Below are 72089 nucleotides of genomic sequence, written 5' to 3' on the forward strand. Positions count from 1 at the left end.
CACATCCAGGCATCCAAAACTGGAACAAGTCTCCAAAAGACATTCTCAAAAGAGCATCGAGCTCACCTCTCGAATCAAACAAATCCTCAATGGTATGGACACAAGTCCCCGTAAAATGATCTCATACCAATCAACTCACTCTGAGCACCACAACCGTTAATAACCATGGCAGAAACTCCCCAAAGGAAGACACGAAAGAAAGGGAACCACCAGTCCTAAAAAAGACAACACCACAACTCCATCTCTGAAATGAAAGACAACAAGGTCAAAGACTTCACCACCTATATGGAAGTAAGTCGACAAAAATCCATCAAATCCTCACTAAGGACTCTAGACAACAATGATGATCCTCATAGACCAACCAACCCCAAAACAGTGCACAACGCAACGGAGGGAAGAGCTCACTCCTTGTGAAGTCCCTAGCATGAACCAACACAAAACCATTGTGGAAACACGCATACACACTACGTGCGACCAAGGGAAACGAATGGGAAAACCAAACCTAGAAGTCATGCATATGACAAGGAATGCAACTAGCAGAAAGAAAATCTACTCACAAAGATAAAAAACAAAAGTACATGCTACACGTCTCCACATAAACACAAAAGCATGTCATTAAAGCGCAGTAACAACATGGCATCTCCAAACATATAAGAAAGGCATGCTTTTGCCACACAACAAGAAGGAAAATGTGGATAGACCTCTACTTACTCATGCATCACAATATCATAAATCATACTACTAACATGATAGTAAATGAAACTACAGAAGATAAAAAAAAAATTATGTAACAATGAACCCTATGGACATTGAGTCCTAGAGTGTCTAGGTAAAAGGAAGGACCAGTCCTAACCATAAATTGACTCTAAAAATGACTGCGACAACAACCTGTCTAAAAAGAAATATGAGCCCTTACCGTAACGGTAAAACTCTAACAATCCATCTCTGAATCTAAAGGTGACACTACAAGTGGCACTAACAATGCAATGCTATCTCTACCCAAAGCATCAATCAATCGACTTGATCCCAAAAGCGTCATCACGCAAGGAAAACTCTAAGAAAATGGCAACTATAGCCATACTAACAACAACCAAATCAATCACTACATTGTCAACAAAGAGGCAAACGGGAAAAAGACAAAATAAGGAAAATGACGAAATAGTGAATAGTGACAAAAAATGAAAAATGGGGAAACGACTCGGTCCTCAAAGAAAGTTGTCAATCCATATAAAAAAGTCTCAGAAATCACTCCAGAGCACTCGAGATGACACTAAGTGACGAGGGATTGAACCCAGAAAGGAAAAGATCAACGGAAACAAAAAAATTCGTGAAAATTTGAGAAAGGGAAAGGAATGAAAATGACCGGGTCATTACATTGGATAAGGACAGCTTTCAATGAGCTGGAAATTTATATTTTTCGCACTGGATGAAGTTCAATCGATCGAACCATGGACTTGGATCGATCGAACATGGCTGAGATCTATCGAACTGAAGTTGGATCGATCCTCAATGGCGGCGCTTTTTGGATAAAAACAAATCTGAAATATTTCGAAGATATTTTTGGGAAAAGGACAAAAGCGGTTGGTAAGGTGGTACGGTTGGATAAGATCAATCATTTGGATAAGGACAAAGTGGTTTGATCGATCGAAGAATGATGTTTGATCGATCAAACTTTTGAGATCTCTGAAAATATCATCATGGCTCTGATCCATCTTGAAGTGCTGAGATCGATCATGTTGGATCAATCGAACTTTGATCTGAGATCGATCGAAGATGTTGATTTCCACCTTTTTCTTTCTTTTGCTTCCACTTGGCTCTTTTATTTGATTCATCCCAGAATTGTTTCATTTCTGTTTTTATTTGGTTGAGTTAGCTTATTTTCGGGATAAGTGCCTAAAAATGGAAATAATACGAAATCAATCTAAACGGTAAAGTAAGATAGATAAAGGTTCTAGAATGCCTAAGCTTAAGGGGTTTAAATACGCACTTTTCAGCGCTCATCAATTTTCCATTTCTTGTTCATTTTTGCCTTTTTGGCCATCGAGGGGTCGTATTTTGCATCGGCAGTATTTTTAAGCCGTGGACGATTGTAGCACATCCTATTAGGTAAGTTACATTTTTGTGCATGATCGTTTTCTAGTTTAGAGTCATATTTCGCAAAATGAGTACTCTATGGATTTACTTTTGAGTTTTTAAGCCTCTACTGATCTAGAGGCATTTTGGACATTTCACAGTTTGTTTTTATTTTTTATTTTTTATTTTTATTTTCTCCTCTGCTGCCGGGTAGAAAATTTGATTTTTTTTTTTTTTTTTTGGGGGGGGGGGGGGGGGACCGGTTTTCCTTTTTTTCCAGAAAAATTCGTTTGATAGCCCATTTCTACTCTCAGATCAGGACAGTTAGTGTAGCAGCTTTTTGCCCTCTTGACCTCTCATGACCTAGGGGCATTTTGGGGATTTCTCAGTGTATTTTTTTCATTTCCTTTTACATACTCAGGTAGAAAACTCGATTTTAGGGGGGGTTTCTTCTTCGTATTTTTCCAGAAAAATTCGTTTCGGTCTCTATTTCAAGCCTCAGTTCTGGAAAATCTGCTTTGGAGCCTTGCTGTCAACTTGTGTATGTCATTGGACGCCGTATGGGGTGCGGTGGGTGCGGGAATGGGCGCTACGCCCGCATGCTGCTGCCATGGCCTTCGTCGGGCCGCCGCGACATCTCAACTTTAAACCCTCATTTCGCCCTCGTCCGGACTCCAAATCGAGTGAACTTTTTTTGAACTTGACTAATTTTTTACTGTCTTTGCAACGGTGTGCTTGGTTACACCCGGATCTTCCTAGATAATTACCAGTTTACCCTTTGAGCCTTAAGAGCTCTTTTTTCTTATCTTGTAGTTTCTTCTTCGTCCGGACTCTGAATCATGCGATTCTTGAGTCCATCTTGATTAGTTTTTTGTTGTCTTTCCAATGATGTGCTCGGTGACACCCCAATCCATAGTTTCAGAAATGCCTATTTTGCCCCTAGGGGCTTAATCGTTATTTTTTTTTATCTTAGCTTCCGCATTTGATTCTTTTGAGTTCCATGGCCTCATGGAAGGTTATCAAAGTGTCTTAGAGGTGTGTTGTACGTTGGGAGACCGTTGTTTTGTTTCCTGCTTCCGCATCTGGATCCGCTATCGCGTCAATTGATAAGCGCTGAATATTGCATATTCAAGAGCCCTTATTTGTATTAGCTAAGTCCATTTAGTTGATTCTAATGTACATTTTAGCTTTATTTTTATGCTTCTATCTTTTGTCAGGTTAGTTCCCCAAAAATGGTTATTAGTGCAGTTTTGAGCATTTCTTGAAGAATCGAAGCGCGCCATTGCTGGAAACTGCCATATTGGCCAAGCTAAGGGATTCATTGAGCTGATGAGATTTACTGCACTGTACCCAGGAGAAAGACCATGTGAACGGGCCAATCCAAGATCAGTAGAAGACGATATGGTGAAAGCCAGAAGCAGCACCGCGAGCGCCCGCCGCAGATTTACGGGCACCCACCAATCACTCTAGTAGCTTCTCGTCGCCGCAGTGCCCCGCTGTGTCTCACGGGCCCCCACCATCAAGCATCGCAGGTGCCCGTCAAATCCTCTGGTGGCCTCCTTCGAGATTCAAGCACCCGTAGGCGCCCGCCAGCGCCCCAAGGGAGCTCGCCAATCTGCAGACAAGTAGGTATGGCTGCATTGTTTCTGCCAATGCTGTCTCCTTGACCCTTTTTATATGGTCCTGATTGCTCCTAGGGTTGTCGGAGGCAAGAAAATGGAGGGCAAAAGAGGATTGAGTGGCTAAATATGGAGTTAGAGGTTTTGGAAAAGGGGATCTCACATTTTTGTAAGGTTTAAAGAGAGAAATATTGAATGCTGAGTGTGTGGGTTGTTCTTGACCCTTAAGGTGCGAAAATGGAAGGCCTAATCTTCTCTTTTCCTTCCTCTATAGCTCCTATGGGTAACTAACTTCCTTTCTAGGGAGGTATTGAAGCTCATCCTTGTAAACATGCTTTAATTTTGATTTATTTTGGGGAATGAAATGTATGTATGGGCCAAGTTTCATAATCTAGAGCATTTTACAATATTTAATGAATATTATTTTATATAAATGATCATGTTGAATCAATTATCTTGTCTTAGATTATTTGTTCTCATGGTTGTATGGCTAGCATTTTTATAGTGACAATGGAAATGAGATTATGAAATGGTTTTAATGGCATGGTTTATGAGAAATTTGATAATCCATAGCTTATGGCTTCCTTTTAATAGGTTAATCTTGTCTCTTGACTCTATGTGCTTTTATCATTTGATTGAGGGCTTGATAATCTCTAGCTTTGTGAGTATGTCTAAGGCAACACACTAGTTTAGGTAGTTCAAGCATGTGAAGCTTTGATAGGTTATTCTTGCCTTATGATTTAATGAATTTCTTGAAGATATTGTATCAACCACGTGTTGCTACATATCATAGTCACATATGTATATTATTTCCCCAAATCAATTATATATTAGCATGTGTAAGGGGTTGGAGTGGATTCACTTCCGTAGTCCTTTCTATCTAAATTTCTTTCCTCTAAATTTCTTACACATTTTTGTTTATGAAATTATAATTTAAGTGACAAATTAAACACAACTTTATACCTCTTTCATCAAACCAAAAGTGAATTTAACGACCTTGGTTGCCGTAAACTAGCAATCCCAGTGGTTCGACTTACCCGACCAATAGCCCTATTTTACAATGATTTGTGCTATTGCAAAGGGTTGATTATTATTGTGATAGTCGATGACCGATCAATTTTTGCCGCCGTTGCCGGGGATTGCAAACATTTTTGCAACTGAGGTTGAAGGATCAACTTTGGTTTGATTGTTAATATTGTGTTTTGTGAATATTTCCTTGTGTGGTTTTAAGTATTGTTGTGTTTTAAGTTCTTCTGAGATTCTAGGGACTCAAGGCTCGCTGAGGGAACGCTAGGAAATTGGTAAGTCTAGAGGACTCCCGGTAAGTCTTTCGAGCTTCTAGTTTTTTTTAAAAAAAATTGTTAATATCTTGCATGTGGTTAAAATTAGAGATAGTTAGGTTATGTAGCCCTTATCGAGGCTATTTATTGTTTCTTTTCATTGTAAAGCATCGGTCCTTGTTGTGGCCATTTATTTTCTATATTGATAATTACGGAGAATGGGAACATCATATGTGGAGGTTATGGTGATGAATTTGTGATACCCCTCGGATCCGAGACATGGGTTGATCAGGCCCACGTCCAAACCCGAGGGAATATCCAACAATTAATATTTTAAACGAACACGGAATACAAATTTAAATAAGAAATAAATATATAACAGCTGAAAGAAACTAAAATAAAATCCTTTAAAAATAAATACTAAAATCCCAGTAATCCAAAACCTCCAATAGTTTAAACAACTCGGGAATCCATCTCCAGTGGACCACTAATAAAATCCAATCTGGAATGAAACTACTAAAAACATCCAAAGTAAACCATGGATAGAAATCCTACATCATCGGAAGAGTAAGTAGTAGTCTCTACTCAGCACGATCAGGTCTAAGTCTGATACTGACGAGTACCTGAAAAATAGAAGTGGGTCAGGCCCATGAATAAGTTCTAACCTACTACAATCGAAGCAGAAACTTGATACGCATATACATGATAAGCGCTGAATACTGTATATTCAAGCGCCCTAAAGTACAGTAACAAAGTCCATTAATTGATTATTTTATGTAGATTAACTCCATTTGCATGTTTTTATGCATTTTCAGGTTAAAGTGCAAAAAGGAAGCAAAAATGATGCCTTGTGGAATTTTGAACAAAAAGGATGCCATTTCTGAATTTCTGGCAGCAGTGATCCTGACTTTTGTCGCCATTTTCGACCTAGCAAACTCAAGAACTGGACTTTCCTCATAACATGAAAGATTTAGAGCTGTCAATCAGTTTCCCAAATCTTCAAATGGTTTGTCATTCGGAGCTCGGAGCAGAGAGTTATGGCCTTGTTACCAGAGGTGCGCAGAACTGCCTGGCAGCAATGCAATTCTGTCTTGATCTTCATTTTCGACTAACCAGACTTGAGAATTGGGTCTTCATCAAAACATAAAGTTTTTAAAGCACTGAATCAGCTCTCCAAATCTTCAAACAGATCATGATTTAGAGTTTGGGGCACAAAGTTATAGCAGTTTTACCAAAATAGGTCAGCGCTGAGCAAGAGGAGCATGTTGCACATTGCACTAAGTAAGAGTGCTCGAGATCACTTTGCGAGTGCTCAAAAATTAGGCAGATTGCACTCAGAAATGGCTCAATTTCAGCCACTTGCACATTGGTTTCCTCAATGCCATCTTCCTTCTTTATGAAGTGGTTGGAGGTGTTCCTTGGAGGAGAGAGAGAGGGTGTTGTTGGAGAATAAAAAGCTACCAAAGGCCACACATTTGCTATCTTTGATTTTAGCAAGATAGAGGAGAGAGAAGAGAGCAAGGAGGAGGGTGTTCTTGAGTGCTACAGTAGGAGCTCGAAAATGGAGATGGAGTCTTCTTCTTCTTCTTCCATTTTTGTATCCATGGATAACTAAACCTCCATCTAGGGAGGTGATGAAACTCCTCCTTGTAAGCATGTCTAGTTTTTGATTTATTTTGGGGAATGAAATGTGTATTTGACTAGTTCCATAATCTAGAGCATGTTACATAATGTAATGGATGTTTTAATGTTCTAAAGGTCATGTTGCATTAAATACTCTTGTCTTAGATGATTTAATCTCATGGTTGTATGGCTTGTAGTTTCATAGTGACAATGGAGCTAAGACTATGGAATGGTTTTAATGGCATGATTTTGAGTAGCTTGTTAATTCATTGCTTAAGAATTTCTTTTGATGGATTAACCTTGTAACTTGTTATCATGTGCACTCATCAATTGATTACTTGTTTGACAATCGCTAGCTTAGTGAGCATGTTGAGGATTGCACCATAGTTTAGGTAATTTAAGCATGTGGAGCTTTGATAGGTTGTTCTTACATTTTAATTAATTGAATTTCTTGAAGATGATGTAGTAGTCATGAATTGCTATTCATCAAGGTCATTTCTACATTAATTCCCCAAATCAATCATATAATTAGCTTGTGTAGAGGTTTGGAGTGGATTCACTTCCCTAGACTTCCTTCTCTAAATCTTCTCTTTTAATCTCCTTCAATTTATTGTTGTATGCATTCTGAATTTGTAGTTAAGTGACAACAAACACAACCTCTATGAACACCCCTTCATCATCCTAAGAATGACTCTAAACACTTAGGTTGCCTTAGACTAGCGCAGTCCCAGTGGTTCGACTTACCCGACCAATAGCCCTATTTTACAATGATTCGTGCTATTGCGAAGGTTGATGTTAGTTGATCAACCGATCAATTTTTGGCGCCGTTGCCGGGGACTTGCAAATGGTTTAGCAACCAAAGTTTAGGGTTAAATTTAGTTTGATTGTACATATTGTGTCTTGTGAATATTCCTTGTGTGTTTTGATCATCTTCGTGTTGTAAGATTCTAGGGACTCGAAGCTCGCCGTGGGATAGCTAGCAAATTGTAAGTCTAGAGGACCCCAGGTAAGTCTCATGACTTCTAGTTTCAAATTGTGAATATCGTGCATGTGTTAAGCTTAGAAGTAGATAAATTGCAAGCCCTTGTTGAGGCTATTTTAATTGTGTATTTTCAATTCCAAGCTTCGGTCCTTGTCGTGGCCATTTATTTTCTGTCTTGATAATTGAGGAGAAAGGGAACATTGTATGTGGAGTGATGATAAAGATTTGTTGTGATGATGTTGTTATGAATTGTTGATGTTTGGCCGTAGGTCACTCTCTCTTCCCACACTTGACTCGCCTATTAATATAAATTCACTTGAAAGAACTCTTAGACGGAACCTTAGGGAACCCATTCTTACAAGGGACCTTGAAACTGAATTCAATATAATGGGGGATAACGTAGGAAATCCAGGGAATGAAAGGGCTGAAATTCCTAATGTAGAACCAAGGACTCTTAGAGATCATTTCATGCCTACCACCTATGCTTCTCCTTCTTGTATAGTGATGCCAAACATCGATGCAGCTCAATATGAGATCAAGTCTAGTACCATTCAAATGCTTCCATCATTTCATGGCTTTGATAATGAAGATCCATATAAGCATCTTGATGAGTTCCTTGAAATCTGTTCGACCATCCGGTTGAGAGGTTTTCCGGACAATGCACTTCATCTCCATCTTTTCCCATTCTCCTTAAAGGATAGGGCAAAATATTGGTTGAACTCCCTCGCTCCCAACTCTATTACTTCTTGGGCTTAATTGCAACAAGAATTTCTTAAGAAGTATTATCCGGTGAGTAAAACCAACCAAATGAGGCGTTCCATTCTAAGTTTTTCTCAAGTTGACGGAGAACAACTCCATGAGACTTGGGAAAGGCTACAAGATCTTCTTCGAATTTGCCCTCATCATTTGATCCCAAAATGGCAATTAGTGCAAGCTTTCTATGCTGGCTTGACCGAAACCTATAGATTCATGGTTGATTCTTCTTGTGGTGGGATGTTCATGTCCAAGAATGCGGATGAGGCTTGGACCTTACTTGAGAATTTGAGTGAAAATTCACTTCAACACAATTCTCGTAGGGCTTCGACCGCAACCACTCCAAACAACACCAACCCTTGTCAACCAAAGTCAATAAGGGAGGAATCATCTCAAGTGGATGCCATCGCTCATAAATTCTACCAATTGATGGCACCACATCTTCCTCCTTCATTGTCTCAAAATTCGGCAAGTTCAGTTTGTGCTTCATGTACTAGTCCATTCCATCTCTCGGAAGATTGCCCCACACCGGAGCAATTTCCCAATCCCAACCAAGATCAAGCTAATGCCATGTTCTCGCGGCCCGGGAACAATCCATATTCCAACACCTACAATCCGGGTTGGCGAGATCATCCGAATTTCTCGTGGCGGCAACAAGCCCCACAAAATTCCCATTTCCAAAACCAAGGGCGGCAAAATCAACCCTCTTCTCAATTTCAAGGTAGACCTTTCCAAGCCTCTTCAAGCTACCGTCCTCCTTACAATCCAAATGTCTCCAATCAACCTCCTGTGTGTCCAACTGACGAGATAGTAGCTGCAAACAAGCAAATGATGGAATCATTAAATAAGCAAATAATGGATGCCAACAAGCAACTCTTGACATCCTTGCAGCCTACTCTCCAAATGGTTCACTCTCATACTCAATCCATAGCTAATCTCGAAAATCAAGTGGGCCAAATAGCTAACTCGGTGAATCAATTGCTTCAAAAGGACAAGGGCAAGCTTCCTTCTCAACCTTTTGAAAATCCTAGAGGAATGCATGTGATTGACGAAACCCCTCCTCCGAGTGGGCCGACTCATGAACAAGTTCAAGCTATCACCACCCTTCGGAGTGGTAGAGTGGTTGACAACAAGGTCGATGGAGACAAAAGTGAGGAAGTTTCTCCTTTGAAAAATCCAAATTCAAGCTCTTCTAATCCAAATTCTTGTCCAAATACCATTCACGGAAATCCCACACATGTCACCCCAAATATGGAAACTACTTATGAGCCAAAAGCTCCGTTTCCTCAACGTCTTCAAGAGTCGACACATTTTGGGAACAAGAATTGTAAAATTCAAGACATGTGGGAAGTTTTCAAGCAAGTGAAGATTAACTTGCCCCTCTTGGATGCTATCAAGCAAATCCCTCCCTATGCGAAATTTCTCAAAGATTTGTGCACTCAAAAGCGCACTTCAAAAAATCATTTGCCAAAAAAAGTGAGGTTGACTGAAAATGTTAGTGCTATCATTCAGCACAGCACTCCTCCGAAGTATAAGGATCCGGGTGCCCCCACAATCTCTTGCGTCATTGGTGACCGCAAAATCGAGAGGGCCCTCCTTGACTTAGGAGCTAGTGTGAATTTAATTCCATATTCAGTCTAACTACAACTTGGTTTGGGAGATCTTAAGTCGACTTCCGTGGTTTTGCAACTTGCCGATAGATCGGTCAAGCATCCACGGGGTATTCTCGAGGACGTTATCATCAAAGTGGACAAATTCTACTTCCCGGTAGATTTTGTGGTTCTTGATACGGAACCGGTCCATGACCCAAAAAAGCACATTCCCGTGATCCTTGGTAAGCCATTTTTAGCCACGGCTAATGCATCAATTAATTGCCGAACCGGGGTAATGGACATTGCTTTTGGAAACATGCAAGTCAAACTCCACATCTTTCATGCAACTTAACATCCCTCCAATGAGGATGATTGTTTTCTTATGGATGTCATTGATGAAGTGGTCGAAGAATCTCTCCCCTTCATTCTAAGCAAAGATCCTCTTGAAACTTGCATGTCCCATTTTGACTTCTCAAACTTTGATGTTGATCAAGCCATTCAAGAAGTCAATTCCTTGCTTGATATTAATGCTATCATGGATGTACCTCCTTGGAAAATTCCAAAAGAACCACTTCCCCAACTTTCCACCACTCCTCCGGTCCCATCATTGTTATATCCGCCACAACTTGAGCTTAAGCCGCTCCCGGCCCATCTCAAGTATGTGTTCCTTGGTCCAAAGCAAACCCTTCCGCTCATTATTGCCTCGGACCTTCAAAAAGACCAAGAGACCAACCTTTTAGCGGTGCTCCAAGAGCATAAAGAAGCTATTGGTTGGACAGTGGCAGATTTGAAAGGAATTGACCCCTCCATTTGTATGCATCGCATTCATATGGAGGATGACGCAAAGCCTACTAGAGAGGTCCAGCGCCGGTTAAATCCAAACATGAAGGAAGTGGTAATGAAAGAGGTGATCAAATTGCTAGATGCGGGAATCATCTATCCTATCTCTGATAGCAAGTGGGTGAGCCCCACACAAGTTGTCCCCAAGAAATCCGGGCTCACCGTTGTTGAAAATTCAGCGGGTGAGCTCGTGCCACAATGAACCACCACCGGGTGGCGTGTGTGCATTGACTATCGTAAACTCAATTCATCAACTAGGAAGGATCATTTCCCACTCCCATTTATTGATCAAATCCTAGAAAGGTTAGCCGGCCAAAGCTTCTATTGTTTTCTTGATGGTTATTCCGGCTATAACCAAGTGGCAATCGCCCCCCAAGATAAAGAGAAAACAACATTCACATGTCCCTTTGGTACTTTTGCCTATCGACGCATGCCTTTTGGTCTATGCAATGCACCGGCAACGTTCCAAAGGTGCATGATGTCCATATTCTTCGATATGGTTGAAAAGTTCTTGGAAGTTTTCATGGACGATTTTTCCGTATTTGGCTCCTCCTTTGACTCGTGTCTCAAAAATTTATCTCTTGTGCTCCAAAGATGCAAAGAGACGAATCTCATTCTAAGTTGGGAGAAAAGCCACTTCATGGTCCAAGAAGGCATTGTTTTAGGACATGTCATTTCTAAGCGGGGAATTGAGGTAGACAAGGCAAAAGTTGAGTTAATCTCTAATCTTCCTCCTCCGCATTCCGTCCGTCAAATCCATTCTTTTCTTGGCCATGCCGGATTCTATCGTCGTTTCATCAAAGATTTTAGCAAAATCTCACGGCCCTTGTGTAATCTCTTAGCCAAGGATGTTTCGTTCAATTTTGATGTCGCTTGCATGGAAGCTTTCATCAAACTTCGCATTCTCCTCTCCTCCGCCCCAATCATGAAACCCCCTAATTGGTCTCTTCCCTTTGAGATCATGTGTGATGCATCCGACTATGCATTAGGGGCGGTTTTGGGCCAACGTGTGGATAAACTTCCGCATGTCATTTATTATGCTAGCAAAAGTCTCTACGATGCCCAATTGAACTACACCACCACTGAAAAAGAATTGCTAGCTGTGGTGTAGGCCTTGGATAAATTTTGCTCTTATCTTCTTGTCTCCAAGGTCATCGTCTTTTCAGATCATGCCGCTCTTAGGCATTTGTTAGCGAAAAAAGAGACAAAACCCCGTTTAATTCGATGGATCCTCTTACTTCAAGAGTTTGACATTGACATCCGGGACAAAAAAGGGACCGACAATGTTGTCGCCGATCATCTCTCTCACTTACTTATTGAGAAATCTTCAGAATTCGCAGCCATCCGTGATTCCTTTCCGGATGAGCAACTTCTTCAAGTTTCACATTCTACTCTTCCATAGTTTGCGGATATTGTCAATTATCTTGCGGTTGGCAAAATTCCAGCCCATTGGTCCAAACAAGAGAGGGACCGGTTTTTCTCCCAAGTCAAGCATTTCTTTTGGGAAGATCCGGAACTATTCAAGTATTGCCCGGACCAAATCATCCGGCGATGTATTCCTGAAACCGAGGCCATAAGCATTTTAAATTTTTGCCATACTCTTGCTTGTGGAGGCCATTTCAGTGCCAAAAAGACCGCTAACAAAGTCCTTCAAAGCGGATTCTTTTGGCCTACCTTGTTCTGGGATGCATACAATTTTTGCAAATCATGTGAACGATGTCAAAAAGTTGGATCCATGTCCCGAAGAGACATGATGCCCCTCACCAACATTTTAATTGTTGAAATTTTTGATGTGTGGGGGATTGACTTCATGGGACCATTTCCATCTTCTTATGGCTATGAGTACATCCTTGTAGCGGTGGATTATGTGTCTAAATGGGTTGAAGCCGAGGCTACCAAAACCGATGATCATAAAGTCGTGATCCATTTTATTCAGTCTCACATCTTTAGTCGTTTTGGTACGCCCCAAGCAATCATTAGTGATGGCGGATCTCATTTCCGAAATCGTTATCTAAAATCCGTCCTTGCTAAGTATTCCGTCATTCATAAGGTTGCTATACCTTACCACCCTCAAACGAGTGGTCAAGTAGAGATTTCTAACCGGGAGATTAAGCACATTTTGGAAAAAACGCTTAGACCGGACCGCAAAGATTGGTCAGTAAGGCTAAACGATGCGCTTTGGGCTTACCAGACAGCTTATAAGACACCCATTGGCATGTCACCATATCGACTTGTCTTTGGCAAAGCATGTCATCTCCCGGTAGAATTAGAGCACCGTGCTTATTGGGCCATAAAATGGTTCAATTTTGATCTCAAACAAGCCGGCTCTAATCGTGCGTTGCAATTAAATGAACTTGAGGAATTGCGTAATGACGCGTATGAAAGCGCAAAAATTTACAAGGCAAAGACTAAAGCTTTTCATGACAAACATATCGTCAAAAAGTCTTTTGCCCCGGGACAAAAGGTCTGGCTTTTCAATTCCCGCTTGAACCTCTTTCCCGGTAAACTCCGGTCAAGATGGGATGGTCCATACATTGTCACTACCGTCTTTCCTCATGGAGCAATCGAACTTCATGATCCTGCAAATGGATCACTCTTCAAGGTAAATGGCCAAAGGCTTAAGCCTTGCATTGACGGCACAATTCTAACCCGAAAAGTTGAGGAAGTCCTCTTGACGGATCAATTTATGAGGATTAGTGCCTGCTCTAGCTTTGTCTAGCTATCGACATTAAATTTAGCAACTCAAGGGAAGAAATTCTTTCAATTCCCAAGCTTCCTTTTCTTTGAAATTGCTCGTGCCTTGCAAATTTCCTGGGAAACGGTGTAGAAGTGCCAAAATTTAACTTTCCCTGGAATTATCTTCACTTGTGTTCCACTTTTTTTTAGACTGGCTTCTTAGACCTTCTCAACTCCAATTTTCATTCCCGGAAGTCTCCATCGCTTTCTAGCAATTTCATTAGATTTTTCAAATGCGACTCATGTGCATCTTTTATCATTTTTAATGAAAAGTCTGAAAATTTTCTCAAAATTGTTCATGCATTTGAAATGATTAAAAGGTTGAAAAAATTGCAAAGTTTCAAAACAAAACTTTCAAAATTTCCCATGCATTGGAATGGAATGAATTTGCAAGTTTAAAATTTTCTCCCTAAATTTCATTCATGCATTGTATGATGTTGCAAAGGTTTGAAAATTTTCTTACATCCACCCATGCTTTGTGTGATGTTCTGAAAGTTGGCAATTTTTCCATGCCTTAGAAATTGCAAAGTTTAAAAAAAAAAAAATAGAGAGTTCTTTTCAAATTTTCCATCTATTTGAATGAGAGTATGTTGCAACGTTTAAATTTTTCCTATACATTGGCTTGAATCCATCAACATTGCATGCATAGGAATTTCATGCTCCTCAAAAATTTTATCATGATCCGCGACGTTCCTTGCTTGCATGCATTTCATGCATTTCTATATTTAATGCATGGTTGCATGCATTTCTCTGATGCATGCATTCTTTCCTATCCGAGCCCACTGCTCCAAGTCTTTATGCTTCCATGTATTAATACTCTCATTCCTTGCACCATCCATGCAAGCTCATGCATGGCCATGCAACAACATTCAAGCTCCATGCCCAGTGCTTTAGTTTTCAAGTTTCACTTTAATTTGGCTGCAATTTTCGAGCTCTCTCAAACCCATTCCGAGTGCTTGACCCCCCCTCTCAACCTCATCCCAAGCTACTGTCCTCATCTCGAGCACTCGAATTCCTATTTCGAGTGCTCGAGCCTCCAACCAAAAATTTCAGCATGCTCGAAACTTCCACAACACAATTCTGAGACTTCTGCTTGTTTTTGGAGCACTCGAAGCCACCATTCGAGTGCTCGAAATCCCAAACCAACCTCAACACCATGCCCCTTACACACCAACCAACCTCACACCCCCTTCCTCTCGGCATTCCCCAACCCACCCCTCACCACCCTGCATCCCCACCTCTCCACTCTCCACCAAACAACCCACACCTCCCCACCCAAGCATGCAAACCATGCATGCTCCATCACCTCACACCATCATCCAACCATCCCAACCACCTCTCCTTCACCACCCAAGGCATCCTTGCATGCATGCAAGCTCCATGCATGCATGCATCCAAACCACTCTCCACTCTCTCCCTACCAACTCTCTCCCTCCCAACTCTCGGTTATCCCCAACCTCCATCCCTCCATGCACCCACATCCAACCACACAACTCACTAACCCAAGCACCCTAACCACACACCATGCATGCATGCGACCATGCAGGTGTCACCACAAATCAACTACCAACCTCGCCACCTCACCTCTCAGCCACCATGGAGGTGCATGCGTGCATGCATGCAAGCCCCATGCATGCATGCACCACCTTTCTTCCTCTGGCATCCAACCCTCATACCCACTTCCACCCTCCCTTGCTCGAACCCCCTCTCAACCCCAACCCACACCAACTCCAAAACCAAAACACCACCTCACCCCATCAAGCTCACCACCCAAACCCACCACTGCCAAATTTTCGAGCACTCAAAGCCCAGCTTCGAGTGCTCGCAACTGCTTGAGTCCTCTCACCCCTCAACTCCCAACTCTCTGCCCATCTTTCGAGCACTCGAAGTCTAACTTCGAGTGCTCGAACCAAGCTTACCTCCTCTCTTTTAAAAACCCCGAAGCCCCACCAATCTCACTCAACCTCAACTCCCCTCCTCGGCTGCCAACTCCTTCTCCTCCACCATCAACCCAACCTGCTACAACACCCCAACACCCTTCCTCAAGCTTCCCCAACTTCTCACACCCTCTCGGTCTCTCTCTCATCAACCCACCCCCTTCCCAAACCATCATTCCCTCGACCTTAAACCTTCCCCTCTCTAGCACCAACTCCACACCCAAACCACCCTCAAACCTCACCACCCCATGCAAACCCAACTTCACCTCCTCCACCTTATTCTCCACTCTCCTCTAACCCAAGCACCATCACCCACCTCCCACCCATCCCCACCACTTATCCCACGCACAAAGGGCCTTTGGTTCTCCATTGTGGGGTAAGTTTCTTCCTTCTCATTCTTTTTCACATTTTTGGTATCAATGGAGGATGGGCTTGTATGCACTGGAGATTTGTGATTGTTTGGGAGTCGTTATTACAATTGCAGGGCCAAAAATTTTTGGGTTTCATCCTCCACCCCACTCATTTTCACCTTCTCCTTTTTGTGGTGCACGCCAGGTGTTCGCTGAAATTCCTCAACCAAGTCCACCTCTCTAAATGTCTCGTGCCGGTCCTTCTCGCCCTCCTAGACCCTCTTCGGGTGCCCGTGCTGTCAATTGTGAGCGACCACGTGATCCTTGGGATCGCAAACAACTCAACTACAAACTCTCATTTCCGCTCACGGATGCCTTTGACATTCTACCCACAACTTCGTGGGCTGTAGCCGAATTGACTAACCGGCGTCTGCAGCACATTTGCGCGCCCCTTGCCAGGGTTGCCTACCCCCGTGTAGTGCGCCTCTTCTATCAGAATCTCCAATGCCCTGAAGAGCCACCCATTTCTCTCACTACATCCATTGATGGCACCACCTATGCTTTCACTATGACTGACATCATTCAGGTTTCTGGTTACCCCATTGAGTGCCCCAATGACATTGTCAATCGTGAGAATCTCCCTTTATATGAGGAGCCGGATACATTAACTGTGGTGCAGATTGCCGCTGCTATTTGCACTATTGACGATCCTACTAGGCCCCAGTCTTTTATCTGCAAAACCAATCTTCCGGAACGCCTATGGTTCATTGACACTGTCTGCAAGCACAATGTCTGCCCTTTGGTGCATAGCACCGAGCGTCGGGGCCTCCTTCTGCAAGCCTTATATGCCATGGACCAAGGCCAATGGTTCTCCATCCCAGAGCTCATTTGGACCACATTTATGAAGTTTTGGCATGATGCTCATAATACACGGGTTCCGCGAGTTGAAAATCGGAAATTGCCTTTGCCGTTTTTCATCACTCGGCTCCTTCAGGACAAGGGTTTCGTTGTTCCTCCCCATGAACCAAAAGGCGACAAGATTAAAATTTTTACCCAGCGCCGGTGGATCAATGTTCTTAGCCATTCTAGTACCCCTCAGCCTCCTGCTCCCCTGTTCATCCACGCTCCTCCTCCTCCTCCTTCTGAGGCTGCTTCCACTGCAGCAGCCGCTGCAAGGGTCGAGCCTCCGGTCGACTCTCACCAGGACCAGGCTTTCATCCGGGCTAGCATTGCCGGTATTCATGAGCGACTGGATCGTTTTGAGAATTCTTTGTCCGCATGCACTCAGACTCTGTGTGAGACTTCTTCACGTGCCGAAGAAGATCGTCCTCTTGCTGCTGAAGACCGTCGTGTCGCAGCTGAGGAACGTCGTTTGGCTTTCGCTGAACGGCGTAAGACTCAATCTCTCCTCCATTCCATCCTCGCCCGTTTACCCTCTGGACCATAGCTTGTTGCGAGTGTGGACCTTATCTTTTTGTTTCATATGTAACTATCTCTCTTGTATCTTTTGTTTTCCTTTTGAACTGTAAGAATTTGCTATGTATAGGTTGCTCTAGTAGACATGATCCCTGTACAGCTCTTTTTGTAATCACGTAAACTCTTTTTGCAATGCAAATTCTTTCTGTTCTGTTAACTTTCGGTACATTCTCTTTCTGTTTTTTATGCTTGTGCTATTAATACTGTTTGTGGTTGTTTCTTTTTGTTCTTCGTGATGCTCTCCAGGTTGCGCAGTCCATTTCAAGTTTGGGGGTTTTTGTATCAAAATGCCGTTTCCTCCCCCTGGGTATTGTTGTTCCTTTTTATACTCTTTGTCATTTTTGTCTCTAACTTACATCCATGTCCCACATTGAGGACACTGTGTAGTTTAAGTTTGGGGGTGCATCAAAGCATTCTTGGCATATTTTTGGTTTCATAATTTTTGCTAAGCAATGATAGTATAACTTGACACTTGTCGGAGATGAAACATATGTTTAATACCTTGTGTATAGAAGCAATTGAAATTTTTGAAAATAAAGAAAAATTTGAGTTGAAATGATCATGTAGATTCAAATTAGTCTGTATAAATGTTTCAATTAGATTCTTGCTGGATTTACACTCTTATAAGCTTCACAATGCACAGATGCACATTGGAAACTTAACTGTGAGGCATGCAACTTGATCAACCTTGACCTTGGCCTAGTTAATCTGATTTGATGAACCTGATAGATGAATATCTTTGGCATGATTTAAAAAAATAAAAAAAAATAAAAAAAATGATGACCAGTTGACGTTCGTAGCCTTTCCAACTCGAGCTATTAAGCCCTTTGGAGTGTCTCTACACTTAACACCCTAAAGCCGTCTGGTTTGGGAGTTGTTGGCCTAACGCTTGCTACAAGGGTTGGTTAGAAAGCTTAAAGGACTTAAACATTGCACGGTCATTCAAAAAAAAAAAAAAAAAATTTGTAATAAACATGGTTAGCTAGAGTTCGTAGCCTTTCCAACTTGAGCTATTAAGTCCTTTGGAGTGTCTCTACACTTAACACCCTAAAGCCGTCTGGTTTGGGAGTTGTTGGCCTAACGCTTGCTACATAGGTTGGTTAGAAAGCTTAAGGGACTTTAGCATTGCACAACCATTCTATGTTTCGCTTATGAGTTGCAATAAATTGTTAACAGGCAACAAAAGTTGTCTTGAAAATAAAATCATGCCTTAGGGACTTCATGTAAAGGGGAATTCATTGATTTGAAAACTTGTGCCTTGGAATTGGAAAAGAAAGTAAAAGCCGCATCTTGAGGATTCAATTCACTTTCACTGGAGTTTGAGTTATTTCCATTTAAGAGATGACAATTGAATTATTTATATGGACTATGATGTTGATGCATGCATGTTGAAATGGTCTTTCCCATTTTTTCTGTATCAATGCTTCATATATGCAAGGTAGTCTTCCCAATAATCCCGTCTCCAGCTCTTTTTCTGTTTCAAGTTGTATTTGAGCTATGTTTATGTTTATCTTTGCCATGGTGAATATTTTTGAAATTGCATTCCCATGTTTTCATTCCATTGAGTTTTGCATTTTGGTTTTGCTAAGGGACTAGCAAAATGTAAGTTTGGGGGTGTGATAAGCGCTGAATACTGTATATTCAAGCGCCCTAAAGTACAGTAACAAAGTCCATTAATTGATTATTTTATGTAGATTAACTCCATTTGCATGTTTTTATGCATTTTCAGGTTAAAGTGCAAAAAGGAAGCAAAAATGATGCCTTGTGGAATTTTGAACAAAAAGGATGCCATTTCTGAATTTTTGGCAGCAGTGATCTTGACTTTTGTCACCATTTTCGACCTAGAAAACTCAAGAACTGGACTTCCCTCATAACATGAAAGATTTAGATCTTTGAATCTGCTTTCTAAATCTTCAAACGGTTTGTCATTCGGAGCTTGGAGCAGAGAGTTATGGCCTTGTTACCAGAGGTGCGCAGAACTGCCTGGCAGCAATGCAATTCTGCCTTGATCTTCATTTTCGACCAACCAGAATTGAGAATTAGGTCTTCATCAAAACATAAAGTTTTTAAAGCACTGAATCAGCTCTCTAAATCTTGAAACAGATCATCATTCGGAGTTCGGGGCACAAAGTTATAGCAGTTTTACCAAAATAGGTCAGTGTTGAGCAAAAGGAGCATGTTGCACATTGCACTAAGTTAGAGTGCTCGAGATCACTTTGTGAGTGCTCGAAAATCAGGCAGATTGCACTCGGAAATGGCTCAATTTCAGCCACTTGCACATTGGTTTCCTCAATGCCATCTTCCTTCTTTATGAAGTGGTTGGAGGTGTTCCTTGGAGGAGAGAGAGAAGGTGTTGTTGGAGAATAAAAAGCTACCAAAGGCCACACATTTGCTATCTTTGATTTTAGCAAGATAGAGGAGAGAGAAGAGAGCAAGGAGGAGGGTGTTCTTGAGTGCTACAGTAGGAGCTCGAAAATGGAGATGGAGTCTTCTTCTTCTTCTTCCATTTTTGTATCCATGGATAACTAAACCTCCATCTAGGGAGGTGATGAAACTCCTCCTTGTAAGCATGTCTAGTTTTTGATATATTTTGGGGAATGAAATGTGTATTTGACTAGTTCCATAATCTAGAGCATGTTACATAATGTAATGGATGTTTTAATGTTCTAAAGATCATGTTGCATTAAATACTCTTGTCTTAGATGATTTAATCTCATGGTTGTATGGCTTGTAGTTTCATAGTGACAATGGAGCTAAGACTATGGAATGGTTTTAATGGCATGATTTTGAGTAGCTTGTTAATTCATTGCTTAAGAATTTCTTTTGATGGATTAACCTTGTAACTGGTTATCATGTGCTCTCATCAATTGATTACTTGTTTGACAATCGCTAGCTTAGTTAGCATGTTGAGGATTGCACCATAGTTTAGGTAATTTAAGCATGTGGAGCTTTGATAGGTTGTTCTTACATTTTAATTAATTGAATTTCTTGAAGATGATGTAGTAGTCATGAATTGCTATTCATCAAGGTCATTTCTACATTAATTCCCCAAATCAATCATATAATTAGCTTGTGTAGAGGTTTGGAGTGGATTCACTTCCCTAGACTTCCTTCTCTAAATCTTCTCTTTTAATCTCCTTCAATTTATTGTTGTATGCATTCTGAATTTGTAGTTAAGTGACAACAAACACAACCTCTATGAACACCCCTTCATCATCCTAAGAATGACTCTAAACACTTAGGTTGCCTTAGACTAGCGCAGTCCCAGTGGTTCGACTTACCCGACCAATAGCCCTATTTTACAATGATTCGTGCTATTGAGAAGGTTGATGTTAGTTGATCAACCGATCAATATATCCTAAACAATTCAACAATAGCTAATAGTCTGTACTTAAGTATATCCATACTACAGGACTCTTACTGGATTATGGAGAAGGTCTCATGATCGGTTGGTCAATCATACATCAACCTTCGCAATAGCACGAATCATTGTAAAATAGGGCTATTGGCCGGGTAAGTCGAACCACTGGGACTGCGCTAGTCTTAAGACAACCTAAGTATCTAGAGTCATTTTAGAATGATAAGGTGTAATAAGGAGTTGTTGATTGGTTTGTCACTAAGCTAGTAATTGAAGTGTGCATAAAACAAAAATGCTAGTAAATGAGAGTTAGAGATAATAAAAGGGGAAACTAGGGAAGTGAATCCACCTACGCCCTAAATACATGCTAAATCAAGACTAAATTGGGGATAAACACTATATAAGTAATGATCAAGAATTATGTAGCAACACATAGTTGCTTCATAACCAATAAAAAGTTCATGAGATTAAAACAAGAATGGTCTATCAAAAGACAACACATTTGGACTACCTAGACTAGGGTGCAGTATCAAATACATTAACTTAAGCGAAAGACCATCAAGCATTCAATCAAATGATGAAGCACATGAAGGTAAGAATCAAGCATAGTCCATCAAAGGAGGTACCTAAGCAATGGAATATCAAGTTTCAAAATTGACATGCCTTGAAAATCATTCATTGTTAATATCTTCATTGTCACTATGAAAATAAAAGCAATAAGACTAATGTAAGAATCATCAAGACAAGCTAAAGAACTTACATCAATCATTTAAACATGAATATTCATTACAAGAAGTAATAAGCTCTTAAACTATGAAAAGACCAAAGTTTATACATTATAATCCCCAAAAAAGAACCTAATCTAGAACATGAACAAAAGGGGAGGCTTCATCACCTCCCTAGATGGAGTTTAGTTACCCATGAGTGAGCTAGAAGAAGGAAGAAGCATGGATGGACAAGCCATTTTTGAGCTCCCTTCTTTAGGCTTCAAGAACACCTTTCTTGCTCTCTTCTCTCTCCTCTAATCTTGTAGAATGAAGGATAGCATATGTGTGACCTTTGGTTGCCTAATATCCTTCAACAAAGTCCTCTCTCTCCTCCAAAAACATTCCCAACCACTTCATAAAAGAGGGAGATTCAAATTGAGGAAACCAATGAAGCAAGTGGCTGAAAATGAGGAGTCCCGAGCTGCATTCTATTCAATTTTCAAGCACTCGAAGGGTGGCCTCGAGCACTCGAAGGGTTGCCTCGAGCACTCGAAATTAGTGTAATGTGCAACATGCTCTTCTTGCTCAGCACTGAACTACTTTGGTAAAATGGCTATAACTTTGTGCTCCAAACTCCGAATAATGATATGTTTGAAGATTTAGAGAGCTGATTCAGGTCTTTAAAAACTTCATGTTTTGATAAAGACCCAATTCTCAAGTCTGTTTGGTCGAAAATGGGGAGAAAGGCAGCACTTCAGTGCTGCCAGGCAGTTCTGCGCACCTCTGGTAAGAAGATCATAACTCTCTGCTCCGAACTCCGAATGACAAACCTCTTGAAGATTTAGAAAACTGATTAAGAGCTCTAAATCTTTCATGTTATGATGGAAGTCCAGTTCTTAAGTTTACTAGGTCGAAAATGGCGACAAAAGTCAGGTTCTACTGCTGCCAGAATTTCAGAATTGGCACCCTTTTTGTTCAAAATTCCACAAGGCATCATTTTTGTTTCCTTTTTGCAATTTAACCTGAAAATGTACAAAAACATGCAAATGGAGATAATCTACATAAAATAATCAATTAATGGACTTTGTTAATGTAATTTAGGGTGCTTGAATATACAGTATTCGGCGCTTATCATCTCAATCTAAATAGAAGGCAACATGCGAAAACGCACCCAAAGGTAGGTATGAGTACCTAGACCTAACAGGGTATACCTCAATCTCTCATATCCAGCTACGCATCCTACTGCATATACGCTCCCTAACTGACGACTCTGAGACTCAGGCTCAGATCGCGGTACCATAAACATATATTTAAAGTCCGTCCTATCCATCCAAAATGAGTCCAGTTAGTTATTCAGCTTGTACAGCTTCTTTGACTTAACATATATAGCAATTAATCCAATTAGTCATTCAGCTTGTGCAGCTTCTTTGACTTAAATATAAGTAGGATTTTATTTTAATAATCTGTTCCCTTATTCCAATATAGGTAGGACTTAGCATTTCAACCTAATCCAAACCTAGTATGCCACCATCCCATACCGGTGCATACATCCCATACCATCCAGCAATTGATAATACTAATAACGAAAGTAAATACCAACTAATCCATAACAAATATAACTAGAATCCATCACAAGTATGATAAGAGTATATATATGACAAGCTTGTTCTGTACTACCGATACATGCTTCTCCAATAAGTTTACAATACAGAGAATAGGTATTATCTATCCTGTGATCCACTACGAGCATAATAATAAAAATATCAAAATTAATATGCTCACTTAAAACCATTCCCCGATATCCAGAAAGTTGATTGCTACAATATTGAGTAGTGAGCAACTAAGTTCCCATTAAGTATAACAGAGAATCATTCCAATTGGCATGCTTATTTTTGTAACACTGCGACATGATTTAAACCATAAATTTTATAAGTTAATTACCAATTTACAAGTAGATAACATGTATCATTCGTAACCAAGCCAATTATACAAACTTTTTGCAGAGTCTTCTATTGTTTTCTACGTTTGTATCCTATGGTATATTATGTATTACCATACTTTCTGACCCTTTAATAAGAGTCTAGACATGACTGCACACCCCCAAATTAACTCCTATTTCAAACTGGATCGATAAGAACCCAACCACAGTAGCCCAGAACTTGAAAAAACGAACCAAAATTGAAAAACCTTGAAGGAGCCTGCTCCAAAAAAGTTAGAGCCGCCAACAAACAAGATGGAGCTGGCTCCAACCCACTTGGAGCCACCTCCAAGACACTTTGAGCCAGCTCCATCACCCCATGGAGCCGCCTCTTTGTGAAAGAGAGCCTGTTCTCTTCAACTCTCACTCGTTTCCTCACCTACTTCGTCTCTGGTGAATTCCGTTGATTCCGTCCCTCTCTATTACAGTCTCTAATGGTTTTAATTAGGTTTAGAATTAACCAGAAAAGTTTCATCCAACTCCTCTATGCATTGATTAACATCAATTTAAAACAAGAATGAACACGGGGAAGCACAAGTTCCTGGAACTACTTAGGCATGTAAAGAACATGAGTAAAAAGGGAAAGAGTGAGGTTAGAATTTGCCTTACATCGACGTCTTTCTCACTTCTCCGGCAAACACTCTGTTTGCCCTCTCTGTTTCTTCCTAGACTTCTCCAAACTGAGAGCTGCCTTTACTATATCGTGAATATGGTTCTAAAACCCTAGGCAGAACCCTAACACATATATTTATAGACACACAAGTTTTACCCTAAACCTAGTCCTAACACATGCAGGGAAATCTAAGTCAGCTACAAGGCATAGACAAATAACCAAACCCTAACTTAAACCCCCTCACGTATTTACATAATTCTAGAAAATCAATTTATACTTAATTAAATCATTTACCAATTAATTCAATTACAGGAACACAATAATTTCAAGAAGACAATTACATCAAATAATTAAATAATTAAGCCTAAAATGCTGTTACACAGTTAAATCAAACCAATTAAATAATTTGCTTAAATAAAACAAATACTTCAATTAATTCCATTAATCACCAATAAAGAAAACAAATAAGCAAATAGCCAAATAAACACGTACAATTGCATAAATTACAATAAAGCCACAAAATAAACTACCAAGACTATCCTTTTAAAATTAGGTGTATTATAGAATTATTGTGTTAATTGTGCTATGTGTTGTTGATGTTTGGCCGTCGATCACTTTCTTTACCGACACTTGACTCGCCAGTTGACATAAATTCACTTGAAAGGACTCTTAGAAGAAACTTTAGGGAATCTGCTAGCATAAGAGGAATTGAACTTGAATTTAATACAATGGCTGGTAATGGAAAAAATTTAGGGAATGAGGGAATTAACAGTGATAGGGCTGACATTCCAAATGTGGTTCCCATGACTCTTCAGGACCACTTCATCCCTACCACTTATACTTCTCCCTCTTGCATAGTGATGCCAAATATCGCGGTCGCTCAATATGAAATCAAATCTAGCACAATTCAAATGCTTTTATCCTTCCATGGCTTTGATAACGAGGATCTCTATAAGTATCTTGATGAGTTTCTTGAAATTTGATCTACCATCAAAATGAGGGGTTTCCCTGAGAATGCACTCCACCTGCGTCTTTTTCCATTTTCCTTAAAAGATAGGGTAAAGTATTGGTTGAACTCCCTTGTTGTAAATTCCATCACTTCATGGGCTCAACTGCAGCAAGAATTTCTTTAGAAATATCATCCGGTGAGTAAAACCAATCAAATGAGGCACTCCATTCTTAGCTTTTCTCAAATTGATGGGGAACAACTCCATAAGACTTGGGAAAGATTACAAGATCGCTTTAGAAAGTGTCCGCACCACCTAATTCCAAAATGGCAATTGGTTCAAGCCTTCTATGATGGTTTAACCGAACCACATAGATTCATGGTTGACTCTTCAAAAGGAGGGATGTTCATGTCTAAGAATGCGGATGACGCTTCGACTTTACTCGAGAATTTGAGTGAAAATTTGTTACAACATAATTCTCATAGGGTTGTGATCTCAACCAATGCAAAGAACACCAATCCTTGTCAACCAAAAACAATGAGGGAAGAATCTTCTCAAGTGAATGCCATAGCCCACAAATTTTATCAATTGATGGCACCACATCTCTCCCCCTCTTTGTCTCAAAATTTGGCAAGTGTGGTATGTGCATCGTGTACTAGCCCATTTCATCTCTTAGAAGATTACCCCACACCGGAGCAATTTCCTAGCCCCAATCAAGAACAAGCAAATGCTATGTTCTCAAGGCCCGGAAATAATCCATATTCCAATACTTACAATCAGGGATAGAGAGATCATCCGAATTTCTCATGAAGGCAACAAGCCCCATAGAATTCGCAATTTCAAAATCAAGGGCATCAAAATCAACCCTCTTCTCAATTTCAAAATAGGCAATTTCAGGCCTCTTCAAGCTACCGTCCACCTTATAATCCAAATGTCTCTACTCAACCCCCTGTGTTTCCAACTGATGAGATTTTGGCTGCAAATAAGCAAATGATGGAATCCTTAAACAAGCAAATGATGGATTCCAACAAGCAACTCTTGACATCTTTGCAGCCCATTCTTTAAATGGTTCATTCTCATACTCAGTCCATAGCTAAACTTGAGAATCAAGTGGGATAAATAGCTAATTCCAAGAACCAATTACTTCAAAAGGACAAGGGTAAGCTTCCCGCTCAACCATTTGAGAATCCTAGAGGGATGCATGTGATTCATGAAGTTACTCCTCCGAGTGGGCCGAGTCATGAACATGTCCAAGCAATCACCACTCTTCAGAGTGGTCGAGTTGTGGACAACAAGGTTGATGGAAACAAGGATGACGAAAATTTTCCTTAAAAAAATCCAAATCCTAGCTCATCTAGTCCAAATTCAACTCATGAAAATCCCAAGCTTGTTACCCTAAATATGGAGACTTTTTATGAGCCTAAGGCTCCGTTTCCTCAACGTCTCTAAGAGTCAACGCATTTTGGGAACAAAAATTATAAAATTCAAGACATGTGGGAAATTTTCAAGCAGTAAAGATCAACTTGCCTCTCTTGGATGCTATTAAGCAAATCCCTCCTTATGTAAAATTTTTAAAGGATTTGTGCACTCAAAAGCACACTTCCAAAAATATTTTGCTAAAGAAAGTAAGATTAAGCCAACTTACAACTTGGGTTGGGAGATCTTAAGCCAACTTCCATGGTCTTGCTGCTTGCCAACAGATCGGTTAAGTATCTGCAGGGCATCCTTGAAGATGTTATAATCAAAGTGGACAAATTCTACTTCCCGGTAGACTTTGTGGTTCTTGACATGGACCCGGTCCATGACCCAAAGAAGCATATTCTCGTGATCCTCGTTAGGCTATTTTTAGCTACGACTAATGTTTCCATTAATTACCGAACCGGGGTGATGGACATAGCCTTTAGAAACATGCAAGTCAAGAGTATAAAGAAGCTATTGGTTGGGCAGTGGCTGATTTGAAAGAAATTGACCCCTCTATTTGTATGCATTGCATTCATATGGAGGATGACGCAAAACCTTCTAGAGAGGTCCAGTGCTGGTTGAATCCTAACATGAAGGAAGTGGTCATGAAAGAAGTGATCAAATTACTAGATGCGGGAATCATCTACCCCATCTCTGATAGTAAGTGGGTAAGCCCCCTCAAGTTGTTCCCAAGAAATCCGGCCTCATCGTTGTTAAAAATTCAGCAGGAGAACTCGTGCCACAATGCGCCACCACTGGTTGGCGTGTGTGCATTGACTACCGAAAACTCAATTCTAACACTAGGAAGGATCATTTTTCACTCCAATTCATTGATCAAATCCTAGGAAGGCTAGCTGGCCAAAGCTACTACAATTTTCTTGATGGTTATTCTGGCTATAACCAAGTGGTAGTCGCCCCCCAAGATCAAGAGAAAACAACTTTCACATGTCCCTTTGGAACTTTTGCCTATAGACGCATGCCCTTTGGGCTATGTAATGCACCGATAACTTCCCAAAGATGCATGATGTCGATATTCTCTGATATGGTTAAAAAGTTCTCAGAAGTTTTCATGGACGATTTCTCCGTCTTTGGCTCCTCCTTTGACTCGTGTCTCCATAATCTATCCCTTATGCTTCAAAGATGCAAGGAGACGAATCTTATTCTATATTGGGAGAAGAGTCACTTTATGGTACAAGAAGGCACTGTCTTGGGACATGTCATTTCAAAAAGGGGAATTGAGGTTGACAAAGCCAAAGTTGAGTTAATCTCTAACCTTCTTCCTCCAAATTTGGTCCGTCAAATCCATTCCTTCCTTGGCCATACCGGTTTCTATCGTCGCTTCATCAAGGACTTTAGCAAAATTTCTCGGCCCTTGTGTAATCTTCTTGCCAAGGATGTTCCATTCAATTTTGATGAAGCCTGCCGGAAGCATTCATGAAACTTCGTACTCTTCTCTCATCCGCCCTAATCATGAAACCGCCTAATTGGTCTTCTTGGATCCAAGGTCATTGTCCTTTCAGATCATATTGCTCTTAGGCATTTGCTCACCAAAAAAGAGACCAAACCCCACCTAATTATGGATACTCTTACTCCAAGAGTTTAACATTGAAATCCGGGATAAAAAAGGGACAGACAATGTTGTCACTGACCATCTCTCTCATCTACTCATTGAGAAATCCTTCAAATTTGTTGTAGTTCGTGATTCCTTCCCGGATGAGCAACTATTTCAGATTTCTCATTCAAGCCTCCCTTGGTTTACGGATATTGTCAACTATCTAGCGGTAGGAAAAATTTCGTCCAATTGGTCAAAACAAGAGAAAGACTGGTTCTTTTCCCAAGTCAAAATTTTCTTTTGGGAAGATTCGGAGTTGTTCAAATATTGCCCGAACCAAATCATTCGGCGATGCATCCCTGAAACTAAAACCACAAGTGTCCTAAATTTTTGCCACACTCTTGCTTGTGGGGGACACTTCAGTGCCAAAAAGACCGCTAACAAAGTCCTTCAAAGCAGATTCTATTGGCTGTCCTTGTTTAGGGATGCTTACAACTTTTGCAAGTCATGTGAGCATTGTCAAAGGCTCGGATCCATATCCCGAAGAGACATGATGCCCCTCACTCCCATCCTAATTTTTGAAATTTTTGATGTTTGGGGGATCGACTTCATGGGACCATTTCCATCTTCATATGGCTATGAGTATATCCTTGTAGCGGTGGATTATGTTTCCAAATGGGTTGAGGCTGAGGCTACCAAGACCAATGATCATAAAGCCGTGATTAAGTTTATTCAATGCAACATTTTTAGTCGTTTTGGTACACCCCGATCGCTCATCAGTGACGATGGATCTCACTTCTGAAATCGTTATCTCAACTCCGTCCTCTCTAAGTACTCCGTCATTCATAAGGTTGCCACACCTTACCACCCTCAAACAAGTGGTCAAGTGGAAGTATCCAATCGGGAGATTAAGCATATCCTGGAAAAAACGGTTCGACCGGACTGCAAAGGTTAGTCATTAAGACTAAATGATGCGCTTTGGGCCTACCGGACAACTTACAAGATGCCCATTGGCATGTCATCATATCGACTTGTCTTTGGCAAAGCTTGTCATCTCCCAGTTGAACTAGAGCATTGTGCGTATTGGGCAATAAAAAGGCTCAACTTTGATCTCAAACAAGCCGGATCTACTCGTAAATTGCAGCTCAATGAGCTTGAGGAAATTGGAAATGACGCGTATGAAAGCGTAAAAATCCCTAAGGCAAGGACTAAAGTTTTTCATGACAAGCACATTGTCAACAAGTCTTTTGCCCCTGGACAAAAAGTTTGGCTTTCAATACTCTCTTGAGACTCTTTCCTGGTAAACTCCATTCACGATGGGATGGTCCATATATCATCACTTCCGTCTTTCCTCATGGTGCAATCGAACTCCAAGATCCCACCGATGGATCTCTCTCTAAGGTTAACGACCAATGGCTTAAGCCTTATGTTAATGGCATAGTCTCTATCCACAAATCAGAGAAAGTCCTATTAATGGACCCAATTTACGAGGACTAATGCGCGATCTTAGTTCGTCTAGCTATCGACGTTAAATTTAGCACTCGTGGGATGAAATTTTTTCAACTTCTGAGCTTCCCTCTTCCAACTTGCCAATAGTCAATATCTTTTTAGAAATGTGCTAAGCTTAACCAACATGTGAACTCTTTAGAATTGTTGGCGTTCATATTCGGTTTTCTTAGTCGTTTAAAGGTCTCAGTACTATTTCCAAAATTCTTCAAGGTCATTCCGGCATTTTTCTCATCTAATCCAAAATTCAGATGGCATTCGGATCTATGGATTGCTGCTTTTGTAATTATGTTCTGTATTCTTTTCCGGGGGTGTTGCAAAATGTTCAGGGTCCATCAAACGCCTCCATTTCAAGTTTGGAAAGCGTCGATCCCATCCCGGCCTTTGTAGGCTATAATTTGCTGCAAAAGGTAGCTTCTGGAGTAGGCCTGCGGGTGCCCACCGCAAATCCGCGGGCGCCCGCGAAAGCAGGTAGTAGCATCCTAGCAACCGTAGGCGCCAGTAGTCCCCTTCGCAGCATCATAAAATGGGCTCCAAAGCCCATTTTCACTTTTTAAAACTCTTCCTCTTTCTTAACCCCTGCCCCCAAAGTCCTTCAACCCTCCAATCCATCACTCTTCTCCTCTTCATTCCCCATCTATATCCTTCTTTTGGCAATCCTTCCTTCTTCCATCTCACTTTCACCCTCAAGTTCCTCCATCATTAAGCACAAAGGGCTTTTGGTTCCACCAAATTGGGTAAGCTTCCTCTACTCTCTTTTTCTCTAAATTTATGATCAATGGAGGATGGGATTGATATTATGGAGGATTTGCAATTGTCTGGGGATCTATCTTGTTGATCGCAGGTCCAAAATTTTTGGATTTCACATTCTCTAATCCCTTGTGTTTCTTTCCCCAATTTTTATGAATGCCAGGTATTCGTAAAAATTCGTGAGCCAACAATTTTCACTCCAATGGCACCCAAAGCATCTTCAAAGCGTGCTCGCTCATCCGAGGGGCCTTCTAATGTGCCTCCCACGGCAAATTGGGCTGATTGGCCAATCGAAACCGAAGCCAAATTCAACATTGAAAATGGTTTCAAAAATAATCCAGAGACGGCATGAGTAGTCCGTGAATTAAGGGGGCGTGGCCTTGAATCTCTTTTTAAGCCACGTACTAGTGCTTACTATCTGTATGTGGTCCGCCTGTTTTACTCAAACTTGTTCCATTCCTATACGAAGTCGGAGATCATCAAGACCACCATTAATGGCAAGGCTTTCGAATTTACCCTTGATGATCTTGCTGCGGCTTTGGCTTGCCCACAGGCATTGCCGGTGGATAATACGGGCCTGCCCCTATATGTTGAAGCTCCAACTCAACTGTCATTATTGGACATTGTGGGGGAGATTTGCCACAATCAATACACTGGCAATCGAACCACAAGCACCAATAAATCATTCTTGTCGTGCCGACTGTGGTTTCTGGACTAGGTCCTAGCCAAAAACGACCTTCTTGTGCCGGGCCATTCCGAGCGTAAGGAGATTTTTCTACAAACCCTCTATGCCGCTAAAAAAGAGCATTGGTTTTACGTCCTGCAGCTTGTCTGGGACCAAATCCTTAAGATTTACAATGAATTAATTTTGGTCAGGTCGAGCAGCGCCATCACTTGGGTATTTCCATTTCCATATCTTGTCACCTGGCTGCTAAAAAATGTAGGGTTCAGGCCCCCGCGCCATGAGGAGAAAAAAAAAGATGTGTTTGATTACACTCTTTGGGTCTGGAAGTCGAGCACTGTCCAGCTTAAGACGTCCCGTCAGGCCCGCATTGGGGATGCGTTGGATTGGGGTGCGCCGGCTCCCCCTGTTCATGATGCCCCCGCTGCTCTAGCTGCCCCTGTTGCACCACCTCCGCCTGTCATGTCCCAAACTCATTATTATAATCTCAGTGCTCACCTTGATGCATTTCACATGCGCCTCGAAAGTATAGAGAACAGCATTAAGGTGACTCAGGAGAGTCAGCAGGTTTTGAAAGACAGGCTCTAGACATTGATTGATTGTGCACCCGGCACGCTTCGCGGTTCCTCCTCCATTCCGATGATGGAGTGATTTCATGATTTTAGTTTCTATTTTTCTTTCTAGTAGTACTTTTTAAACTTATTTTGGGGCCGTGTTTGGAATTTACTTTCCAATTATTTATTTTGAACTTATAACTGCACCTCTTTTACTACTTTGCATGGATTCTACTTTTTAGAAAAATAAATTGCAGTTATTTCTATTCCTTTTTGTTTGGATTCATATGATGTTTGTTGTGTATAGATCTCTTTTGATAGGTTTTTGAAATCGAGTTTGGGGGCATGCTCCCGGAATCCACGAAATGGCTTATTTTTGCACCGCCACTGAATTTCCTCCTTCACTTGGTATTATTGTTCTATGTACCCTCTTTTCTATTCCTTTTCCTTCTTTGCCTTCTCGTATTGGGGACAATGTGACATTTACGTTTGGGGGTACATTGTTGCATTTTTGATATTACATTTTTGCTCGGATGACCTTAACTTGATTCATATAAGTTAATAAAATCATTTTGTTGGAAGCAATGATAGTGTAATCATGGGATTCATATGAAATTGAACATGTGTTTAATACTTTGTGTATAGAAGGCAAGATAGTTTTGAAAATAAAAGAAAAATCTGAAATGTTCATGTTAATTCACGTAGGTTTGTATAAATGCTTCAATTAGATTTTCGTCGGAATTCTTACTCTTTTATGCTTCACACTGCACAGATGCACATCGGAAACCTAATTGTGAGGTATGCAACCTAATTGACCTTGACCATGACTCAGTTGATTTGAATTGATGATCCTAATGAATGGATATCTTTGGCATGAACTTCTAAAAAAAAAGAGAGATATTGAATAATGAAAATGACTAGTTTATGTTCGTAGCCTTACTGACTCAAGTTATTAATCCTTAGGAGTGTCTTCACACTTAGCACACTAAAACCATCTGGTTTGGGAGTTGCTGGCCTAACACTTGCTTCATGGGTTAATTAGAAACCTTAAGGGACTTAGGCATTGCACGGTCATTCACAAAAAAATAAAAAATAAAATAATTATGGTTAGTTGGAGTTCGTAGCCTTGCCAACTTGAGTTATTAAGCCGTTGAAGTGTCTTGACACTTGGCACCCTAAAGCCATCTGGTTTGGGAGTTGCTAGCTTAACACTTGCTACATGGGTTAGTTAGAAAGTTTAAGGGATTTCGGCATTACACAACCATAATATATATATATATATATTGTAGTTTGAATAAATTCATGCCTTTGTGATCTCATTTAAAAGGAAATTCAAAGATTTGAAGACTGGTGTTTTGAAATTGGATAGAGAAGGTAAAAGCCACATATTGGGAATCCGGTTTACTTTAACTAAAGCAAGAGTTGAATTCTTTTCAAGAAATGACAATTGAAGTGTTTATACAGACTATGATGATTGATGCATGAAAGTTGAAGTGTGTTTGGCCATTTTGTATAACAAGGCTTCATATATGTAAAGTAGTCTGCTTAATGATCCTGTCTCCATTATTCTGTATGTTCCAAGTTATATTTGAGATTTGTACTGCATGTTGATGGCATTTAAAATGTTGTCATTTTTGTTAGGTTTTGTATTTTGGTTTTGCTATGTGACTAGCAAAATGTAAGTTTAGGGGTGTGATAAGCACCGAATATTGCATATTCAAGCGCCCTTATTTGCATTAGCTAAGTCCATTTAGTTAATTCTAACGTACATTTTAGCTTTATTTTTATGCTTCAATCTTTTATTAGGTTGGTTCCCCAAAAATGGTTATTAGTGTGGTTTTGACGATTTCTTGAAGAATCAAAGTGCGCTGTTGCTGGAAACTGCCATTTTAGCCAAGCTAAGGGATTCATTGAGCTGATAAGATTTACTGCACTGCACATAGGACAAAGACCGTGTGAATGGGCCAATCCAAGATCAGTAGAAGACGAAATGGTGAAAGGCAAAAGTAGTAGCGCGGGCGCCCACCAATCACTCCAGTAGTTTCTAGTCGCCGCGGGGCCCCGCCGTGTCTCGTGTGGCCCCGCCATCAAGCATTGCCGGTGCCTGCCACAGATCTGCGGGCGCCCACCAAATCCTCCAGTGGCCTCCTTCGAGATTCAAGCACCCGCGAGCGCCTGCCGATCTATAGACAAGTGGGTATGGCTACATTGTTTCTTCTAATGCTGTCCCCTTGACCCTTTTGTGTTGTCCTGATTGCTCTTAGGGTTATAGGAGGCACGAAAATGGAGGGAAAAGGAGGATTGAGTGGCTAAATAAGGAGCTAGAGGTTTTGGAAAAGAGGATCTCATATTTTTTTAAGGTTTAGAGAGAGAAATATTGAGTGCTAAGTGTGTGGGTTGGTCTTGACCCTTAAGGTACGAAAATAGAAGGCCTCATCTTCTCTTCTCCTTCCTTCATTACTCCTATGGGTAACTAACTCCCTTTCTAGGGAGGTGATGAAGCCCATCCTTGTAAGCATGCTTTAATTTTGATTTAGTTTGGGGAATGAAATGTATGTATGGGCCAAGTTTCATAATCTAGAGCATTTTATAATGGGTAATGAATATTATTTTATATAAATGATCATGTTAAATCAATTATCTTGTCTTACATTATTTGTTCTCATAGTTGTATGGCTAGCATTTTCATAGTGACAATGGAAATGGGATTATGAAATGGTTTTAATGGCATGTTTTATGAGAAATTTGTTAATCCATAGCTTAGGGATTCCTTTTGATTGGTTAATCTTGTCTCTTGACTCCATGTGCTTTTATCATTTGATTGAGGGCTTGATAATCTCTAGCTTAGTGAGCATGTCTATGGCTACACACTAGTTTAGGTAGTTCAAGCATGTGAAGCTTTGATAGGTTATTCTTGCCTTATGATTTAATGAATTTCTTGAAGATATTGTAGCAACCACGTGTTGCTACATATCATGGTCACATATGTATATTATTTCTCCAAATCAATCATATATTAGCATATCTAAGGGGTTGGAGTGGATTCACTTCCCTAGTCCTTTCTATCAAAATTTCTTTCCTCTAAATTTCTTGCACATTATTGTTTTATGAAATTTTAATTTAAGTGACAAATCAAATACAACTCTATACCCCTTTTATGAAACCAAAAGTGAATTTAACGACCTTGGTTGCCATAAACTAGCAATCCCAGTGGTTCGACTTACCCGACCAATAGCCCTATTTTACAATGATTTGTGGTATTGCAAAGGGCTGATAATTGTTGTGATAGTCGATAACTGATCATCATTCTTCGGTTCATTACAGGACACACTGGCTTGAAAAACCAGGGTTGTCACAGGTGGAATCAGAGCTCATAGGTTCGAAAACCTTAGGACGACGGGTTTTGGGTGCATATCATGCTTGTGTTGCCATGCTCTATGTGTTCAGTTGCTTCTTGATAACATGTTTACGCGCTTATGTGTACGTATGTTTAGAGGTTTACTTAACTGTCTCAGCATGATATACGTGCTTCTTTACATTATCACATTGCATATACTTGTCTGTTTTGGCATGTTGATTTATGCTTGTCAGTTTAGCATGTGGGTTATGCTTGTCTACTTTAATGTATTGCATGTACTTGTTATTCTTAGCATAATAGTATGATGCATACATTTACATGCCTTATGTGATTCCTTACTACTTGTGTAAGTATGTAATTCATTGTTATGTTACGCATTAACGATTTATTTTGTGTCTTGTTTAGGCATTGCGGGTTATCCCAGCTTGGTTGGTTGAGATTGATGCTAGGGTATCATTTCTTGGAGTTTTGTGGTGACCTTGATATGATGACGTCATTGGGGTCTTGTTTCTAGCGTCATGGGATGATAGGTCAGATTGACTCAAGTCCTTCCTTGGGGATTGGAAGTTTTGTTTTCGTGAGCCTCAATGGCGAGGTCCTCGCGCCTCTTCTTCTTAGAGTGATGGTTGGAGATTTGATAGGTGCATTAACCTAGGATTCTTCTTGTCTTGCCTTGGACAGCTCTTACAAGCTAAGGTTAGGGTGTGAGTGGTTTCGTGTAATTAATTGCATTGGTGTAATTAATTACTCTCCCTCGTCCTTGGAGACTTGGGATTTTGTGTTTATGGTTTCGATAGGATCCTGTAGAGTTCTCATCGAACTCATTGGCATCTTGAGTTGAGTCCTCTTATTGGTGTCTTATAATGGTTAGTATTAAGACTATTCATGCATCATTGTTTGTTTTATGTGGCGTTAGGAGTCCACTTTGTATTGAGCCAGTCTTAGGAAAGACTTGCAGATTCTTTATCTCGGGAATCTTAGTGTTCATTCTAGGAGATGATTCATTTCCTTGCGGTGAAGGATTTGACTCATTTGGGTTTTTGGGATTCACTTTTAGTGAGTTTGTCCTTTTGAGAGGCATTTCATCCCTTCTTACTTGTGTTTTGTGGGATTGTTATTTGTATAGTCATTCCTACATGTTTATATGCCCTATTGTTTTGAGCATGCCTTAGAAACATGTTAGGGGATGTGACTATTTGGTAGTTATGTGATGATATACATGATGAGTTTTCATTTATTATATTTGCTCGTCATGCTAGCGTCATAGGTGATGTGTAGCATTTCTCTGATGCTTGACCCCTATGTGACAGGTAGCATATTTGATCGCCCTTGTATACTATGTGTTTAGTTATATGGTGCGTGGACTTTTATTTACATTTAGTATACTTGTACCTAGTATGCTTGCACGTTGTTTATTTCAATTCATTTTGGTTTAGTATACCTGAGCCTGTATACTTGTCTACCATGGATTTAGTACTGCTTAGTATACCTGTGGATGTATACTTGTACATATATATTGTATTTTCATTTCAATATTTCTTGGAATACTTGTGAATGTATACTTGCATATGTATATATATGTTTCATTACCAATTGTTTTATTAGTTTATTCCTTTTTATCATTCCACACTGTGCTTGGGGTTATTTGACCTTAGTTCTCAGGGTTATGTGTGTGAGCTTGATCTGATGTCTTGATTCCTAGGCGTAGCCTTGTAGTAGGTCAGCTTTAGGATGACGTTGAGGATTTTGGGTGCATTGTCTTGTTAGGAGTCGTTGTGGCTAGGGCGATGATGATATTATTTGATTTTGTAAAGTCCGATTCATTGGCTTGAGGGCATAGACTTTTCAGGCCTTGGATTCATTACTGGTGTGGTTGACAACAGTGTTTTGAGACTTGGGGTTGTTAGTTCTTCCAGTATTGAGGATTCAAGGCCTTAAGCGTAGCAGTACCTACGACATTGTTGTCAGAGTTTTGGATTGGTCAGAATGGTCCAGCTGGACATTTTGGACCATATCACAATTCTCACAGAATGCATGGTTTTCGTGGTGCTTTTAGTAATGATTATTTGACATTGATGTCATTTGTATCGATGGGTTTCACAGGAGACCTTGTTGGGGGCAGGTGATGAATTAGGGCTTTACACTGTCATGTTACCGTACAGGTTATGTGTGGGCGAGCGCTAGTTACCGTTGATGCTACATTGCGTTACCTAGCTAGTAATGTGAGTGTGGGCTGGCACTTATGGCTGTCGATGCTACCGTACCTTGGGTATGTTGTGGGTGGGTTCTAGTCACTATTCATGTTTCCATGTTACTTCTGGTTGTGTTCCTTGTTTCAATGTGTAGTTGCCTTAGTCTCTTTTAGGTGGTTGGCATTGGGTTAGTATGTCAATTCGTTAGAGAGGTGTCTCACGGTTCGTGGTTTCGTGTCTTTTCGTTGATCTTGAGACCTTTGGAGTTGTCCTTGGGTACTTTATGATCTATTCCTTGGTGTGACCTTGTATATGGTCCTTCTTTGGTTCTTCTGGGAATGTTCTTGATTTCGGAGATGGAATCTCTTTAAGGAGGGTAGGTTATAATGACCCGGTTATTTCCTTCCTTTCCTTTTTCCTCAGAATTTCACAGATGAATTTTTTTCGTTGAAATTTCTTTTCTTAGTTCAGTTTCTCATCATTTAGTGTCGTCTCGAGTGCTCATAAATGGTTTCTGAGACTCTTTTCCTTTGGATTGATAACTTTCCTTAAGGACCGAGTCATTTCCACATTTTTCATTTTTTAACACTTTTCACTTTTTGTCCTTTTCCCTATTTTGTCTTTTCCCTATTTGTCACTTTGTTCGCATAACCTCACTTTTTGTGTTCGGAGTTGGTTTTTGACTTCATGTATCTTCATTCTAAGTGGTTTCCACGAAATATGTATCTTTGCTTTTGTAGGAAAGTACTCTAGTTGCTCCTGGTGTCCATAAGGGCATGGATGTAAAGTTCTTCAAAAACATTTTTGTTTCTTTGAGTGTTTTTTGTAAATATCTTTTGGAGATATTTTATTTCAGGGGTTTTTAAGAAAATATTTTTGGAAGATATTTTCATTTTAGGTCATTAGTGCGGTTTTCACTTTTTGGAGAGGCGATTGTGCAATTAATGAAAGTCTGCAAAAATGCCTCGTTTTGAGCCAGGATCCTCGTACGGGGTTCATTTTCACTTTTGGTCGAGTTATGTACTCTTAGAATTGCCTTTTGGTCTTTTTCCCCCAGGTTTAAGATTTCTGGCCTCGGTTGCCGCCGAACTTGGTTGGGGCATATCTCTTTGCTCAAGACTCGTTTTTTGACGCCATTTTTTCCGTTGTTCATATTTTCTGATTTAGGTTCTTTTTCATTCATAGAGTTTTGTCATTTGAGCACATCTGCTCAAATTTCACTTTTCAGACCTGGCGGGGCCCTTTCGGGGCACTTTTAGGGTTTTCCTATAAAGGGGGGTGAAACATTTCATTTTTGACCTTTTCCTCTCTTCATGCATGACCAGCAGCTGCCATGGCAGCCCAAGGGGGGCTTCCACCCTTCTTTTCTCAATTAAAACCTCCTTCCCTTTGTTAAAAAGTCATAGTGCCTTTGCGTTTTGTGTTTATCTTGATGACACGCATCTTTCCCCCTTATTAGAACCCGTTTTTGGCCAAATTTTGAGTTCGGGTTTGAGGTCAAGTTAGGATTTTGGTAGGTCATTTTTGGAGTTTAATGTTCACCGTGTTGTCCCCAACAAAACCCTGAAGTATAGTCGGATTTAGAGCGATTTCATTTTAGTGGCTTTTGAGATTTTCATCTCAAATTGAGGTAGGGGATGTATTAGGTTTATATTAATGTTGTATTGATTGTTATATAAGCATATACAACTTGTAAGCATGCCTTTGTTCAAGTTTTGAATTTAATTTAATTATTTTCTATGTTTAAGATTTAATTCTCATGAAGGTGTGTACCTTAGAATTAAATTGTGATATGCTAGTAAATTAGGCCTTGGTATTTATATCGACATCTATTAAATTGGGAGCATTTGAATAAAAAATGCAAATTTTATTTAATATTTATCTTTTGTGAAAGATTAATTCACATAGTTGTAACAAGCTTGAAATCAACTTGTGATGTGATATTAAAATAGGCCTTGGTATGTTCTTCAACCTATATAAAATTGAGGAAATTTGGAGTTATTTGGAAATCTAGAGAAAATTAATTAATGAGTTTAATTAATTTTATTTTAAGTGTTTTAATCCCTTGATTCGATATTTGATGTGATATATGTAAAGACTATATTATGTCCCTTAACATATATTAATTTGAGATTATTTGGGATTGATTTGAAATCTAGATAATTTAATTATTTTAGTTAATTAAATTCTATCTACTTGTTCCATGGATTTAACTATGTCTTTGAAATTGTTTCTATGTTTAAATCAGGGAATTGGACTTAGTATGATATAGGATATCATTGTCTTGCATGACTTGTTTAAATATATCTTATGTAGGTATATAGCTTGTTAGAATATTACAATTGTTCACCTTGAAAGCTAGGTACTAAATTGTAGCTTATTTGGTACTTGTGGCTTAGGATGGAAATTTAGTTCAATTATTGTAAAATATTCTTACTTTAGGTATAAATTACATATTGAGGACATGACATGTCATATGCTATATAGACTTGAATTCTAGGACATGGTTTGTATGGATTCAACCTTACTTGTGCATGGAATGTGGTAACTTGCATTTGATTTTGTATAAGTTTTGAACTTATTGATTTTGGAAAGCTTGTGAGGACATAATTTATGTGATGGCTAGGGTTTGGCTCTAGTACGCGGACAAGTGTCATCTAAGTCATAAATGCACTCTAGGTGGTACCTTGTGGGTCGTAATTACCTAAAAATACTTGCTTGGTCTAGTGACTGCATGTCCTAGTCTTTCCACTATTTGATTTCGTGTTTAATTTCAAATTGTTAATCATGGATTACTTATAGCTTTAGAATTGATACTTATTTTGGGTATTTGAATCTTGTTTAGTATACTTGAACTTGTATACTTGTTCCATGAGTTTAAATAGTATTTACTATAATTGTGTTGTGTACTTAATATACGAGATTCCACATTAAATGTATACTTCTATGAATATATTTAGACATTGCATGACTTGTCTTAATATGGTTTAGTATACTTGGAAATGTATGCTTATATGTTGTATATCATGTTTTAGCAACATTTTGTATACCTGAGTATGTATACTTGTTTGTCGTTGTTCGTTTCAATTGCATGAGTAGCTTAGGATGATCCCTGAGTCTCACTTATAACATAGACATTAGGTAGCATGATCCTTGAATTGCTTCATGTAAATGTAATAACCTTGTAAAATGCTAGGTTGATGCATACTCATTTCCTACGAGTAATTTTATGTTACTCACCCCGAAGTTACTGGGGATTTGTTTCAAGTATGAAGACTTGGTTCGTGGTGCTCATCATTACTTGGATGACTTGTAACTTTCAAGTTTCCATTTCATGCAAATGTTAGCATGAAATATCATTTTGTAGCCTTATATGTCAAAACTTGTATTTTTTGATTCCATACATGTAATGTGTAGATGAATACATTCTTTACAATGTATTTGACATGTATAAGATGAGGCCATAGGCCAATGGTATCTAGTTTGTATCCTATGTAACTTTCAACTTCATGAAATATTATGAAAATATTAAAAAATGACAAGTCTTTGCTTCACTATGTTTGCATCAGGTGTGGGAATTCCATTTTTATTCTTTCATAGGGTCTCATTAATCATGTATGAAGTGTAGCCAAGGGCCAAACGGTAATTTGAAATCATTTGTTAATTTTGGTTTTCAAATTTTCCATTTCTTGTTCATTTTCATCTTTTTGGCCGTCGGGGGGTCAAATTTTGCTTCGGTGGTATTGAGGTTGTGGAGCAAAAATTGGCTGAGGCATTCCCAACGGAACTTAGCCTTGTTTTTGTTGTGGAATGTATGATCTTGGCATGCCTAATAGGACTTGAATGTTGTCATGATGTACATTAGGGTGGAGGATGCCTTTTTGGTCTATGTGACCAAGGTCCTCCATATAGTCATGATTCAAATTAAGAGGGACAAGTGTAGGATTTAATGACCTACGACCATGCATACACAAACAAAACAAAAACAAGCAACAAGCAAGTAGCAATCATTTCTCCTCCATAGCAAATCAATAATCAACAATCCTCCACATACGATGATCCCATACTCCCATTGTGATGACCCTAGATTTTTCAACCCAGTGTGTCCTATGATGACCCGAAATAGATCCAAGTTGCGGAAGCAAAACTTAAAGGAGCCCTTAGAGATGTACGTCTCCCTAAGACACAAGAATGACCCTTTGAGGAATTTTAAGACACAACGGAAGCAAAACAAAAACAAGGGTATCAAAACCCTACCAAAAGAAGGACCATGGGTAAAATGGTCATTTTACCCGAAGAGGAAGGAATTTGACTTCTAACAAGTCAAATGAGATAATAATAAAAAATAAAAATAACAACCATCCAAAAACATCCTTTGGTCACTTCACATAAAGTCTTAAGGCCAAAGGAAGTAAAATCCCAAATAAACCCTATCCCGGTTCGAACTAAATCTGACACCGTCTCAGTAAAACAAGAATATCTTGAGTTAGGAGAAGAATATGAAACTAAAATTGGTAACCATTGGAAAGATTACTTCGACGCGATCAGTTTAGACTTAAGGATGGACCAATTTGAAGTTGAAACGAAAAAATTATGACAGTTCAAAGTTGGAAGGCCTAAGTAGAACCTGCAAAATGGTTCTGCAAGGCTTGAACCGGTTCAACATGGACAGGACATCCATGTTGGACCCAAATCACATCTTGAACCGGTTTAGCCCCTCTGAACCGGTTCAACCCACCCATAATTGAACCCAAACAGAAAAAATGCAGAAAAAACAGAAAAATGTGTTTGAAATGCGGTTTTCGATACCAAGATGACATTTTTTAGAAAAATTCCATAAAAAACTCCCCCCAAAATCACATTTTCTATGTGATGGAGTTAAGAGCGGAATTTATTTCTCAAAGGAAATCCCCAAAATGCCCTTAAGCAAGATTTTTCAATAAAAATGTGAAATGAGTCTATAGGAGGCTCATTTCACAAAAGAAGAGGTTTTTCTTGAAAACGATCATGCACGTAGACGTAATCTACATATTAGGACATGCTACAATGATCCATGGCTTAAAAATACCGCCGATGCAAAATCCGACCCCCCGACGGCCAAAAAGGTGAAAAAGCACATGAAATGGAAATTTTGAGACTTAAAATCATAAAATGGTTTCAAATTACCATTTGGCCCTTGGTCACACTTCATGCATGATTAATGAGACCCTATGAAAGAATAAAAATGGAATTCCCACACCCAATGTAACCATGGTGAAACAATAACTTGACATTTTTTAATATTTCCATAATATTTCATAAAGTAAAAAATTATATAGGATACAAAATACATGTCATTGGCCTCTGGCCTCCTCTCATACATGTCAAAAACATTGTAAAGAATGTATTCATGTACACATTACATGTTTAGAATAAAAAATACACATTTTGAAATAAAAGGCTAAAAGTGGCATTTCAAGCCAACCTTTACAAGAATTAAAACCTTCAAGTCTACAATCGTCCAAGCAAAAAGAGAATCTCAAACCTTGATTCCTGTACATGAAAAATACCTCGGTAACTTTGGGGTGAGCAACATAAAGCTACTCGTGGGAGATGAGCATTCAAGGACCTAATATTTTACAAGATTATCACATTAAAGTGAAGCAATTCAAAAGGATCATGCCACCTAACGTCTATATCAAAGGTGAGACTCAAGGAGCATCCTAAGCTACCTTAGATCAGTTCTAGCATAAATCACATCCTTCATGCAATTCTAAACAACATAAGAACATACTACACAAAGCAATGAGATATAGATTCTCAAAGTTATCAACTTGCAATCTAAAATACAAAAATGACAAAAGCGGGTGCATGTCTATGTTCCAAATGAATCTATAGAATCATTCCTAAGCTACATTTGAACATTTTAACATAAATGTATTTAACAACATCAAAAACATATGATGATTCCTTACAAATCATAATGCAAAAATGTACTTAACAACATCAAAACATGCGATGATTCCTTACAAATCATAATGCACAATGTACTTACAACATTAAAAACATACGATGATTCCTTAAAAATCATAATGCACAAATGTACTTAACAACATTAAATCACTAATAACCAAAACCACAAGTCACAATTAAACATGATTGTCAACTTGGAATTGAATGCGAAATCAAATAGTGAAAGACTTGGACATCAAATCTTGGATAAAGCCAAGAACTACGGTTATTCCGGGCATTAACCACTGGGAATACCACCCTAGTGCACACTATAATATAGGGAGCGCTCTACCACCCGTACTAGAGCCAAACTCTAGCCATGTCATCTATAACAATGTCCCAATACTCCAAAAAAAACCAAATAAGTTCACAACTTATACATAATTTATATAATGCACGAAATCACCTTCCATGCACAAGTAGGTTGAAACCACATAATCCATGCCTTAGAATTTTAATTCTAAAATGGCATATATAATGTCAAATATAAAGTGTGCAATTTATTACACAAGTCAATCATATATTCAATATTGGAAACAAGTTTTCATGAATATAAATTTAACAACAATGTTATTCAATACTTAAAACACAACCAAGTGAATACATAAGTCCAACATCCATGATTTAAACATAGAAACAACTTCTACGATATGATTAAATCTATAAGACAATTAGATAGAATTTAATTAAATAATAATAATTAAATTCTCTACATTTCAAATCAATTCCAAATAACCTCAAATTAATATATGTTAAAGGACATAGCATAGTCATCACATATCTTAAATCAAAAGTGCAAGATGAGCAAGATATCATTATATAGCATTTAATTCATTTAAATTAATTAAATCTCTAGATTTCAAAAGTTATTCAAATGATTCCAAATTAATATATAACAAGCACTAAGTCATGGTCATATCATATATCAAGTCTAAAACGAAATACAAGCAAAATATAATTAAGTAGAATTTAAATCAAATTAAATCCATTAAATCTCTAGATTTAAAAACTCATTTAAATCATCCAAATTTAATATATAACAAGGATCAAGTCATGACCATGCCATATACTAAGTCTAAAATGAGTTATTTACAAGCTATGATAATTCATTAATTTCTCAAATTAATAAAAGATGTGCATATAACTTATATTTCATATAAAAGTAAGAAAAACCCTTAGATAATAAACTATAGCACCCCCTACCTCACTAGAGAAGTGTCTGTCTAGAATTCAAGGCAAATCAAACATAAAATGGCAAACCCTTCAAGGGTTATGAAGAGGAGGATGAGACAAAGCTTTTGTATTCCAAGCTTTATGGTCTAAGGTGAGTGGAAGGGGACCAGAATGAAGCTTAAAGCTCTAAGCCAATCTTTACTTCAATGGTGGCTAGGTTAGGGTTTACTTTACAAGAGAGTGAGATGATGAAATCAAGTGTGATAGAATATGAGTGGAGGAAATAGAAATCCTCCACTCACTATGTGGTCTTACACCAAAGTCAACACATACAAGTTTGGTCAATTGCACAAAAACACTTCTTTAACAACATAATTCCAAAGTAGCCCAAAAATAATTGCAAGACTTAATTTAGAGCATACACTTATCACTCATCCAAGGCATCCATTGTAGGCTTAATCCTAAACCTACATTTGTCAACCATCCAAGCAAACAAGTGCACCTATCCTAGGTCAACAAGTGATTGAATCTTCACCATCCACATGTCTTTATCCAAGGAATCAAAGTGTCCCCACACAAATGTTAACAAGTGGACCAATGAGAGTGTGACACTTGTCACACTTTCTGAAAATTACAAAAAGGTCATTTTTAAAAATATCTTCCAAATTAAATTGTAAAAATGGTCCCTGAGATGAAAAATAATTACTTATAGTAATTACACAAATGACCCCAAATGAAAGAAAAATTCTAAAGAAGTGTGCATCCACACCCCTAAGGAAGAAAGTACACAACTAGCATGTTTTTCTTCAAAAGTAAAGATACACATAGCATGAAATTTAAATATCGTGGATGCATACAAAACCGAAATCAAATCCGAACACGAAAAGTGAGGTTATGCTAACAAAGTGACAAACGAGAACAAGACAAAAAGTGTATAGTGTCACAAAAGTAAAAATGTGAAAATGACTCGGTCCTTAAAAGAAGTTGTCAATCCAAAGAAAAGATTCTTGGAAACCATCCCTGAGCACTCAAGATGACACTAAGTGACGAGAAACCGAACTCAGAAAGAAAAGATCAACGAGAAAAAAAATATCCGTGAAAATTTGAGAAAAGAAAAGGAAGGAAAATGATCGGGTTATTACAACCTTCCTACCTTAAAAGGATTTCATCCCCGAAATGCAGCCCCAACAAAATGAAAGGCGAAACCAGGGTAGCTACGGAGGACAACTCTGAGTATCCCACATAACATGCTACAAAAACAATCCCAAAACTGAAAAACAATGTAGAAGCCACTATCATTGGCACCCACGTGCTCACGACAGGATAATGTCTCAAAAGAAAAGTGACCAAATGGCCACATAACAAGTGAAGACTCATACACAGAACCCAAGGTCAGACAAGGGAGCGGAAGACAACAATCGAAAGCATCCCTCCAGATGAACCATCATAAGGAACCAAAAACAACCACCAAAAGTGTAATGACCCGGTCAATTTCATTCGTTTCCCTTTCCTCAGATTTTCACGGATATTTTTTTTCCGTTGATCTTTTTCCTTTCTGAGCTCAATTTCATGTCGCTTAGTGTCATCTCGAGTGCTCTGGAGTGATTTCTGAGACACTTTTCTATGGATTGACAACTTCCTTTAAGGACCGAGTCATTTCCACATTTTTCATTTTTCGACACTATTCATTTTTCCTCCTTTTCCTTATTTTGTCTTTTTCCCGTTTGGCACTTTGTTTGCGTAACCACACTTCTTGTGTTCAGAGTTGGTTTTTGACATCACGTATCTTCATTCTCAATGATTTCTATGAGATACGTATCTTTACTTTCGTGAGAAAGTACTCTGGTTGCTCCCGGTGTCCATAGGGGCATGGATGCAAAGTCCTTTGAAAACTTTTTCTTTTCTTGGGGTGTTTTTCATAAATATCTTTTAAAGATATTTTATTTCAAGGGTATCTAAGAAAATATCTTTTGGAAGATATTTTTATTCTGGGGCAATTTCGTAGTTTTCACTTTTTGGAGGGCCATTGTGCAATTAATGAAAGTTATTGCTCAATGCCTTGTTTTAAGCCTAGATCCTCGTACGGGATTTATTTTCACATTTCGTCGAGTCGTGGACTCTTAGAATTTCCACTTGGCCGATGTTTTCCAATTTCAGGGTTTTTGGCCCTAGTTTGTGCCAAACTTGTTTTGGGCATAACTTTCTGCTCGGGACTCGGTTTTCGATGCTATTTCACCCGTTGTTCATATTTTCTCATTTGGAATCTTTTTCGTTCATGGAGTTTTGCCGTTTGAGCGCGTCTGCTCGAATTTCACTTTTCCGGACACGGCGGGGCCCGTTCGGGGCACTTTTTGAGTTTTCCTATAAATAGGGGGTCTTTAGTGAAAAAAATCAGATTTCACTCTCTCTCTCCCCTCTCTTGGCTGGATCTCATGGCAGCCATGGCTTCCATATTCTCTCTCTTCTTTTGAGCTTCCTCCCCTCACTAAAAAGTGGTGATGCCTTTATGTTTATTGTTCCCCTCGGCGAGGCCTTCAATTCCAACCGATTGGAATCTCATTTTGGGCATTTATTGAGTTCGGGTTTGAAGTCAAGTTGTGTTTTTGATGGGGCTTCCTTGGGATTAGTGTTCGTGGTGTTGTCCCCGATAAAACCTAGGAGTTTCGTCGGATTCGGAACCGATTTATTTTGGTGGGGATTTGAGATGTCATCTCAAATGGAGGTAGGGAATGTTTTAGGATTTTATATGTGTTTTATTGTGTGTTTTCCATGTTTATACAACCTATATGTATGCCTTGTATCAAATCTAGGAAATTTGAAATATTTAATTCTTTGTATAAGATTTAATTTTCATGATGATGATAAATTTGAATTTGAATTGTGGTATGGTAGAAACTCTTATTTTAATATGTTGGTTAACATATTTTAAATTGGGATTAATTAAATAAGAATTGCTCTTTTTAATTAATATTTATGTTTTGTGAAAGATTTAAGCTCATGGCCGTACCTTGCATCAAATTGAGTTGTATTATGCTTCAAAATTAAGTTTTGGCATGTTTGTTAACATACTTTAATTTTAGATCATTTGGTTGAGTTAGGAAATCTAAAGACTTTAATTAAGAGAATTAATTAAAATCTATTTTGGTGGTTTCATGGGCCTAATTAAGCTTGTGTGTGAATATATGTAATGACCATGATATGTCTGTTAACGTAAATTTTATTAAGGCCAATTGGAAATGATTTGAAATCTAGAGAGTTTAATTATTTTGATGTAATTAAATTCTATCTTGTGTATCCATGGATTTAATTATATTTTAGAAGTTGCTTCAATTTTAAGATCATGGATTTGGAATTGTGATGTATTCACTTAATTGTGTTATACGCATTGAAGAGCATTGTTGTTAAATTTATATTCATGAGAGTATGTTTCTAATATGAATATATTGTTGGCTTGTGATTTCATAGCATTATGGATATGAAATGTTTATTATGCACAATTAAGAGTTATATTGCTAACTTGTTACTATGTAGTAGTAATGTGTATATGTTATAAACCTATTTGGATTATTTTGGAGTTGCTTAGGACATTGTTAAGCTGTGATGGCTAGGGTTTGGCTCTAGTACGGGGACAAGAGTCCTCTAAGTCAAAAGTTCGCGCGTTGTGTAGGCTGCCTTAGGGTTAATAGCTCCAAATTACCCCTACAAAGTTCGTGCATTGGGTAGGTTGCCTGGGGGTTAGTAGCTCCAAATTTGCCTTGTCTGGGCGGAAATCCGAGCTTTGATGCCCAAGTCTTCCGCTATTTATTTTCGCATTCAATTCCAAGTTGACAATCGTGTTTACCTTGTTGACTTGTGGTTTTAGTTATTGGCGATTTTGATGTTGTTAAGTACATCCATACTAAATTGATATATTTAGTTGATTTCACACTTTTAGATTTCTAGTTGATAACCTAGAGAATCTATGTCTTGATGTGTGGTATTAGGTATTCTAATTATGCTAAATTGTTATATTTAGTTGATGTTGCATTTCAGACTTCAAGTTGATTACCTTGAGAATCTATATGTTATTGCTTTGTGTAAGCATGCTCTTATGTTGTTGCTTTGTGTAAGCATGACCCTATGTTGCTAAAATTGCATGGATGAGGTTATTGATGCTAGAAATGATCTTAGGTAGCTAGGATGCTCCTTGAGTCTCACCTTTGACATAGACGTTAGGTGGAACAAACCACAATAATTAAATCTTGCAAACTTGTAAAACGTAGTTCGATGCATGCTCATTTCCTACGAGTAGCTTTATGTTACTCACCCCTATGATACTGGGGCATATTTCAGGTACAAGAATTAAAGTTAAGGTTTCCATTTTGCTTGGATGACTTGTGGACTTGAAGATTTCCATTCTGTGAAGATTAGTTTGAAATGCCTTTGTAGCTTTATATGTCAGAAGTGTATATTTGATTCTAAACTTGTAATGTGTGCCTAAACACACTTTTTGATTCTTATTTTGTGTATATGACATGAGGCCAAGGGCCAAACTCCTTTTAGAATCATATTTATGTCATGGATGTTGATTTTTGCCTTTAATGAGATTATATGAAGATTCATGTGTTTTAGTATTCTATTTTGCACCGGAGTGTGCATTGTGTATGAAACTCTTCCATTAGCATTCATTCATCATGTATGAAGTGTGGCCAAGGGCCAAATGGCATTTTGAAACCATCTCATGATTTTAAATTCCAAGTTTTCGTTCTAAACTTCGTTTTTGGCATTTTAGCCATTGGGGGGTCATATTTTGTATCGGCCATATTTTTGAGCTATGGAGCATTGTAGCACATCTTATTAGGTAAGTTACGTTTGCGCGCATGGTCGTTTCTAGGCAAAGCTTCTTCTTTGGGGAAATGAGCCTCCTACGGACTCATTTTTCACTTTTGTTGCATATTCTGACCTAAGGGTATTTTGGGAATTTCCTTTAAGAAATAAATTCTGTTCTTCACATGGCCACTTAGAAAATGTGATTTTAGGGGGGCTTTCTTCTTTGTGTTTTTCCAAAAATGCCATCTTGGTATCGGAAATCGATCGCAAAGTTCAGCTTCTGTTTTTTCCATTTAGCAGCTTTTTGGACCCTCTGGACCAGTTTTCTTTGGAGGGAATTTTGGATATTTCACAGTATGTATTTTTTGATTTTCCTCAAGGGTCACGTATAAAACTCACTTTTGAAGGGGGTTTCTTCATTGTGTTTTTCCAGAAAATGTCATATAGGCCCTCAAATTTTCTTTTTTTCGGGAAAAACCCCTGCTGCTAGGTTTTTGGGTCGCACCCTTACTGCCCCTTCACATCTAAACATTTAGATGGGGTCTCAAAACTGGTTACATGAGTGTGGGTAGCGTTTTTGTCACTATTTTTGGCTTTCTAACCGGTTAGATAGGCCATCTAACCAGTTAGATGTTCTTGGGTTGGTACTTTTTGACCGTTTTGCCCCTTCTTCTTCCATTAGCCATATCTTCTTCATCCGGACTCCAAATCAAGTGATTTTTTAGTCTAAATTCATTAACTTTTCATTGTATTTCCAATGGTATGCTCAGTGGCACCCACTTTTAAGCTATAAATGACATTTTTGCCCCTAGGTTCATTATTGTTCGTTTTTAAAACGTTACTTCCGCATTTGTTTCCTTTGGGTTCCATAACCTTGTTGAGGGTCACATTGGCATCTTAGAGTCATATTGTATCTCTAGAGACTATTGTTTTATCTTTTTCTTTTGCATTTTGGATCCGTTATCGGGTCATCTTTCGGTTCATCACTGACGCACCGGGTTGAAAAAAACTTAGGCCGTCACAAGTGGTATCAGAGCTCCTTGGTTTGAATACCTTGGATGACGGGTTTTGGGTGCATATCATGCTTATGTTGCCATGCCTTATGTGTTTATATGCTTCATGGTAACATGTTTTGGTTGATAACATGTTTATGTGCTTACGTGCTACATGTGGTATGCCATTTGTGTAGCATGATTTAAATTTGTCGTAAAGAGCATGACATATGATGTATACTAGATTAGATTTGTATATGCATAATTGTGTTGGATACTTGGCATGACACAGGATTGGTCATTGAAGCACGAGTTGAGGGTGGATGGTGATTGTAGTCACAGTCTCCTGGTGATGTAGGTTATTATCGACCTAGCATTGGTTTTTGAGGTAGGTGGATGGTCACCTTTTGTTTAGGTTCTTGTGAGATGAGTCATTTGGCGTTACCGTAGTGGTGGATTTGTTGGTTTTGGGCCATTTTGAGGTTATGGACCTCTTAAGATCCTTGATTGTCTACGAAGATTCCTCTGGGACTTGCATTTTTCATGGGTGGGTACGTTTATGGGCGGGTGCATGGCACTGTTATGCTACCGTGCTGGCTAGTTACAAGCGTAGTTCGGATGGAATCAGTGTTAGTCTTGTTTTGATAGGCGTTGTCCTTTGACCGGTGATGATGATGGTTGTTTTGGGGATCAGTCGTGGTGATTGATTTAGTTGTTATTGGTATAGCTGTAGTTGCCATTTTCCTTGAGGAGTTCTTGCATGATGACGCTTTTGGGATCAAGTCAATTGATTGATGATACGGGTAATGAGAGCACTGCACTATTAGTATCACTTATAGTGTCACCTCTAGATTCGGAGTTAGATTGTTAGAGTCTTACCGTTGTGGTAAAGGCTCACGTTTGTTTAGAGACAGGTTGTTGTCGCATTGGTTTTGGATACAGTTTATGACTAGGAATTGTCCTTTCTTTTCTTAGATACTCTAGGACACGATGTCCATAGGGTTCATTGTTGCATCATTTTGTCTTATGTAGTTTCGTTTACTACCATGTTAGTAGTATGATTTATGTTAATGTGATGCATGAGTAGGTGGAGGTCTATCCACATTTGCCTTCTTGTTATGTGGCATTAGCATGCATTCTTTATATGCTTAGAGATGCCATGTTGTTTATGTGCTTTACTGACATGATTTTGTGTTTATGTGTAAACGTGCAGCATGTACTTTTGATTTTATCTACGTGAGTAGATTTTCCTTTCTGGTAGTTGCATTCCTTGTCGTATGCATGACTTTAAGGTTTGGTTTTCCCTTTTGTTTTCCCTTAGTCGCACGTAGCGTGTATGCGGGTTTCCACAATGGTTTCGTGTTTGGTTCGTGTAAGGGACTTCACAAGGAGTGAGTCTCTTCTCTTCATTGCATTGTGTACAGTTTTAGGATTGGTTGGTCCGTGAGGATCACTATCGTTGTCTTGAGTCCTTGGTGAGGATTTGATGGATTTTTGTCGACTTACTTCCATGTAGGTGGTGAAGGCTTTGACCTTGTTGTCTTTCATTTTAGAGACGGAGTCGTGGTGTTGTCCTTTTTAGGACTGGTGGTTCCCTTTCTTTCGTGTCTTCGCTTAGGGAGTTTTTACCGTAGTTGTTGACGGCTGTGGTGCTCAGAATAAGTGGATTGGTGTGAGATCATTTTGTGGGGACATATGTCTATATCATTGAGGATTTGTTTGATTCATGAGGTGAGCTCGATGCTCTTTTGAGAATGTCTTTTGGAGACTTGTTTTCGTTTTGGAGACCTGGATATGGTTAGCTTTTAGGAAAAGTTTTGGAGGATTGCTGTTGGATATGGCTTGTCTGTGGAGTCTTCTCGTCCTAGTTATAATTAGGCATGGTCTTGAGGAATCGTAGTTCCAGTGGTTGTTTATGGATCGATAGAAATTGAGGAATTTTGATTTAACTTGGTGTTTCCAAGTACGGTTTTGAGAGATTCATTTTGTGACCTTGGTTGTTGGCATTTTGATGTGTGTGCCACTTAGTGGATTTGTATTTTGAGGATTTAGTTATCCGTGATAGGGATACGGATCTGATGTTTGATCATGGTGATTAGTCTTGTAGTTGATCTGTTTCAGGAAGATAAGAAGGACTTTTGATGAAATGTCTTATTGTGAGGTTCGTTTTGATTTCTGTAGGCATTGATTTGCTTGTCAGGTTTTGGATTCCTGATTAATGTTGTTAATAGGGGTATTTTGAGACATTGGAGATATTGGTTTTGCTGTATTGAGGATTTGGGGCCTTAAGCATAGCGGTACCTATAGCATTCTTGTCAGAGTTTTAGGATTGGCTAGGATGGTCCAGCCGGACATCTTTGGACCATATCTCAACTCTCATAAAATGTTGGTCCCCATAGTGCTTTGGTAATGATCATTTTTGACATTGATGTCATTGATATCGAGAGGTTTCATGGGTAGACCTAGTAGGGGGCAGGTTAAAAATTAGTGCCTTATACTGTTATGCTACCGTAGAAAGTTGTGTGTTGTGGGCGAGTACTAGTTGCCGTTGATGCTACCTTATTGACGAGTAGGTGTGGGCGGGCACTAGGCACTGTTATTGCTACCACACATTTGAGTACATCGTAGGCGGGTTCTGGTCGTTATTTATACTGCCATGTCATCTCTGTTCAGTACCTTGATTTGATACGTTGTTATTTTGGAGTTCTTTTGTTGGTTGTTTCCGAACTCGTATGGTGGTTCATTAGGAGGGATGCTTTCGGTTGTTGTCTTCCATTCCTTTGTCTAACCTTGGGTTCAGTGTGTGAGTTCTGACTTGTCGTATGGCCACGTGGTCACTTTTCCCTTAAGGGGTTGTCTTGTCATGAGCACACGGGTGCAATTGACATTGGTTTGTGTGTTCCTTTCAGCTTTGAGGTCGCTGGTGTAGCGCGCTGTGAGGGATACTCGGAGATGTACTCTGTAGTTATCCTGGTTTCGCTTTCTATTTCGTTGGTCTGGATTTCGGGGATGAAATCCCTTTAAGGTGGGAAGGTTGTAATGACCCGGTCAATTTCATTCATTACCCTTCCCTCTGATTTTCACGGATATTTTTTTTTTTTCGTTAATCTTTTTCCTTTCTGAGTTTAGTTTCATGTCGCTTAGTGTCATCTTGAGTGCTCTGGAGTGATTTCCGAGACTCTTTTCTGTGGATTAACAACTTTCTTTGAGGACCGAGTCATTTCCACATTTTTCATTTTTCGACACTATTTACTTTTCGTCCTTTTCCCTATTTTATTTTTTTCCCATTTGACACTTTGTTTGCGTAACCACACTTCTTGTGTTCGGAGTTGGTTTCTGACTTAACTTATCTTCATTCTCAATGATTTCTAAGAGATACGTATCTTTACTTTTGTGAGAAAGTACTCTGGTTGCTCCCAGTGTCCATAGGGGCATGGATGCAAAGTCCTTTGGAAACTTTTTCTTTTCTTGGGGTGTTTTTCATAAATATCTTTTGAAGATATTTTATATTAGGGGAATCTAAGAAAATATCTTTTGGAAGATATTTTCATTCTGGGCAGTTTCGCAGTTTTCACTTTTTGGAGGGGCCATTGTGCAATTAATGAAAGTTATTGCTCAATGTCTTGTTTTGAGCCTGGATCCTCGTACGGGATTCATTTTCACATTTCATCGAGTCGTGCACTCTTAAAATTTCCTCCTGGACAATGTTTTCCAATTTTAAGGTTTCTGGCCCCGATTTGCGCCAAACTTGTTTTGGGCAAAATTTTCTGCTCGGGACTCGGTTTTCTACAATGTTTCTCCCATTGTTTATATTTTCTCATTTGGGATCTTTTTTGTTCACGGAGTTTTGCCGTTTGAGTGCGTCTGCTCAAATTTCACTTTTTCGGACCCGATGGGGCCCGTTCGGGGCACTTTTTGAGTTTTTCTATAAATAGGGGGTCTTTAGTGAAAAAAATCAGATTTCACTCTCTCTCTCCCCTCTCTTGGCCGGATCTCATGGTAGCCATGGCTTCCATCTTCTCTCTCTTCTTTTGAGCTTCCTCCCCTCACTAAAAAGTGGTGATGCCTTTATGTTTATTGTTCCCCTCGGCGAGGCCTTCGATTCCAACCGATTGGAATCTCGTTTTGGCCATTTATTGAGTTCGGGTTTGAAGTCAAGTTGTGTTTTTGATGGGGCTTCCTTGGGATTCATGTTCTTGGTGTTGTCCCCGATAAAACCTAGGAGTTTCGTCGGATTCGGAGCCGATTTATTTTGGTGGGGATTTGAGATGTCATCTCAAATGGAGGTAGGGAATGTTTTAGGATTTTATATGTGTTTTATTGTGTGTTTTTCATATTTATACAACCTATATGCATGCCTTGTATCAAATCTAGGAAATTTAAAATATTTAATTCTTTGTATAAGATTTAATTTTCATGATAATGAGAAATTTGAATTTGAATTGTGGCATGGTAGAAACTCTTATTTTAATATGTTGGTTAACATATATTAAATTGGGATTAATTAAATAAGAATTGCTCTTTTTAATTAATATTTATGTTTTGTGAAAGATTTAAGCTCATGGCCGTACTTTACATGAAATTGAGTTGTATTATGCTTCAAAATTAAGTTTTGGCATGTTTGTTAACATACTTTAATTATAGATCATTTGGTTGAGTTAGGAAATCTAGAGATTGTAATTAAGAGAATTAATTAAAATCTATTTTGGTGGTTTCATGGGCCTAATTAAGCTTGTGTGTGAATATATGTAATGACCATGATATGTCTGTTAATATATATTAAATTAGGGCCAATTGGAAATGATTTGAAATCTAGAGAGTTTAATTATTTTAATATAATTAAATTCTATCTTGTGTATCCATGAATTTAATCATGTTTTAGAAGTTGCTTCAATTTTAAGATCATGGATTTTGAATTGTGATGTTTTCACTTGATTGTGTTATACACATTGAAGAGCATTGTTGTTAAATTTATATTTATAAGAGTATATTTATAATATGAATATATTGTTGGCTTGTGATTTCATACCATTATGGATATGAAATGCTTATTATGCACAATTGAGAGTTATATTGCTAACTTGTTACTATGTAGTAGTAATGTGTATAAGTTATGAACTTATTTGGATTATTTTAGAATTGCTTTGGACATTGTTAAGCTATGATGGCTAGGGTTTGGCTCTAGTACGGGGACAAGAGTCCTCTAAGTCAAAAGTTCGCGCGCTGGGTAGGTTGCCTTGGGGTTAGTAGCTCCAAATTTACCTTATCTAGGCAGAAATCCGAGCTTTGTTGTCCAAGTCTTCCACTATTTGTTTTTGCATTCAATTCCAAGTTAACAATCATGTTTACTTTGTTGACTTGTGGTTTTGGCTATTGGCGATTTTAATGTTGTTTAGTACATCCATACTAAATTAATATATTTAGTTGATTTCACACTTTAAGATTTCTAGTTGATAACCAAGAGAATCTATGTCTTGATGTGTGGTATTAGGTATTCTAATTATGCTAAATTGTTATATTTAGTTGATGTTGCATTTTAGACTTCAAGTTGATTACCTTGAGAATCTATATGCTATTGCTTTGTGTAAGCATGCTCCTATGTTGTTGCTTTGTGTAAGCATGACCCTATGTTGCTAAAATTGCATAGATGAGGTTATTGATGCTAGAAATGATCTTAGGTAACTAGGATGTTCCTTGAGTCTCACCTTTGACATAGACGTTAGGTAGAACGAACTATAATAATTAAATCTTGCAAACTTGTAAAACGTAGTTCGATGCATGCTCATTTCCTACGAGTAGCTTTATGTTACTCACCCCTACGATACTGGGGCATATTTCAGGTACAAGAATCAAAGTTGAGGTTTCCATTTTGCTTGGATGACTTGTGGACTTGAAGATTTCCATTTTGTGAAGATTAGTTTGAAATGCCTTTGTAGCTTTATATGTCAGAAGTGTATATTTGATTCTAAACTTGTAATGTGTGCCTAAGCACACTTTTTGATTCTTATTTTGTGTATATGACATGAGGCTAAGGGCCAAACTCCTTTTAGAATCATATTTATGTCATGGATGTTGATTTTTGCCTTTAATGAGATTATACGAAGATTCATGTGTTTTAGTATACTATTTTGCACCGGAGTGTGCATTGTGTATGAAACTCTTCCATTAGCATTCATTCATCATGTATCAAGTGTGGCCAAGGGCCAAATGGCATTTTGAAACCATCTCATGATTTTAAATTCCAAGTTTTCATTCCAAACTTCGTTTTTGGCATCTTGGCCGTTGGGGGGTCATATTTTGTATGGGCCATATTTTTGCACTGTGGACCATTATAACACATCTTATTAGGTAAGTTACGTTTGCGTGCATAGTCGTTTCCTGGAAAAGCTTCGTCTTTGGGGAAATGAGCCTCCTACGGACTCATTTTTCACTTTTGTTGCATATTCTGATCTAAGAGTATTTTGGGAATATCCTTTGGGAAATAAATTTCTTTCTTCATATGGTCACATAGAAAATGTGACTTTAGGAGGGGTTTCTTTTTTGTGTTTTCCCAAAAAATGCCATCTTGGTATCAGAAATCGATTGCAAAGTTCAGCTTCTATTTTTTCCATTTAGCAGTTTTTTGGACCCTCTGGACCAGTTTTCTTTGGAGGGAATTTTCGGCATTTCACAGTATGTATTTTTCAATTTTCAACACGAGTCACGTAGAAAACTCAATTTTGCGGGGGGTTTATTCTTTGTGTTTTTTCAGAAAATGTCATTTAGGCCCTGAAATTTTCTTTTTTTCGGGAAAAACCCCTACTGCCAGGTTTTTCGGTCGCACCGTTACTGCCCCTTCACATCTAAACATTTAGATGCGGTCTCGTAACATTTTTGTCATTGTTTTTGGCTTTCTAACCAGTTAGATATTCTTGGGTTGGTACTTTTTGACCATTTTTCCCCTTGGATTCTGTTTTAATTCAAACTTGAGGAGGTTCGATCAATCAAGTTCAGATGAGATCGATCGAACTGTGGCCAAATCCATCGAAGTTAGGCCAGATCGATCAATCCTTCCGTTAGCCATATCTTCTTCATCTGGACTCTAAATCAAGTGATTCTTTAGTCTAAATTCATTAATTTTTCATTGTCTTTTCAATGGTGTGCTCGGTGGCACCCACTTTTAAGTTGGAAATGAAGTTTTTGCACCTAGGTTCATTCTTGTTCGTTTTTAAAACGTTGCTTCCGTATTTGTTTCCTTTGGGTTCCGTGACCTTGTTGAGGGTCACATTGGCGTCTTGGAGTCATGTTGTATCTCTAGAGACTGTTGTTTTGTCTTTTGCTTCTGCATTTCAGATCATTATCAGGTCATCTTTCTGTTCATCACTGAAGCACTGAGTTGAAAAAAACTTGGGCCGTCACAAAAAGAGCTCCAGAATAGCCACGTATCAAATCAAGGAACCGAACAAGAACGACATGGCAGTACGAATAGCGACCAGAACCCGCCCATGACGTACTCAAATGTGTGGTAGCAATGACAGTGCCTAGTGCCCGCCCACACTTACTCATCAGTAACGTAGCATAGCATTGACAACAACTAGCACTCGCCCATGACGCACAACTTTGTACGGTAGCATGACAATATAAGGCTCTAGTTCATAACTTGCCTCCCACTAGGTCTACCCATGAAACCTCTCAATACAAATGACATCAGTGTCGAAAAACGATCATGGTCAAAAGTAATGTGGGAACCAAACATCAGTGAGAGTTGGAATATGGTCCAAAGACGTTCCAGACCATCCCGGCTAATCCCAAACTCTGACAACAATATCATAAGCACCATTTTGCTGAAGGCCCCAAATCCTCAATATAATAAAACTAACATCTCAAACGTCTTAAAATATTCCTATTAACAACATCAATCAAGAATCCAAAGCCTAAAAAGCAAATCGAAACCTACAGAAAGCAAAATGAACCTCACTACAAGACATTTCATCGAAAGTCCTTCATATCTCCCTAAAACAAATCAACTACAAGACTATACCATAATCAAACATTAGATCCACATCCCTATAATAGATAACTAAATCCTCAAAATACAAGTTCACCAAGTGGCACACATATCAAAATCCTGACAACTAAGGTCACAAAACAAGTCTCTCAAAATTGTGCATGGCAACACCAAGCTAAATCAAAATTCCTCAATTTCCATCGATCCATAAACAACCACTGGAACTATGATTCCTCAAGACCAAGCCTAGTCATAACTATGATGAGAAAACTCCACAAACAAGCCAGATCCAACTATGATCCTTCAAAATTCCTCCTAAGAGTCAACCACATCTAGGTCTCCAAAACTGAAACAAGTCTTCAAAAGACATCCCTAAACAACGTCAAAGTCACAAAACGAGTCAACCAAATCCTCAATCAAATGGACATAAGTCCCTGTAAAATGATCTCACACCAATCAACTCACTCTGAGCACCACAACTCTGTCAACAACCACGGCAAAAACTCCCCAATGGAAGACACAAAAGAAAGGGAACCACCAGTCCTAAGAAGAACAATTCCACGACTCTGTCTCTGAAATGAAAGTCAACAAGGTCAAAGACTTTACCCCTACATGGAAGTAAGTCGACCAAAATCAACCAAATCCTCACCAAGGACTCAAGATAACAATGGTGATCCTCATGGACCAGCCAACCTCAAAGTTGTGTATAACACAATGAAGAAAAGAGACTCACTCCTTGTGAAGTCCCCTACTCGAACAAAGAAAGGAAGAGAAACCCTATTCTCCCACAAATGTTAACACAACAAATACGAAAAGGGAACAAAAAGGGAGAATTAAACATGAAAGTTATGCAAATAACAAGGATATACAACTACCAAGAAGGTAAATCTACTCACATAGATAAAATCAAGGGTATATGCAGCACGTCTCCACATAAGCACAAAATCATGTCACTAAAGTACAGTAACAACATGGCATCTATAAGTATATAAAGAAGGCATGCTAATGCCACACAACAAGAAAGCAATGTGGACACACTTCCACCTATTCATGCATTGTAATATCATGAATCATACTACTAACATGGTAGTAAATGAAACTATAGAAGATACAAATGATGCAACAATGAACCCTACGGATATCATTTCCTAGAGTGTCTAGGTAAAAGGAAAGACCAGTCCTAGCCATAAACTGACTCCAAAAACCAATGCGACAACAACCTGTCTCAAAACCAATATGAGCCCTTACCACAATGGTAAGACTCTAACGATCCATCTCCAAATCTGGAGGTGACACTACAAGTGAAACTAACAGTGCAATGCTCTCTCTACTTGAAAATTGATCCCAAAAGTGTTATCACCGAAGGAAAACTCAAAGAAAATTGCAACTATAGCCATACTAACAATAACCAAATCAATCACTATGACTAATCCCTAAAACAACCATCATCATCATTGATCAAAAGGATAACGCCTATCAAAATAAAACTAATATTGATTCCATTCGAACTGTGTTTGTACCTAACTAGTACAGTAGCATGACAGTGCCATGCACCCGCCCACAAAAATTGCAATCCCAGAGGAATCATCCCAAATAACCAAGGATCCTAAGAGGTCCAAAACCTCATCATGGCCTAAAACCAACAAATCTAGCACTACGGCAATGCCAAATGACTAACCTCATGAGTGCCTAAACAAAAGATGACTCACCACCTACCTTAAAACCAATGTTAGGTCGATAACAACCTATACTAACACGAAACTGTGATTACAATCACCATCAACCCCAACTCGTGCCTCAATAACCAATCCCGTGTCATGCCAAATATGCAACATAGTTTTGCATATACAAATCTAATATGGCATACATTATATGTCGTGCTCTTTACATTAAAATAAAATCATGTTAAACAAATGGTATGACACATATAGCACAGAGGCATATAAACATGTTATCAAGCCAAAACATGTTATCATGAAGCATATAAACACATAAAGCATGGCAACGTAAGCATGATATGCACCCAAAACCCATCATCCAAGGTACTTAAACCTAGGAGCTTTGATACCATCTGTGATAACCCTGGAATTTTTAACCGAGTGTGTCATGTGATGACCTGAAATGGATCCAAATTGTGAAAGCAAAACTTAAACGAGTCCTTAAAGATGTACGTCATCCCTAAGACACAAGAATGACCCTTTGAGGAATTTTGAGACTCAACGGAAACAAAGCAAAGATAAGGGTATCAAAACTCTACCAAAAGAAGGACTAAGGGTAAAATGGTCATTTTACTCGAAGAGGAAGGAATTTGACTTCCAACAAGTCAAATGAGATAAATAAATAAATAAATAAAAATAAAAAATAAAAAAAAATTCCAAAACCATCATTTGGTAACTTCACATAAAGTTGCAAGGCCAAAGGAAGTGAAATCCCAAATGAACCCTCTCCCGGTTCGAACCAAATTTGACACCCTCTCACTAAAATAAGGATATCTTAAGTTAAGAGAAGGATCTAAAACTAAAATTGGTACCATTGGAAGGCTTACTTCAACACGGTTAGTTTAGACTTAAGAATGGACCAATTTGGAGTTGAAACGAAGAAGTTTTGATAGTTCGAAGTTGGAAGGCCAAAGTTGTAGCTGCAAAATGGTTCTGCAAGGCTTGAACTGGTTCAACCTCCTCAATCCAATTTAACATGGATAGAACATCCATGTTGGATCCAAATCACATCTTGAACCGGTTCAGCCCACCCAGAATTGAACCGAAACACTAAAAATGCAGAAAAAACAGAAAAATGAGTTTGAAAAATGCGGTTATCGATACCAAGATGACATTTTTCGGAAAAATTCCGTGAAGAAACTCCTCCCAAAATCACATTTTCTATGTGAAGGAGTCAAGACCGGAATTTATTTCCCAAATGAAATGCCCAAAATGCCCTTAAGCAAGATTTTTTAACAAAAATGTGAAACGAGTCCATAGGAGGCTCATTTCACCAGGGAAGAGGTTTTTCTTGAAAATGATCATGCATGCAGACGTAACTTACCTATTAGAATATGCTACAATGATCCACTACTTAAAAATACCACCGATGCAAAATCCAACCCCCCGACGGCCAAAAAGGCAAAAAAGCACATGAAAAGGAAATTTTGAGACTTAAAATCATAAAATGGTTTCAAATTACCATTTTGCCCTTAGCCACACTTCATGCATGATTAGTGAGACCCTATGAAAGAATAAAAATGGAATTCTCACACCCGATGCAACCATGGTGAAACAATAATTTGACATTTTTCAATGTTTCCATAATATTTCATGAAGCCAAAAATTACATAGGATACAAAATACATGTCATTGGCCTCCGGCCTCATCTCATACATGTTAAATACATTGTAAAGAGTGTACTCATGTACACATTAAATGTTTAGAATAAAAAATACATATTTTGACATAAAAGGCTAAAAGTGGTATTTCAAGTTAACCTTTACAAGAATTAAAACCTTTAAGTCTACAATCATCCATGCATAATGAGAATCTCGAACCTTGATTCCTATACCTGAGAAATACCCCGATAATTTTGGGGTGAGCAACATAAAGCTACTCGTTGGAGATGAGCTTGCAAGGACCTAACGTTTTACAAGAGTATCACATTAAAGTGAAGCAAATCAAAAGGATTATGCCACCCAACGTCTATGTCAAATGTGAGACTCAGGGAGCACCCTAAGCTACCTTAGATCATTTCTAGTATAAATTACATCCTTCATGCAATTCCAAATAACATAAGAACATACTACACAAAGCAACAAGATATAGATTCTCAAAGTTATGAACTTAAAATCTAAAATACAAAAACGACAAAAGTGGGTCATGCCACCTAACGTCTATGTTCCAAATGAATCTATAGGATCATTCCTAAGCTATATTTGAACATTTTAACATAAATATACTTAACAACATCAAAAACATGCGATGATTCCTTACAAATCATAATGCATAAATGTACTTAACAACATTAAAAACATGATTATTCCTTACAAATCATAATGCACAATGTACTTATAATATTAAAAACATGCGATGATTCCTTTCAAATCATAATGCAAAAATGTACTTAATAACATTAAATCGCTAATAACCAAAATCACAAGTCATAATTAAACATAATTGTCAACTTGGAATTGAATGCGAAATCAAGTAGTGAAAGATTTGGACATCAAATCTTGGATAAAGCCAAGAACTACGGTTATTCCGGGCATTAACCCGCTAGGAATACCACCTTAGTGTGCACTATAATATAGGGAGCTCTCTATCTCCCGTACTAGAGCCAAACTCTAGCCATGTCATTTGCAACAATGTCGCAAAACTTCAAAATAAACCAAACAAGTTCACAACTTATACATAATTTATATAATGCATGAAATCACTTTCCATGTATAAGTAGGTTGAAACCACATAATCCATGCCTTAGAGCTTCAATTCTAAAATGGCATATATAATGTCTGTGACGGCCAAAGTTTTGTAAACCCGGTTCGTCAATGATGACCAAAAGATAACCCGATAATGGATCTGAAATGCTGAAGTGAAAGGTGAAACAACGGTCTCTAATGATACAATGCATCTCTAAGACACCAACGTAACCCTCAATGAGGTCATGGAACCTAAAGGAAAACAAATGCGGAAGTGTAGTTTTAAAAACTGACAAAAAGGAACCTAGGGGCAAAATGGTCATTTTACAAAAAAAAAATGGATTCAAGTGCTATCGAGCACACCACTGGGAAGACAATGAAAAACTAATCATGATGGACTCAAGAATTTCGTTATTCGGATTCCGGACGAAGGAGAAACGACCACACAAAGAAAAACGAGCAATAGAGCTAAAAAGGTAAACTGGTAATTATTCAGAAATATCTGGATACAACCAAGCACACCGTTGGATAGAAAATGAACAATTAATCAATTTCAAAAAAAAAATCACTTGATTTGGAGTCCGGATGAGGGAGAAAGGTCAAAAACAAAATCGACGTTGCGGTGGCCCGACGAAGGCCGTGACAGCTACAGCGTCGTTAACCCACTACTGCTGCAACTGAGAGTAAAAACGGGCATCTAAACCAACTTTTCTGGAAAAACTCAAAGAAGAAACCCCCCTAAAATCAAGTTTCCTACCCCGAGCGCGGACGGAAACCAAAAAAATGCATTGTAAAATGTCTAAAATACCCACAAGAAAATCAGGTTTAGAGGTCAAAAATCGTTCCAAGCTATCGCCCAAACAAAGGAAATAGGGCTTCGGAAGGTTTTTAAATTGCCTAAATTGAAAATACAATCTTAAAATACACCCACAAGACCCCTGGAAGTTTCGGATCGGTCGTCACACTTTTCAAAAAAAAGTCAATGAATAGTACCAAGTACATTTGCACTAAAGTCGGCAAAAACCTGGCAGCAATGATTTTTTGGAAAAAAATAGATTTTTGAGGGCCAAGATGGCATTTTCTGGAAAAACACAAAGAAGAAACCCCCCTCAAAATTGACTTTTCTATGTGAAACATGAGGAAAAATGAAAAAAAAAAATGCATTTTGAAATACCCACAATGCCCCTAGAACAGAATAGGGTATAACTCCCTAAAAATGCTACTTAGAGTCTTTGTTTCATCAAGGATGGTGTTGTTTGCCAAAGTGAGAATGCAAGCATATGTAATGTGATAAAATAGATGTGTTGCAATGGCCTATGGCCTCATGGCATTTCATATGCAAAATAGAATGCAATAAAAATGAGAGTTTATGCACATGAGTAGCATTCCAAAGCCAATGAAATTGCCGGATAGAGCTGAAAATTTCCAAGAGTGAAAGAAAAAGTTTCAGAAGGTCTAGGAAAGCCTAATGTGAAGTTTGGAACGCAATTAGAGACACTTCTGGAGGAGGTCAAATTTTTGGCTTTCCTTAGCGAATTTCCAGAAAACTCAAGGCTCAGGTAATTTTATTGGGAGAGGGAAACTTGAACATCGAAAGAATTTCTTCCCTTGCTTTGCTAAATTTAATGTCGATAGCTAGACGAAGTTAGAGCAGGCACTAATCCTCAAAAATCTCGATAGCTAGACACACCGAGATCAGGTTAGTCCTCCTTACCCTATACCATGTCTCTCTAGAGATTCAAGCTTCCCTAAGTAAGAAAGTTCTTTTGGAAGCGGAAGGAAAAGAGCTTGAAGACAAAAGTTGGAAAGAGGTAATGGAAAGACCTCAATCCACTCTTCATCCTCAATGAAGAACTTTGGATTATGGGGCTTATTTGGATTGTAGGAAGATGGAGTAGGTGAGGGTGCACCTAGCAAAGGCTTTTGAAGGGTTATATTGAGCACGGGAATGCTCGACAACTTATCCTTCAAAATTTCAACATCCTCCTCACACTTATCCGGTGGTTCGGGCTCAACAACTTGAGACAACTCAAGTGAGGGAATGGGAGTAGATGCAAGCTCCCAAGAAAGAGATACATTTGATGTTGACCAAGGAAGAGAATGAATAGGTGGATGAATATTAAGCAAAGAATTCACCTCCGAAATGGAATTGTCAACATTAAAATCCTCACAATTGAAATGAGCCAAACAAGCTTTTAGAGGATCCTCCATTGAAGGAGGTGCATCAAGCAAAGGATTATTTAGGGGTTGTTCTGGAGTTTTAAAGGATGCAATCTCATCATCTTTTTCCTCATTTTTAACCACAAATTCTTCCATTTTATGAGTGGCAACAATTTGATCTTCAACCACCATTTTATCATTTTCACATGTAATAACCACTTGATCATTCTCATGATGAAAGTTACTAGGAGTAATCTCATCATTCATAGAATTTTCTTTTGGATTGGCCATAAATTCAAATGAAAATGTTTCCTCCTCTTCATGATTTTTAGCATTAATCCTTTGTTGAATTTGAGATATTTGGTCATCTATCATTGCACTAACTTGGGACTGCTGATATGGTACCACTTGATTGATAGACTCTACTGTGGATTGCATGCTAGCAAGGGAGGCCAATAGTTGATTGTTGGAGTCCATCATTTGCGTGTGCATAGACTCCATCATTTGTTTGTTAGCAACAATTAGCTCATCCAATGGAGACGGTGGAAAAGGAGAAGAGGGCGGGAAAGAATGATCATTGGGTTGAAAAGGTTGCATATGAGATTGTGGGGTTGAATTTCCTATGTCATGCCACAAGAAGTTTTGTTGGTCTCCCCAACCTGAGTTGTAACCATTGAAGTATGGATCACTACCCAGTTCAAAGAAATTTTCATTTGGTTGTTCTAGATAAAAATCCGAGAATTGTCTCGTTGGAAGACAATCTCTTGTATGATGTGAATTACTAGAGCAAAAAGCACAAAACGCATGTGGTGTGTAGAATTGAGTTGGGAGATAATTATCCTCCATCTAGGAGTAATTCAACAACACACAAAGCAATCAATACAACACTTCATCACCATAACCTCCACATATGATATTCCCTTTCTCCTCAATTATCAAGACAAAAATTAAAATGGCCATGACAAGGACCGATGCTTGAACACGAAATTAAAACAATAATATAGCCTCAACAAGGGCTTGCAAATAAATTAACTACTTCTAAGCTTAACACATGCACAATATCCACAATTCGAAACTAGAAGTCACGAGAGTTACCTGGGGTCTTCTAGACTTACAATTTGCTAGCAATCCCACGGCGAGCTTTGAGTCCCTAGAATCTTACAACACGAAGATGATCAAAACACACAAGGAATATTCACAAGACACAATATTAACAATCAAACTAAAATTAACCCTAGAACTTTGGTTGCTAAACCGTTTGCAGTCCCCGGCAACGGCGCCAAAAATTGATCGGTTGATCAACTATACATCAACCTTCACAGTAGCACGAATCATTGTAAAATAGGGCTATTGGTCGGGTAAGTCGAACCACTGGGACTGCGCTAGTCTATGGCAACCTAAGTGTCTAGAATTGTTCTTAGAATGATAAGGGGTAATAAGGGTTTGTTTGATGGTCACTAAACTAGGAATTCAAATATGCATCAAACAATAGTGACTTGCAAGAATTAGATGAGATAGAACAATAGAGAAGAGAATAGGGAAGAGACTCCACAACCATCAATAAGCATGCTAGGATATGATTTACTTAGGGGAATAACATATATGTATAACCATGGGATGCAACAACACAAATTATTACATTCCCTTCAAGAAATTTATGAAATCAATAGGTAAGAATAACCTATCAAAGCATTGCATGTTTTGGTTACCTAAACTAGGTTATAACCTTAGACATACTCACTAAGCATAGAGTTATCAAGCCCTTAATCACATAGTAGAAGCACATGACATAGAATCCAAGAATAATCTATCAAAGGAAGATCCTAAGCAATAGATTATCAAATCTCCTAAATATCATGCCATTAACAACACTTCCATAAACTCCATTCCATTTTCACTATGAAAATGTAGCAATATAATCATAGGAGAAAAACCATCTAAGACAAGATATTTAACTCAAGATGATTATGTATAGATATTGAAATTCATTACATCAAATGAAGAGCTCTAGTTCATGGAAGGATTACATACATATATTAACCCTCAAATATAAATCAAAACAAAGCAAAGCTTACAAAATGGAGCTTCATCACCTCCCTAGAGGAGGTTTAGTTAACCATAGGAGCAATGGAAGAAGGAAGAAGCTTGAAGACCTCCTCCATTTTCGTGCTCCCTTCTTCAAGCTTGAAGAACTCTCCCTCCTTGCTCTCTTCTCTCTCCTCTAATCTTGTAAAAATGAAGCTCTATGTAAATGTGTGGCCTCCCTCTCTCATCTTCTAGAGATAAGCCTCTAAAAACCCCCACCAACCAACATCTCCAACCAACCATTAAAGAGGGCAATTAGAATTGAGGAACCCAAGATGCAAGTGGCTGAAAATGGGCCATTCCCGAATGCAATTCTCCCCTAATTTCGAGCACTCGAAATAAGGGCTCGAGCACTCGAATTTAGTGTAAAAAGCTCCATGCTTCACTTGCTCCGCCCCAACCTACTTTGGTTAAATAGCCATAACTTTGCGGTCCAAACTCCGAATGACAAACTGTTTAAAGATTTGGAAAGCTAATTCAGATCTATAAAAACTTTATGTTTTTGTGGAGATCCAATTCTCAGGTCTGGTTGGTCGAAATTGAAGAACAAGGCAGACTTTCATTGCTGCCAGGCAGTTCTGCGCACCTCTGGTAACAAGGCCATAACTCTCTGCTCCGAGCTCCGAATGACAAACCGTTTGAAGATTTAGAAATTTAATTCAGAGCTCTAAATATGTCATGTATGATGGAAGTCCAATTCTCAACTTTTCAAGGTCAAAATGGCAAGCAAAGTTCAGGATTTACTGCTGCCAGAAATTCAGCCTTGTGCCTTTTGATGGCCAAAACTCCACAAAGCATCCTTCTTGCTTCTTTTTGGCCAATGGACCTGAAAATATACAAAAACATGCAAATGAAAGTAATCTACATAATATAAGAAAACAATGGACTTAAATAATGCAATTAAGGGCGCTTGAATATACAATATTCGGCGCTTATCAGGGATCTAACACACATTTATTGTATATTGAGGAGGAGTCTGAGAAGGAGACTAATGTACCATTAGATAATATACCAATTATACAGGAATTTACAGACATATTTTCAGAGATTCCAAGGTTGCCACCAAGTCGAGAGATAGACTTTTGATTAACTTAGCTCGAGGCACCATACAATATGGCACCAATGGAGTTGCGAGAGCTGAATGATCAAATTCAGCAACTACTTAGTCAAGGCTTCATTCGCAAGAGTACTTCACCTTGGGGAGCGCCAGTTTCGTTTATTAAGAAGAAGGATGATTCACTACTCTTATGTATAGATTATAGAGAGTTTAAGAAGGTTACTATTCATAACAAGTATCATTTGCCCAGGATCGACGACCAATTTAATCAGTTGAGGGGAGCTACTTATTTCTCCAAGATTGATTTACGATCTGGCTACCATCAGCTTCGAGTTAGGGAGTAGGATGTTCCAAAGATAGCATTTTGGTGTCTTCCCGGGCGTGCGCACGAAATAATGCACAACACTTTGAGTTTGAAAATTAGTGTCAAGTGGGCACCATAATTTAAATTTATAAACCGCTTAACACCTATACTATATAGTATGAGTGAGAAGGGATCGTCCCAAGGGATTGAGGTGTCGTACTAGGTTGAGGAATCAAGATTAGGGTTAGTAGGTCGAGTGATCAAAGTAGTGGTTGGTTGGTTGAATTAAACTAGATGCAATTTAAACTAAAGTAAAAAATAATGCAATAAGGAGAATAAAAGAGAGAGAGATCTTGGGGTTTAGAGATCACCACTAAGTATACTTTTCTATACCCTTAATGAATGATTAATGAGGGGAAAAACATGTATTGCAACAAAAAGTGTGTGTGTGGTTGTTCTAACAAGTATGGATGACAAATTAAGCATATATTGTCTAAATAACATACTGGATAGCACAACATATCAAATTAAGCCATTAATCCTTTCTTTAAGCTCACAATCCAAACACTCCACAAGGTTAGATATATATGTTACTTGCTTTCATAAGTATGGAACATCAACAACAAACATGGATTGTCCTCCCATTTAACAACTACACTATAACTAAGCTAATGACATAAATTAAACTAATTAAACTAAGGGAGAGGTACAATCCATCAAGAAATGAGTATAAACCATCAAATAAACCACAAGAACATGCCATTAAGTACTATGTCTCGACAATTTCTAGATCTATAGCATCAATACACATAGACATACATTAATAACACAAGAAATAAAGACAAACACATGAACATCTATTCTAGCATACATAGACATATGGATAGAATCAAATGATCAATTGGAAGCATTAAACCACATAAATTATTGAATAAACAAGATCTATCTATATAAAAGTGTCAAGACATGAATCACAATACAAATCCCCTAAAAAATACATAAATCAAGAAGTAGAAATCATGCTTAGGGCTAACTCTAGCCCCAAGAGGATGTCTAGCCACTCATGAATGATGTCCTCTAACCCTCAAGGGCAAGCTCCATGGAAGAAATATGCTCCTTGGTTGATGAAGAGTCTCGAATGGTGTCTTTAGCCTCCTCCTCTCCTTTGCTTCCTCAGTAAGTATTATCTTCTCTAAGTATGTGTATGTGTAAAAGTGGCTCATATTCCTTATATAGGTAGGTCAAAAATCACCCCAAATGAGCTGGGCTCGTACACCAATAATCCTCTAATGATTGGATATGAGATAACTTTTAATGAGCTGGAATTTGGATTTTTCTCGGGATTTGGGAAGTTAGATCGATCGAACTTGAGGTGAGATTGATCGAACATGGCTGAGATCTATCGAATTAAAGCTAGATCGATCCTCAATGGTGGTGCCTTTTTTGGATAAAAACAAATTTGAGATATTTTGAAGATATTTTTGGGCAAATGATAAAAGTGGTTGGTAGGGTGGTACCGCTGAATAAGATTTGGCATGTGGATAAGGACAAGAAGGTTTGATCAATCAGAGAATGATGTTGGATCGATCGAACTTGTGGGATCTCTGAAGGTGACATCATGGCCTGGATCTATCTTGGAGTGCTGAGATCAATAAAAGTTGGATTGAATGAACTTTTCTTGAGATCGATCAAAGTTGCTAAAATTCCACCCTTTGCTTCCTTTTGCTCTACTTTGCTCATTTATTTGATTCATCGCAGAATTGCTTTAATTATGCTCTTATTTGGCTGAGTTAGCTTATTTTGGGGATAAACACCTGAAAATGGAAATAACACGAAATCAATCTAAAGCGGGAAAATAAGATAGATAAAGGTCCTAGAACACCTAAGCTTAAGGGATTTAAATGCGCACTTTTCAAGGCTCATCACACCCCCAAACTTAAATATCGCTATTCCCTAGCAATGAACTAGAAAGTAAAGGAATGAAATGAACGACTAATTAACTATGAACTAGAAAGCAATAAATGGATAATGCCACTTTCGTAGGGAACACGATTACATTTATCATATGTAACAAGCCTTTTAAACCCCTAGGTTACCCTTAGTAGACGATTGAAGTCTCATGAGGGTTTCCAGAAATTATACCCATAAACATTAAGCTCATTATCACAAAAGAGGCACCAATATTGCAAACAAGCATTAGGAGAAAACTACCTCAAGTATGTAATTTTTCAAACATTTCTAAGCAATTTCCCAAAATTTCAACATCAAGCAAGCAAGTATGGTCCTCCACACATCAAGAAAATGATTATGCAAATCAAAACAACTCTAAAATCCTTTTTGAGTGGACCGGCATCAAATATGTTGCTATCTTAGCCCACTAAAGAATTAATTACATCCTTGCCCTCAAACTAGCACACAAATCTAGTACCGATCATCAAGACAAATAATAGACCTTTTATTAAAGATTTATTCATCTAGGTGCGCTTATTCTTTTCACTTGATTTTTTTTTTTTTTTTTTTTTTTTTCTGAATAGGATCAAAGATGGAAGCATGGTGCAATGTGTTGATCTACTAAGCTTTCTAGCGATTCATGAGGTCGAGCGTTAGGTCAATAACTCCCAAACCAGACGGCTTTAGGGCACTAGGTGTTCAAAAACCCCTAAGGACTTACAAGCTCAAATCAACTAGGCTATAAATCAAGATAACCTCCATCTAATCATTTCCCACTTCTCACCTTTGGGACCAGTCCTCACTTTTTTTTTTTGCTTTTTTTTTTTTTTTAATTCAATTATTAACTTAGAGTTTCGGCCTTCCACCTTTCGGCCCTAGAAATTCAGTGCTCGATGAGGCTAGAATCCTGGTTATTTAGTGAAAAGGGGTTGTTATCCACCTTTATCAAGAATGAAAGCTTTCAATGCACTACTAGCCCAATTGGGATATAACCAATTCAATAATCAACAAAGCATGTACCCCACAAATGAATGCTAGTGTGCGTCTGTGCTAGTGTAGAATCCTAGAGTGAATCTCAAAACAATCACAAAATCAGGATGATGTGGACCACAAGTGCAAGCATGATATCAATTTTTCAAAAAATTTACTCATAAATGGCATCCACAATGCATACAAGGAGTATTGGACTCTCAAGTCTTGCAATTTTTAAATTCTAAGTAGTATAGTCCTCAAAAGATTAAAATCATAGCTAGTATGGACCAATCATATAAAATCTCTCAAATACACAAGTCATGCTCAAAATTTTGAATTTAAAAACAAAAAACAAACACTGCAAAGCACCATTACCCCCAAACTTAAATGGCACAATGTCCTCAATGTGCAAAGAGAACAAAAGGAAAGAGTATACCAGTGCAATTAATGCAAAGAATGGCTGGGACAGAAGTATCCAAAGTGGGTGGCATAGCCCACCCAAACTTGGGATTAACTGTGGTCCTGGAATTTGGCACTTAGATAAACTCATCAGATAACAAAAGGGATAATAACAGTGCACAGTGGTCATGCAAGTGTAAATGGGATAGCAACTGAAAAATAGAGAGAGGTAAAATGGTCGTCTTGAAAATATGACATCCATACAGAATATGCACATGATGAAGTCAAACAGATAGCTATAAGAATATGAAATTATGACATCCATACAGAAAATATATATATATATATATATATATATATAAAATAAAGTACAGTACATCCAGTATCAAAGCCGACAGACACGGCTGGAAAAATAATATAATAATATCAAAAATATGCGGAGATCACAGATATATAAAATGATAGGAGGAAAGGGATAGGGAGATCAGGAAGAAGAGGTAGGATGGGCAGGTCGCGCTCTGCGGATGTCTCTAGATAGATCTCTGAATACGGTCATGACATCTGTACGGAGGGCAGCAATATCAGCTCTAATAGAGACAGCATCCTCTCAGAGAGAGACCGTGTCGGCGCGAATAGATACGACAGCATCCTCCAAAGCCTGGAGTCGCTCTCCAAAGCTGGGTGTCTGTGCTGGAGCCTCAGGTACTGCTGGAGCGGGAGAATGATGATCCTGAGCCTGCTCCTCATCATGAATGGGTGACCCAACTGGAGAGTGCAGATTTACGTCCTCTGTAGGCTACTCTAAATCGATGTCCATATGTACGGCAGCCGGATCGACTGGTATATGGTCCGCTGTCGGGTTTGCTGCTACTGCTGCCTGCTCCTTTGC

The 72089-nt window shown here is 38.7% G+C and overlaps 1 protein-coding gene across 1 annotated transcript; it reads left to right on the top strand.

The window, feature by feature from the left end:
• The first annotated feature begins 9671 nt into the window (after window positions 1-9671).
• On the top strand, window positions 9672-31403 carry LOC132266224 (uncharacterized). The gene is made up of 7 exons (XM_059767077.1): window positions 9672-9969; window positions 12178-12330; window positions 12466-13358; window positions 29713-29793; window positions 30297-30479; window positions 30603-30789; window positions 31078-31403. Exons 1-7 carry the CDS (start codon window positions 9672-9674, stop codon window positions 31401-31403), a joined length of 2121 nt encoding a protein of 706 aa, XP_059623060.1.
• Window positions 31404-72089: the final 40686 nt, after the last annotated feature.

Source organism: Cornus florida, unplaced genomic scaffold (assembly GCF_030987335.1).
Source record: "Cornus florida cultivar Cherokee Brave unplaced genomic scaffold, ASM3098733v1 CherokeeBrave_3.0.0_Hap2_Chr07, whole genome shotgun sequence".
Lineage (NCBI taxonomy): Eukaryota > Viridiplantae > Streptophyta > Magnoliopsida > Cornales > Cornaceae > Cornus > Cornus florida.

Coding starts and splice junctions, on each gene's coding strand:
- LOC132266224 (XM_059767077.1), top strand. CDS start 9,672: ATGTGGGAAGTTTTCAAGCAAGTGAAGATTAACTTGCCCCTCTTGGAT. Junction 9,970..12,177: donor TTTAATTCCATATTCAGTCT/AACTACAACTTG, acceptor TTGCGGATATTG/TCAATTATCTTGCGGTTGGC. Junction 12,331..12,465: donor GCGATGTATTCCTGAAACCG/AGGCCATAAGCA, acceptor ACAATTTTTGCA/AATCATGTGAACGATGTCAA.